General features: G+C 46.7%; 4 protein-coding genes across 11 annotated transcripts; 2 read left to right on the top strand and 2 right to left on the bottom strand.

Annotated features, from left to right (window-relative positions):
* The first annotated feature begins 26,572 nt into the window (after window positions 1–26,572).
* Window positions 26,573–28,524, top strand: LOC136470885 (RING-H2 finger protein ATL79-like). Its single transcript, XM_066468616.1, has one exon. The coding sequence runs from the start codon at window positions 26,724–26,726 to the stop codon at window positions 27,339–27,341; it is 618 nt and encodes a 205-aa protein (XP_066324713.1). The 5' UTR covers window positions 26,573–26,723; the 3' UTR covers window positions 27,342–28,524.
* A 3,670-nt stretch (window positions 28,525–32,194) lies between these two features.
* LOC136470884 (RING-H2 finger protein ATL79-like) lies at window positions 32,195–33,238 on the top strand. The gene has a single exon (XM_066468615.1). The coding sequence runs from the start codon at window positions 32,463–32,465 to the stop codon at window positions 33,048–33,050; it is 588 nt and encodes a 195-aa protein (XP_066324712.1). The 5' UTR covers window positions 32,195–32,462; the 3' UTR covers window positions 33,051–33,238.
* A 795-nt stretch (window positions 33,239–34,033) lies between these two features.
* Window positions 34,034–38,376, bottom strand: LOC136475512 (uncharacterized). 8 transcript variants are annotated; one of them, XM_066472991.1, is made up of 11 exons: window positions 38,246–38,376; window positions 37,456–37,631; window positions 37,074–37,355; window positions 36,827–36,937; window positions 36,601–36,691; window positions 36,361–36,471; window positions 36,161–36,238; window positions 35,786–35,872; window positions 35,513–35,563; window positions 35,202–35,417; window positions 34,039–35,078 (listed from the first exon to the last, which is right to left on the bottom strand). In XM_066472991.1, exons 2-11 carry the CDS (start codon window positions 37,566–37,568, stop codon window positions 34,935–34,937), a joined length of 1,284 nt encoding a protein of 427 aa, XP_066329088.1. In that variant the 5' UTR covers window positions 37,569–37,631; window positions 38,246–38,376; the 3' UTR covers window positions 34,039–34,934. The 8 variants fall into 8 exon arrangements, with proteins under 8 accessions (XP_066329091.1, XP_066329092.1, XP_066329088.1 ...); XM_066472992.1 differs by having other exon boundaries at window positions 37,456–37,605; window positions 38,217–38,329; XM_066472989.1 differs by having other exon boundaries at window positions 34,040–35,078; window positions 38,217–38,363.
* A 941-nt stretch (window positions 38,377–39,317) lies between these two features.
* Window positions 39,318–43,411, bottom strand: LOC136475511 (sucrose:sucrose 1-fructosyltransferase-like). Its single transcript, XM_066472987.1, has 3 exons — window positions 42,854–43,411; window positions 41,127–42,031; window positions 39,318–40,382 (listed from the first exon to the last, which is right to left on the bottom strand). Exons 1-3 carry the CDS (start codon window positions 43,314–43,316, stop codon window positions 39,690–39,692), a joined length of 2,061 nt encoding a protein of 686 aa, XP_066329084.1. The 5' UTR covers window positions 43,317–43,411; the 3' UTR covers window positions 39,318–39,689.
* Window positions 43,412–71,760: the final 28,349 nt, after the last annotated feature.

The raw sequence follows: 71,760 nt of genomic DNA, 5'->3' as shown, positions 1-71,760 counted from the left end.
AGAACTTGATAGGGTGTGTCAGGCATACATGTGCACACCCAATGTCCTTTACTAGATACATGGCTATGGTCTGTGTGCTTTGATCTTTACTCTGAATGTTGCTAGCCCTTGTTCTCCTCATCCAATCCCCTCCTGAAGCCTATTTAATCACTCTTTTTTTTGTCTGTGGTTCAGCCTAGGAAGGTCATTTGGATCAATGATAACCAGCACAGTTCCATATACATTAGGATGAGTAAATTGTGCAGCAAGAGAAGGGAGGACTTGGTCTCTATGATTTATTAATTCAGCCCATTTAGTTGTTTCCACTGCATATAGCGATGGCCAGCCATCCTTGTCAGTGTTTCCCTTGGACAACCATGGCAAGAACTCGGCAGCTACTACCTTGAGGGTACTGGCTCTATAATAATAATGATTGTTTTATTGCTAGCTTAACATACTTTTGGAGTGAATTTGGTAAACTAAGATTAAGAAAGCAAGTGTCCAGCATCTACAATTTTTTTGTCTAGCATACCTGGTTGAATGTGTGGATCCAATACTTGAACTTGCATATTTCTCATCAATCTGTAGGACAAGCATAACTGTTAGCTTTTGGTCAACTTGTGAACAAAAATTTTACTTTCAAGTGTCTTCATGAGTGTTGAAGGAGTTCATCAGAAGCAGCACCACATTGCTGCCATACTTCTTGTTGAGTAACTGTACGAGAAAAATGTTGCCACTAAAAGTCACCACAAAAGATAGAAACAAGATGGAGTGGTGAAGTTTGCAGGAATGCTGCATCAGTCATAATATTTTAACCAACCTCGATCTGGATAACAATGAGGTCGAGGAAAGTAAATCTGTTGCGTTTGCGTATTTTGATGACCGATCTACAAATAATGTTAGTTCTACTAGACAACATGTTGAGAGCTTTATGAAGTTTGAACATGATACTGATATTCAGATACGATTGGAAGTGAATGCTAGAGCTTAATTCAGTTATTGAAATCAAAACAAAAGCAAATTTGTTTCTATAGCATGTACTCCTGAAGTAACTAATCTGGACACGACTTATTTGGGACTGGTGCATCCCATGGTCGTCCCCAGGCCGCCACTGAGCTTGAGCACGACGAGCTTGTCAAGCAGCTTCTTGGTTGCTTAATGTCTGCATTTATTACTTCGACAAATCAGTCTAGGCATTCACATTCCCATGCATCAGATTCAGGAATATGCAGAAGAGCAGCAAGAATTCAGGCTTACTATACAGTGGGCACCTTCGGCCAGGACTTTCACTTCTAGGATGTCGTACAGCACCACCAACTCATTTGTGGGGAATTTGTGGGCGTGGGGATCTTGGCCCACTCGATGAGCTCCTCGTGGAGACGGCAGAGGACAGGGCGGACTCGGCCGCGATGGCGATGACCACAGGGATGGTGATGGCGGCGCGCGACGGTGGAGGTCAGCCGGTGCACGAGGGCGGTGGTGAGGAGGAGGTTGGCTGGCGAGAGCGGGCGCTAGGGAGAGACTGCAGGATTTGGAGCTGAGGAGAGAATTCTCCTTTCCTTTGCGCTGGAGCGAGGCGCAGGGGATCGTGGCCATCGTGCGCGGGTGCGGCGGTTCCGCGGACGTGCGGTAGAGGGCGCGGGGAGGGGCAATTAGCGCGGGGCGGGAGGTGATTAGCGGAGTTTAGCGCGGACAGGGGTCATTAGCGGGGCAAAAACGAGGACATTTGGGTCTTTTTAGTTGTAGAGATACATCGAATTCACAACAACTACCACGGGCCCTCCTCGAACCCGTGGTTAGGTGCCAAGAGGAGGTGAAGGCGAAGGTGGCAGCGGTGAAGGCGTCGTGGTGGTGAGGGCGTTGAAGAGGCGGCGACGAGAATGCGTGTTCTTCCTGCTCCACTCGTACTCGACGTCGGGACCAGCGTAGGGCCAAGCGTCGGTGGAGGCGAGGGGGTAGCGGCAGCCGACCAGGGTGGCGTGGGGGTAGCTTCCACTGGCTAGGGAGGCGCGGGGCAGCGACCGCCAGCGAGGGTGGCTCGGGGGCAGTAGCCACCAGCCAGGGGTGACGTGGGGGTAGCGGCCGCCGGCAAGGGCGACGTGGGCGCACTCCTCAATCTGATAAGACAAGAACTTGACAGTAGAGAGCAACAGTGAATCCAGCGTGAGGAGCACCTCAACAACATGATTTGGCTTCTCCTTGGATGAGATTAGTAGGCTATTTGAGAGGGGGCGCAGGCCCCCTAGCCCTCCTCTACCTCCGCCCATGCATGCACATTGTAGAAGATACACCTAATTCACATTTTGTTTTAGTTCCTCTTGTATATGTAGTTCATTTCAGTTGAGCTTAAAGAGCTCTTCAAAACAAACAGGAGGGGACGTATAGTTGAAGTTCGTGATCACTTGCTTCAAGGCGCTTGTTGTCGTGCCATCCACAGTTGTGATTTCCATTGTCCCAGCTATGCAACATCAAGATATTAATTGGAGAAAAATAGTTCTTGACCTCTTTAGAACATAGGAATTTCGCACCAATCACGTAGAAGTTTTATATGAATCAGTTTACATTTACAAAAAAATATAGAAAACAGAAGGGGAAAAAATCCACGCTTGGAGCCTTAGTTTGCCGTCATGGATGTATGTATACTGCAGCTAGATGAGCAGTAGCAGATGAACACGGCTAGTTTATGAAAATAGTTCAGTTTGCTACAAAAGAAATGTTCAGAACAAGCGACTTCCTCCGTCCCAAAGTAATTGCACATCTCGTTTCTCGATGAGTTAAACTTTGTTAAATTTAAAATATATAAAAGTAGTATCCAACAATTATATCTCTAAATAACTTTATTAAAAATATATTCCATGATCATTTCAATAATATTTGTTACACATCATAAATGTTAGTATTTTTTATATACTTTATTATCAAATTTAAAAATATTTGACTCCTCGAAAAATGCGACATGCATTTGTGTTAGTATTTATGTCTCTAAATAAATTTATTATAAAAATATATTCGGTAACTAATCTAATGATACTAATTTTGTATTATGAATGTTAATACTTTTTAATATAATTTTGATCAAAGTGCAAATTGTTTGACTTCTCGAAAAACATAAATTGCATTAGGCTAGTCTCAACAGGGGTTTCAACCGGGTTTCATTCTTGCGAAATAACCATTCTCGTCCCTAAACTATTGCCCGAGGCTTACTTTGGTATCTGAACTGTCAAAGCGTCCACTTTAGTCCTTAAACAATCAATTTGCAGGTCGTTCTCGTCCATCCCCATTTAATTACTCGCCACGTGTCCAGGAGTACATGCGAAATGTCATTGTTGTGCCTCGCTCCCTCCTGTTGGATATATTATGGGCTTGGCCCATATAATATTTAATAAATCAAATAAACTCTATGACCCGTAATAATACGCGGTGTATGGTTTAATACCGTACGAGATTTTGACTAGACGATGACTCGATTTATATGGTTGAATATTATTCACCTATATTGAGAAGCTGAGAAAAGGACATAGGTGTGCCATGCGCGCGCGCCATCGCCGTCGCCGCCGGCCAGGCCGTGATGGATAGAGCTCTTCCGTCTCCTTATCTCCTCCTAAGACTCATCGCTTCCCTGCTGTTTACACCAAAATTTGGACGGCCAGGAAATATCATTGGCAAGGAACGACACGAGGTGCATCACGTGCGTACCAGAAAGGAAAGCAAATATTCTTTAGTATATTTGGAGATGTATGACGTCTAGGAGCTTTTCATTGACCAAAAAATATTATATTTTAGAAAAGCATGATTTCCAAAGTCTCCTCACGTGAAGATAAGGAAGAAGCAAGAGAGGCTAGAAGAATTGGTAATTTTATTGCTAATGGAGTCTACGGAAGGAAGCCATACAGACGTCAACTATGAAGCGCATCAGCCATCGGCTCTTCTTCTTGTCTAGACGAACAAAAGACACATCGGTCAAGGAAGCTTTATTGGCGGATTCTACAAAAGGGAAAACCGGAGTCCTTGTATCTTAAAATTTTCTTTTCTTTTAGATTTATCTTGTTAGGCAAGTTTTGTACTAGATCACCACGTGATCAACTAGGATTGCCTCAGCCCCAGGATATAAATATAAACCCCAGATATTGTAATCAGGACATCCACACATTAATCAAAATCAATCTTTACTTTTTTGTCTTCACGCCAACCCTTAGGAGTAGGAGTAATGTAGCTTTTCGGTGAGTTCTTCAGCAAACAGAGCTGCATCGACTAATCGACCTCCGGCTCGCTTGTGAGTACCGTCACGACTTGTATTGTGCTTATAAAGTTGCATTAGTTGATTGATTTTTTATGAGCCATAATATAAGTTAGTTATTGATCTGTATCGTAGTTTGTAAGGTTGCATCAGCTGATTGATCTCTTACGAATCATAATATAGATCAAAGTTATCGATTTTATGTTAAATAACTTGTTTAAAATAATATCACCGGTTATCGAATCTGCTAATATTAGTAAGATTTTTCTTGCTGTTTTTGTTTAATTCACCAGCTATCGATCTTGTTATAATTAATATTTTATTAATTATAACAAATTATCTAATTGAGATAGAGATCGATCGGCATCATATCATCTTAATTAGTCGTTCTTTGATCTGGTCACGCTTTAAATCTTATAATTGATGACTTAATTCTGCTAGATCAGCTGTTTTATCTCTATTCCAATCAAACATATTATGCATCCAAAGATATGTTTTAATCTTGAATAAATTTATTAGTTAATGAGATCTAATCTAATGATACTATCATAGCTGCATCGACCCGGTCGAACCTCACTGGTAAGACTTTGGATTAGAGATTATCGATTAGTGGTTTTGTTTATGATCGAGATATGTACTATGTTTGTTTGCTATGCATGCATCGGCTATTTTAGTCGATTCGCCTGTGCTTTCACACATATAGCATGTTTTTCATGAACCTATCAATATATAGATGGTTTTATAGACTGTTTGGCTTTAGTTTATTATTATTATCATAACTGTATCGATCCGATCGAATTTCACTGTTGATGGTAACAGATTAGATTTAGAGTGTTTGTAGATTCATTTGTACTAGACAGTCGATTTGTTCGTATGTTATATCCTTTCTCGTTAAACTTATCGACTCAATGCTTTATACTAGTTATATCCATCTAGCTGATGATGTTTCTTTATATTACTTATATTTGGGTGTATTGTACTTGTTCTGTCTGGATTAATCAATCATAATAAAATTGCTATGACCCATGAGTATCGGTTATTTTGAATTCATACCATCATCATTGATATTAGCTGATAATCTTCAATTCAGCGATCCTTGCTTTTACTAATATGTTGGATATCGACTATTTAGTCGATAGCCCTATCGAATCGGCTATTTAGCCACATATTAGAATTGTCTGGTGCAACACCGACATGTTCCACCTTAAACTACTGATTATTCTCTTCTTGTCAATTGCATGTCAAATTGACTGGCACGCCTTTAGTCCCAAAACCAACTGTTCTCATGTTGAAGCCAAGCAAATCTCCGGTTCAGATCGTCCGACTTGCTGTGTGTTGGTTGCATCGCCACATTTTTATGACAACACCTGCCGTGAGCATATATTCCCAACTCCTCCGTCAGTCATCTAATTCTTTGCTTCCGAGACAACCACATCTTCAGCTGCTCTTTGGTTCTCCCCATCCTGGTTCCCTGTGCGCACAGGAACTGGGTGAGTAGAGACTCCGGAACGCCTGTCGTCTTTGAGTTCACCTGCTCGGGTGAAGGGCGGCAATCACGTTTTTGGGGAGTGTCATTGGTGGCATGACTACTCGCATCGACGTCTTCTTCTTCCTAGCATCGGCGCACATTTCTAGTGATCGGCGCTGCTTCCTTCCTGTACTACAATGAGCGGGGCGACTATACCGACATGCACTATGTCAACTAGCATATCCAGCTCTACCGCTGTGTATGTCTCTATTCTTCGTTATCTAGTAAGGTATTGTGTACATACCTTGCTGGTTAGTATCATATAAATGACGTTCATGCTTAGATCACACAAGCACATGTATGATGTCACCAACCTTTTGTTTATTATCTTTTTTGGATTAAATTGCTATTGAAAATGTCTAATTATCTAATAATCCAAAAACGTGATAGGCAATTTTTAGTAGTTGGCTTTGCGGGTATGCTGAAACCGAATGTGTTTGAGGACACTCACTATAAGAGGTGGCGGCAGAGGTGTATATTATGGTTGACTACTATGCACTGCTACTTTGTTGCTGAGCCTAGGACTATTGGGCCACATACTCCTAAGGAGGAGCGTGTGTTCCAACATGCTGACAATACGTTCAAGGTAGCAATTTTGAGCATGCTAGGAGACTCCATAGTAGATGCATATGTGCCACTACAGACTGGTAAGGCCATGTGGGAAGCACTTGAGGCCAAATATGGAGTGTCTGATGTTGGTTCTGAGTTGTATATCATGGAGCAGTTTTATGACTACCGGATGGTCGATGGCCGTTCTGTTGTGGAACAAGCTCATGAGGTACAAATACTGGCAAAAAACTCAAAATGTTTGGATGTGTGTTGCCCGACAAGTTTGTGGCAGGCTATATCATTGCTAAGCCGCCATAGGCTTGGACATATTTTGCTATCTCTCTGAAACATAAGAGATAAGAGTTTGGCATTATTGAGCTCATTGGCTCTTTGGATGTTGAAGAGAAGGCGAGAGCAATGAATGTCCATGGCAAGAAGGTCAAAGAGGGGAGTTCTAGTGCCCATGTGGTACAGAAGAATCATCCTAAGCCCCAAAAGAAGAAATTCCAGCAAGAACTCAAATAAAAGTCTACCACTCCTTTTAAGAAGAAGAAGAAGAACAAGGAAAAGGGAAATTGTTTCACTTGTGGCAATCCTGGGTACTATGCTAGAGAGTGCGAGGAGGCTAAGTGGAAGCCAAACAAGAAAACAGCAAACATAGTTGAGACTGATGCAGGAACAACGGGGTACAGTAATTTATTGCCTACTGTTCTTTTAGTTTGTCATTCACCTGATTGGTGGGTTGATATTGGTGCAAATATACATGTGTGTGCTGATGTTTCTTTGTTTTCTTCTTATCAGGTTAGGCAGACTTCCTCCTTGTTGATGGGGAATGGGGCGTGTGTGGCTGTACGTGGTGTTGGTACAGTCGATCTGAAGCTTACTTCGGGAAAGACCATGCAACTGAAGAACGTGCATCATATCCCCTCAATAAAGAAGAATTTGATTAGTGGTTCTTTGCTTTGTCATGATGGTTTTAAACTCGTATTCGAGTCTAATAAGTGCGTACTTTCTAAGTATAGTACTTTTGTTGGGAAAGGCTATGAGAGCGGAGGCTTGTTCCACTTGTCTTTGACAGATACTTGTTTTAATTCCGTGAACCATGTGAGCCACGATGATGAGACAAATATTTGGCATTCACGATTATGTCATATTAATTTCGGTTGCATGACTCGCTTAGCTGGTTTAAATTTAATTCCAAAATTTGATGTGGTCAAAGGTTCTAAGTGCCATGTATGTGTTAAATCAAAACAACCTCTCAAGCCTCACAAGGCAACTACGGCGAGGGATTTGGCACCATTAGAACTAATCCATTCTGACGTGTGTGAGATGAATGGAGAGTTGACCAAAGGTGGCAAGAGATATTTCATAACTTTCATAGATGATTGCACTCGATTTTGCTGTGTATTTATTAAAATCAAAAGATGAAGCATTACATTATTTTAAGATCTATAAAACTGAGGTAGAGAACCAACTTGAGAAGAAAATTAAACATTTGTGGTCTGATCGCGGGGGGAATATTTCTCAAACAAATTTTCTGAGTTTTGCACGGTGCATGGAATTATTCATGAGAGGACGCCACCATACTCACCATAGTCCAATGGGATTACAGAGAGAAAGAACCACACTCTAACTGAGTTGGTTAACACCATGTTAGAAACTACAGGACTATCTAAGGAATGGTGGAGTGAGGCTATATTGACAGCGTGTCATGTCCTAAATAGGGTGCCCATAAAGAACAAAGAAATTACATCATTCGAGGAATAGGAAAAGAAGAGATTAAATCTTTCTTACCTACGAACTTGGGGTTGTTTGGCAAAGGTGAATGTGCCAATAAACAAAAAGCAAAAGCTTAGACAAAAACTGTTGATTGTGTCTTTCTCGGTTATGCTATTCACAGCGTGGGTTATAGATTTTTAATAATAAACTCTAATGTTGCTGACATGGTTGTTGGTACAATTATGGAATATAGAGATGCGACATTTTTTGAGAATGAATTTCCCATGAAGAATACACCTAGTACTTCTAGTCATGAATCTATTTTTCTACCTGTGACACATGAACCAGTAATACACGCTGATGTTGAAACCCATAAAGAAATTCCTAAGGAGGATAATGATATAGTCACTCAAAAGAGTAAGAGACAGAGAGTTGTAAAATCCTTTGGTGAAGACTATATTATATACCTTGTGGATGACACTCACACAACCACAGCGGAGACATATGCATCTCTTGACGCTGACTTGTGGAAGGAAGTTGTTCAAAGTGAGATGGATTCTATTATGTATATGTAACCCCCTCAGGATTATACAGTGAATCACTTGCTAAAATATGTCATGAGCATCATACTTGAGTGATATTGCATGTGGTGTGATGAATAGGTAAAGTGTTATAACTTAAACGAGTCATAAAAACATAAAACAAAAAGTTAATTGATGATTTATAAAGTTAGCAAGTAGGGATGTTAACTAATTTTTATTAAACAAAAACGCTATAAAACATATATGTGACGCCTAAATAAAGTTTGAAGTACAAACTTTATAGATGACAATGCAACTTTGCCTTTCAAGAATATGGGTTGTTAATTAATACTTTTAGGAGCTTAGAATTTGAATTGGAAATTCAAGTCAGCCTTAGCTTTAAATTCTTCTAAGTCTAAAACTTGGTAGTGTCAACGTTACTTTAGCAATTTAATTCTAAAAATTGGATTAAACATTAGTATTATGTTTTTCCTTAGTGGTTTGCATCAAAGTGAGTACTTTTCAATGGTATAGGGGTTGGTTTAGTTGGTATGTGTTTTGATTATCAATTAATTGATACAAAAAGTTAGAAAATGATGTTTGGACAGCTAGTCTAGGGTCTTGGGTGCCGGTTGGCAGCACCAACTTGGCATGCCCATATTTTCTTCTCTAGTCTGCCTTGGTCTGAGTATTTTGCTCCATCTAGTAGCCTTAGGTACCATCTTCAGCTTGCCCGAGTTGGTTGGGTCATAACCGAGCTAGATGGGTCATGGTTGAAGCTTTAAAATTCATGCATGTCATAGTTTGAGCGGTCTAGAGCCGTGGGCGCGGTCACCACGTGGCCACCCCATGCCATGCACTTGGGGGCATCTCGCATGCCAAGCCATCACGTTGGGTCGGTCGAGCCGCCTTGGCTTGGCTGAGGCCAGTCATAGCGAGCCATTAACCCCATCCTATGCCCATTGCCCTACCTCACGTTGCTGCCCTTGATGCCGCCATGGCCACGCTGCTGCTGCCATCCATGTCGTGTCACAGCATAGCCGCTACCACTGTTGTCACATCACCGTGCTGCTGCTACTGCCCTCGCTGTCTTTGTGTCGTGACGCTGCCGCCCGTCGTGTCTCCGAGCATGTGGGCTTGTGGTTTTGGTAATTGAGTGACAACCTAGGTGGACTAATTGTGTTTATATGAGATACATAGGTGATTAGTCCATAGGTACATGTGTACGAGCAACATATGCTTTGAGGGTGATGTTTCTTCAATCTCCCCAACTACATCACACTGCTTCATGTCACAAGGTCACACTAAGGTATCTAATGCAAATGTGATTGATCATGATTCATATGAGAAGCTTCTAGATAGATATGGTTGCATGATCAAAGCTTTAGAAAAAGATATGGCTAAAACTGACAAATTGAAAATTGAAAACTCTTTTCTAAAAAACATATGTGAACAACAAAAGCATCTACTCTATGTTTCTACTTGTTCACATGAGGAGCTAAAATTAGTTCATGAGGAACTTAGTGTTACTCATGATAACTTGGTACAAGACCATGCTTTTCTCACTAAAGAACTTTCAAATGAAAAATCTAAAACTAGTGAGAGCTCATTACATGGGTAAATTGATCAATCACATATTGTTGCTAACCCTTGTGATGTAGACAAGAAGCATGTATACACCTCTTGTGATGATTTATTAGCTATGCCATGTTCTTCACATATAGATGCTTGTTCTACTTCTATGTCTTGTGAGACTAACCTTTTGAAGGAGAACAATAAGCTCAAAAATGAAGTGAAGAATTTGAGCAACAAGTTAGAAAGGTGCTACAACTCAAAAGTCACCTTTGAGCACATGTTGAAGACTCCAAGAAACTATGGTGACAAGTGTGGCCTTGGCTTCAAGAAGAAGATGACAAAGAGCAAAAGAAAGAGAGAGAGAAAGATGAAGAAGCTATAACAAAGAAAGCCCTCTCATACCATGTGCTACTAGTGTCATGAAGCGGGACATCTTGTAAATGGTTGCCCTAACATTGAGAAGCTCAAGAAGATAAAAGAAGAAGAGAGGCCCAAGCATGTGAAGTGCTTCAAGTGCCGCACTTGGGGTCATCTTATCTCCATGTGCCCAACCAAGCAATTGGTAAAGCAACAAGAAGAGCCTCAACCAAAGCCACAAGTTAAGCAAGAGAAGACACCCCAAGAGCAAGTCAAGATCTATCATGAAGATGGTGATGACTTGATGATGAAGAAGAAAAAAACAAGAAGGGTTGAAAAGGCAAGGCATCCAATGCAAACTCAAGATGCCGAGATGATGAGCAAGACACAAGATGAGAAGAAAGTCTATGCTCACATCAAGTGTTTTAAGTGTGGAAATATGAGACACTTTGCCTCTAAGTGTCCTAACAAGCTTGAGAAGAAGGCTCAAGCAATCCATGAGAGGCAAGGCAATGGGAAGCGCCACATGAGCAAGAAAGAGAAGGCTTAATCAAAGAGAAAGTGTTACTCATGCCGGGAAAGGGGACACATGGCACATTCATGTTTCCTAGGTAACACTCCTAAGCCTATTTCAATTGATGATGATTCTATACTTAGGAAGGATGATAATGGTACCTCTATAGTTGCTATTACAAAACATACCACTACTCATATTAAGGCTTTACCTAAGTATGTTGCTCCTAACTTGAGAGGACCTAAACTTGTTTGGGTATCATCAAAAAGTGGATGATTGTTTATAGGTACCATTGGCATTGGAGGCTTAGTTTAAATGGTATTCATCTTGTTGATTATGTAGTTGAGCCAAGTATTGATAAGTGATGATCATTATCCTAATGCCATGACAAATTAAGTGAAGTCCAAGTGCTATAAACAAACAAGTGCTATAATTCAAGTTGTTGGTGATTCATTGGATATATTTGATGGTTTGCAAATATTTGAGTTGAAGCTCACTAATTGGATGATCATGAGCTAACCAAGGTATATCTCTTATTGATCATTTCATTTGGGTGCATATGAGTTGATTGAATAGGATAAATATGCAATGTTGCTTGCTATAAGATGTTTGAATGGATAAATTGATTAGTAGTCAAGTTTGGATTGATTTGTGTTGGATAAATTTGTAAGATGACTTTTAGTGAGTGGTTGAATGAATTTATGTCTTGTGAAAGTATTCAAACAAGTTGGTTTTAAGTTTGATTCACATTTGATGAAGTATAGCTCAAGTGATTGAAATCTGTCCTATATTGAAAATCCGAGTGAGCTATGATCTTAGCCATATTTGAGTGATTAAAATTTATTGGATTAGCATAAAAATTTGTGTACATGCTCTAGACTTATGGTATAAGATGTTGTATAAATTTCATGAGAATTAGATAACAGATGCTTTGGTTTTGGAGTGGATCTTGTCAGCTTAGTGCAGCAGTTTTCAGCATGTAACAATGGTGGAAGAATTAAAATCTGGTAGCAATCTAAAAGTCCAATGAAGCTCAAATTTTTACAGCTGCTAGATAACTTAGTGAATCATATCTCCACCAAATTTCATGGTATTTGGATTTGCACTTTGGGAGATATATACTGCTCTTTGAAGAGTACAGAATCTACCAGAAAAGTGACAATTATTAAATTTATTTGAAGTCACTTTAATTGAAAGGTCCTCAAGTTGAAACATATTTATAAGTAATTGAGGCACCTAAGTTTGATTCTGAGATAATCTAGAAGTATAACAAGCTATGAGTACAAGGCCATTTGATTATGGAGTGTACTTGGCACATATTTGGTACTCAAATTGGAAGATCAAGATCAAACTCAAGATGAAGATGAAGTTTAAGTTCTAGTGACTATTGGAAATCATTTGGTAGAAAGAAAAGAACTTAAACAAGTAGAAAGAAAAAGGACTTAAAAAAGTAATCAAGGTTACTCATCAAATTAAGTTCATCACTTGGACCAATCAATCAAGTTATTTCAAGTGAGTGTCAAGAATGGTTCTTTGGAGAGAGTTCACTTCTCCCTAGTGCAGGGGCTTGCTGCCTATGTATAGATAAACCAAGTGTGGTGCTTGGATGGCTAACATGGAAGTGATGATCCAAGAAACATTTGAGATGCTTAGTTGAAGCAATCAAAAGGGTTTATCAAGAAAAACAAGCAACACCCAAAAGAGAGCTAGTCATGGCAATTCAAGTGGTATTCCAAATAGTTCTCATGCAAGCATTGATCAAAAGATGAAGCAAGCTAACCATAACAAGATAGTGCACTTGATCATATTAGTGGCTCTCAAATCATATGGGTGAAGTATGGATTTCATTATTCACGATTGGTCTTCACCAAGCTTATAATTGGACTTCACATTGCTATTAGAGTAATGAATTGGAATCTATGTGACTATCCTCTACTCTAACATAGCAAAGGTATCATTGTAATGTGCATGATCATTTTATCCCTTACTAGTATGCGATTAGTGCATATAGTACATGATTCATAGGAATATGCATAACAAATGAAATATTTAAATTCATAGCCTACCACCATTGCTTGAATGATTAATTGATCTAGTGGTTAGTATATGAATTTGTTTATGAGCTAGTGAACCCAAGTACTTGATTTAATTTGAATTGCCAACAAGTGACAAGTACAACCTCGATAAGATAACCTCCAAATGAGTGTGAAGAAGCTTAGAGAGGGTTCAAACCGGACTTGAAAGCTTAGGCAAATCAATTTAGTTCAAGTCAACCATAGAAGCTCATGATAGTGATAAGAGTACAAGCACAAGACAACAATACAAATGGATATCTAGTTTGTCTGTTTCAAGTGATATCTAGAGTTAAGTATTTCATCAAGAATTCACAAGTGATGTCTAGATCAACTCACAAGCGATATCCTATAAGTGGTACTCATGAAGATAGCAAATGTTCAAGAAATGGTCAAAATTGACAAATCCAACAAGTGGTTTCATGGTAGCAAATTTTTTCAAAGTGGTATCACATCTACACGTGGTATCAATCATGCAAGATGATGGTTTCATAAGTGATCCTCAACTTTAAATGATCATCAAATGAAGAATGCATCCCTCATCTACAAGAGCTCAAGTTTAGCAAATAGATGACCCATGCAATGACTTAGGGGGAGGTGTCCCACCGATTTGTATCAAGGTCAAAGATCCTATGTGTAGTATCTTAAGAGCTATACAAGTGATGTCATTCCAATATTTGGTAGTGTCCATCAAACATGAAAAGATTCAAGCCTCCACCATCTACCCCAATGCAAGTCTTTGCATCAATGAGAAGCACACCTTTTATAGAAATTAATGACAAAGGGGGAGAGATTGTACAAGATATAAAAGCTTTGGGAGAGATTGAGACAAAGTAGAGGTTGGACATGGACATGAACAAAGAGGGAGCAACATTGAAGAACATTGAAAAATGTAAGAGGATCAAAATTCTTGACAAGAGAAGCACACAAGTAGAGGGAGGAAGCTCATAAACTTTGATTGGTTGCATTTGATATGTGCATAGTCATGTGCTTGCTTGCATTGCATATTTTTTTTAAATTTGATATGCATGCTTGTGTGGTGTATACTAGTTGTAGAACTTGAATGATGATTTGATAACTAGCATGCATAGCATGGTAGCTAGACTTGTATTTTTACACGTGGTACTAGAACATTGCTTATAATGTTGATCTCATGGTGTTTCTAGTGTTTTTATTGTCTAGCTACTCATGGTGCTAAGGATGGTGTTAAAAGTACAACTCCGGTTGGTATCACACTTCAAAGGTTTATTCAATACACCTTAGCATCATTTAGTAGTAATTACTCTCCCACAATTCTAATCTATGTATATGTGCGAGCTTCAAACCAAACACTCTAACACATATATAGGGGGAGCTAATACTACCATTTCAGGTTTATGGTATTTGTCCAAAATCATTTACACATGGTAAAATTGCTTGGGCAAGCAACATGAATTCAAAAGAGCTTAATTTCCATATCTTTGTAGAGTTGTCATCAATTACCAAAAAAGGGGAGATTGAAAGGTCCATGTGTGGTTTTGCTAATTAAGTGACAATCTAGGTGGACTAATTATGTTTATGTGAGATACACAGGTGATTAGACCATAGGTACATGTGTGAGAGCAACATATACCATGAAGGTGGAAATAGCTTAGAGATGTTGTAAAGCTCACACATGTGATGATGAAGGAGCTCATTGCACATGAGACATGACAGGCTTTAGAGCGATGGACCGTGTGGCGGTGAAGCTTGAGCAAGACTTGGCGCCAATGGACAAAGACAATGGTGAAAGGCAAGTGAAGTCAAGATCGATGAACCAATATGATCACGTGATGATATGAAGTGGATCATATCATTGTTGATCGTGTTGGTGCATGTGTCGCATCGACATTGGAGGAGATGGAATGGAATGCGCAAGGTAAAGGTATAACTTAGGGTATTTCATTTCACTGGTCAAAGGTGTGTAGGGAAGTTGATGACTGGGTTTAGGATAGATGGCCGTACTATCAAGAGGGGCAAACTTGTTTGCATATTGGCCATCTAGTGCCACTCGAGTGATCTAACTTTGCATCGTCGCTAGGATCGAGTGGCTTGGCAAGTTGAGTGGCTAATCCTTTAGAAAATGTTTGTGAAAAGCTAACACACATACATATGGTGATGTACATTTGGTGGTGTTGGCACATTTGCAAAGGAGAAGAAGTTGGAGTTGATGAGGATCAACTCGGTGAAGAAACAGAGGCGAGAAGGTGACACTGTGAGTGACCGAACGCTGGCCTCGGCAGGACCGGCGCGCTCGGTCAGTGGCAGTAGAGAGCGCGTAGGCGTCGGTCTTTGACTAGACGATGGGTGAAGAGGTGACCTAATGTGCAGTGGCCACGTCCGGTCAGAGCTAACATATGCTAATGTGGTGAAGTGAGGAACAGCAGTGACACGTGGCAGGCCGTGAAGGATCAGACTCAGGTGATGCATCCGATCGTGACTGACCTGACGCGTCTGATCACAAAACGGAGGCTCAAGGAGCTCTCTGGAAACGACCAGACTCAGGCGGCGGCGTGTTCGGTCACATGTGAACGGACACATCCGGTCGTGTTTTGAAGGCTCTGGGAGCTCTTTGTTGTTGATCGGACGCTGAGGTGTGGTGAGTCCGGTCAAGCTAAGTAGCACGTACGATTGATGGATGAAGGTGCGCGTGCGAGATAGCCATTGGCGGCAACTGTTATTTCAAAAACCCATCCGCAGGGATCGGCACGTCCATTCAAGTGGACCTACATGTCCGGTCGATGCGCAGAAAGCCCAGTGAAGGGGTAATGGCTATTTTAGCCCGTGGGGTTATAAATAGAAGGGTGTCTCGGCCATGGCTGGGTAGGGAGCACCTTAGGGGACTTTGTGTCCATGCTTGAGAGTGCTTGAGAGCCATCTAACTCACTTGAGCTTGATAGTGTTTATCTGATCGAGTGAGTGAGCGATTCTAGTGTGATTGCCCCATGAGGTTGCATCAAGTGGCACTAGGTGGCTGTCTTGTAAGCCAGTGGTGCTTGTTACTCTTGGAGGTTGCCACCTCCTAGATGGCTTGGTGGTGGTCTCCGTCGACATCCGCAAGAAGCTTGTGCGGTGCTCTGGAGAAGAGCTTTGTGAGAGGCATTATGCTCGCCCCATGGGAGCCATAAAGAGCAACTCTTGTAGAGCGAGACGCAAAGGGCGATAAATGGTCTGGCTGGGTCAAGTGCTAGAGCTTGTGGTAAGCACTCCATATGGGAGAGTGTGACTTGTGGGTCACCACTAGCAAGAGGACCGGCGGCAACCTTGGAGCTTATCTCAACAGGGACGTAGTGTGTTGGCAAGCACGTGAACCTCAGGAGAAAAATCACCGTGTCAACATTGGTCTTCCCGTTGGTTTGCAATCCCCTTATACAAGCTTGTAATTACTTTCATATACATTGTGCTTGTGTAGTTGCTCTTGTAATTAGTTAGCTTGTATAGCTCATTAGTTACCTTCTTGCTTGTGTAGCATAGAAGTAGCTCCTTTACGTAGCTAATTTAGTTTGTGTAACCTTGTTAGTCACATTGCTTAGTTTGTGTAGCTAAGTATTTGTGCTCTCTAATTTGGAATTGGTTGCCTTATTATTGAGCATTGCTAGTGAGCTTAGGAGCTTTGTGCTTTTGCTTACTAGAATTGTGTAGGAGCTCCCCGATGTGCAAAATACTAGTGGCATAGGTTTGTGTGACCTTGCTCCTAGAATTAGATAGGTGAGCTCTAGCTAGCACAACACCTTTGTTGCCTAATTAGGATCTTTATAAGGTGCTTGTGTACTTCGATAGAGGGGTGTAGTCTTGGCTAGACCGATTATTTTAATTTCGCATTTGTTTTGGTTAGCCAGCGTGATTAAATTTAGAAAGGACGATTCTCCCCCCTCTAGTCCGCCATCTCGACCTTTCACCCCGCCAAGGCAAGGACGGACCAAGCTAGACCTACCTCTTCCTCGTCTTTGGCTTTTTCTTCCCTATCGCCATGGCCAACGAAGCCGCTTCCTTAAATTCGGCAGATATTGGTCACCTCATGTCGATTCACTGCCTCTCTAGCTCCGCTGTGAGTCGTCTAGCCGCCTAAACCTACCCTGCCTTGACTCACATCATGACGATCCAATTTTGGAGTTGCTCGCTGCCAGGCCTCTAAGGCCGCAACGACAAATACCGAGAGCATTCATCCACCCCAGAGCCTCTCACGTTCAACCAATCGCATCACAAGCTTTGCCTCCATCTCCACTTCACCCTACACATCACTACCTAACCTCTACTACCTTCATGCCATAGCTGACGTGGCCGTGCCATCACGGAGCACCGCCACACCCCTCTGGTCGCACGCGGCCAGCCTTCTCCGCCACCCCCTGGATCCAACGAACGCTACGGCCAAGTCCAGGGTAAGCTAAGGATGCTCTCACACTAGCTAGATGGCTGTGCGGTGGTCTAGGGTGGCTGAAATGGCCGCACCACTGTCATGAGTGACCGCTCGCCATGGCCATCGCTTTTGAGAGCCCTGCTGCTCCCGTACCCCCGCTTAGCATAGGCACTAGGGCCATAAATGGAGGTTGGCCCACTAGCTGGGCTGGTGAGAACCTTAGGTGGCCGACGTGGACAACCAGTGCCCGTGCCCGCCGTGCTGGCGAGCGCGGGGGCGCCAGGGACGTCCCCGATGCGAAGGTGAATTATTATAGGGTTATTAGTGCATGATTGCTGACTACGTGAATAGCGCGCATAGTGGCCGTGCGATTTCATTTAAGCGTAGGGACTTTTGTGCAAATGAGTCAGCGCGTGCGGCCTCCCCCGTGCATGGGCCGTGTCTCATTGGGCCGTGAAGCCGAATTTGTCTTTTGTTTTTCCTATGAAATTAGAAATAGTTGTATCATTTTATTTCTGGGCTGATCTTTGATAATTAATATCAATTCTTATAAGTTGAGAATTATTATGTGCTCACTGTAATTTTTATAGCCTTAGAATAGGTTGAGAAATATGGTAGCTAAGTACTCCTTGTTTTAGTATATATGAAATCGTAAACAAAGTAAGAAATGCATTTTTGTTGCTAAGATAATACTTGAATGTTTCATGCCTGTTTAATGGAAAAGATGGGTAGCTTAGCATCTTAGTCATTAGAGTTAGCTTAGCAGCTTAGTGAATATATAATTTAAGAGCTGCTGTTGCAAAAATGCTAAGTGTTATATCATCATTGCATGTATGTAGAGAACGCGTTGGTGGAGTTCGTGACCGCCGGAGAGTATGAATACGAGGAGGTGATTGAGGAGTATGAAGAGGAGGTCCTCATACAGGAGGAAGCCTCGGAGCCACCGACGACTGACATAGCTGACAATCCGCCTGCCCAAGGCAAGCCCTAGTGCATAACCCTTATTTTGAATAATCATTGGATATATATATATATATATATATATATATATATATATATATATATATATATATATATATATATATATATATATATATATATGTGTGTGTGTGTGTGTGTGTGTGTGTGTGTGTGTGTGATGTGCATTTACGTTACATGCTTATTGTTGAAACTACATGCATAGATATACCTACCTACGAGTCTTTCTAGCTTAGGTCGAGTAGCTGTTATGCTTAGGTTTTTCGATAGTGTGAGTAACATGTCGTTACTCACAGTAGGTGATTATTATTACTGCTCTCATAATAAAATTGTGAAAGAAAAATGGAGACCGGACAATGATATGGTACGGGTATTGGTGGGTGTGTCCCGCGGCAAATGGGGCATAGCTTGGTTACACTGTTTTTCCTATCCGTGTCAGTTAAGGACTGTCCATTGCTGTGGATGGTAGTCAGGTCACAGACTTATTATCCTGAGCACATACTTACTTATGGGAGCGAAAAGACTTGTAACTTTCTTGTCATGGGTTCCGGCTCTTTCCGGACCGACTGATTGGAGACGGTGATGGTGAAGGTCCAAGCACCGTACTGAGTCCGGGACTCGAGAGCGGGGGCTTGGAGTCTAAGTTTGGACGGGGACCTGGACCCCGAGACAAGAGAGTGGTAGGTTGGTCTTGCGTGTGCCTGCGTTCCGCGCCGCCTCCGACCCAAAATGGGTCATGTGTTTGTCTACTCTGTTGGAGCCTGTTTTTTACCGCTAAAATACCGTGTACGACGCATTTTAGGTATGGATCGCGTTATGTCTACGTTGTTGGAGACCGTCTAAGTACCCTTGAAATTTGGGGAGACGGCTCTGCGCATCCATGTGATGGAATTATGCATGGTATGGACGAGGCATTGCATGCAGCCCCATCTGCCATCATTCAAGCATACCCCTCATCATTTCGATAGCTCGCTAGCTGTGTGATCACCGGGCCCATGCATGCATGCAATTGGATTTTTCATACGTTGTCGTATATATTGTCTACACTATATACTGTGCCTACACTATATACTTCCCGTGCAAAACCAAAATCTCCACTCAAGGCTCACATCAACGGCGTGCAGCTGCCTCTCATGTCCTCATGGTCCGTCACACGTTGGCATCAGGACCGTACGACGATCTATACACGTCCTCTCTCTTGGTTTGTGTTTTTTTTAAAAAGCACTGCCTTCTTCCAAATTGTAAGACTTTTTTAGTTTCTTTAGACATATTGATTTTACTATATATCTAGACACAGTGGATATCCAAATGCGCAGCAAAAGTAATATATCTAGAAGAGTAAAAAACGTATTACATTTGAAACGGATGGAGATCAGGTAGCAATCTTGTTGCGAACAAGAGTGTCTAGCAACTATTTAAACTTGGATCTCGATTTTTTTGGCAGAGTGATGAACACAAGAAAAAATATAGATTGACGAAATGGGAGGTAGTTTGTATACCCAAAGACCAAGGAAGGTTGGGAGTCTTAAATTTAGATGTTCACAATAAGTGTCTCCTAAGCAAATGACTTTTTATACTAATTAATAGAGACGGGTCTGACAGCAATTACTTACCAATAAATATTTAAGGGACAAAACCTTAACACAGGTTCAATACATGCCAAGCGATTCTCAGTTTTGGGCTGGTCTCATGAAGGTCAAGGGGGAGTTCCTCTCGATGGGTAAGCTTGATTTAGGTGATGGGTCTCAAGTGCATTTTTGGGAGGATTCGTGGATAAGACCGCGCCCTCTAAAATTGCTCTTCCCTGCACTATACAACATTGTGAGAAGAAAAAATACGACTATAAGGGGTCTATTCGGCTGGACTTATTTTGGCTCCAGCTGATTTATATGACTGATTTATTATGAGAGAAAAACATTATTTTATGACTGGCTGATTCTAGCTGATAAGCTCAAGCGAACAGAGCCAAGGCCAGTGCTGGCTACGACTCCATTAAATATAGCTTTTAGGAGATCTCTGATGGGTGCGAATTTGCGAGCATGGCATGAAGTGGTGGCCATGGTTGTAGATGTACAACTAACAAACTAGAGAGATTGCTTTGTGTGGGGGCTACATCACAATGGGCTATACTCAGTCAACTCCATGTACATAACTTTGTTAGGAACACAAGCTATATCGTATAGTACTTTAATTTGGAAACTTAAACTACCTCTCAAAATCAAAGTTTTCATATGGTACTTGTACAAGGGAGTAATTTTAACAATAGATAATTTAGCGAGGCTAAAAGCATCTAGGCCCTTAGTTGGGTTCTGATGATTAATTACAACACGAGATTACTATGACTAACGTGTGTTTTGCAGAGGCAATTTGAATTAGGTCATGGTAATGGAAATTAATTGGGTAATCATGGTTGTCATGCCCCTGTCTATGAAAATCGTTTTGATTTTCAAAGGATGGACGACAAGGTTAAGGACGGACTAGTTTAGGACTTTATTTTTCCTTTGACCATACTATTAAGGAGGGTATGGACTAGTAGCTTGACCTAGATGAGTCTAATAGATTAGGTGTGGTGTATACTTGTCAAACTTAGCACTAGATAGCTTAGGAATAGCCCTAAGATCAATAGAAGTCAACTTCATTCACATAGGATTTTGAGATAGAAGTGAATGGAGGGTCATATGACTGATCGGACGCTGGTCTTGTTGTGACCGGACGTTGGAGGGTGAGTCCGGTCAGTTCATTTGATCAACTACAGTCATCTGATACTGACCAGACATTGAGTGGGTGCTGACCGAACGCTGGGTTGCCTGCGTCTGGTCCATTCCAGAGAGGTTCTAGAGAGGCTTTTCTTTGACCGGACGCGTTCGATGAGTGCTGACCGAATGCTGGGGTGCCTGCGTCCGGTCTACTCTAGAGAGGTTCTAGATAGGCTTTTTCTTGACTAGACGCGTTCGGTGGGTGCTGACCGGACGTTGGTCAGAGTCTGGTCAGAGCTTAACGGCTCTCTCAGACACAATGGCGGGTATAACTGACCGGAGTGTCCGATCACCCTGACCGGAGCGTTCGGTCAACCCGCAGAGTGCTGACTCAGTCTCCAAATGTTATGTTTTGAATGAGGGGGTATAAATACTTATTCCACTCATTCATGGGGGGTCTCTTACCCATTTGTTCAGCAGAGAAACACCTTTGGAGTGCAAGGGAGAGCAAGCCCCTGGTGGGGTGATTGAGATTTGTTAATCCAAGATTAAGGACCTCATTAGTGCATAGGGAGTAGCAAGTGTGCTTCCACTTTTCTCATTAGGCTTGTCTTGATCAAGTGAGAGTTTGTGCTTGTCACTCTTGGTGATCGCCATCACCTAGACGGCTCGATGGTGATTGGGAGCTTGGTAATCATCTGGCGAAGCTTGTGGATAACCCAAGTCATGTTGTGAGTGGTTGTGGGTGATTCACTGTGACGGAGTGTCAAAGAAACAGCCCATAGAGAGCACTTGGTCCTTGCGCAGATCAAGGGAGAGTTACAACTTTGCACGGGTGCTCCAATGAGGACTAGTGGGGAGTGACGACTCTCTGATACCTTAGAAAAACATTATCGTGTTTCTTTCTCTCTCTTTACTTTAAGCATTTATATTTGAGCAATTCATTTCATGTCTTTACATTCCTAGAATTACCATGTTAGAGTAGGATTGAAACCTCGGGTGAAAACTTTGGTATGAGAGAACAATAGAAACACATTCTAGACACAAGGGATGAAATGGGCTAAGTGTAGGGTTTAATTATTGCAAAAATTTAGAATTAGCCCAATTCACCTCCCCTCTTGAGCATCTTGATCCTTTTAGAGGCGATAGTGGCAAGGAGATAGGAGGTGTTGTTTCTGTACTTCAAATGAGTCTATACAACATTTACTCTTTGACTGTCTATCGGCATAAAAATATGTCAATACATAGTAAGCCGGAAGGATCTGCTTAATGGAGCAAGGCTAGAGATCCGCTTGGCTTCAATGCATGACCAGTCGACCCTGTAAATTTCCAAAGGCATGCCAGTCAATTTGATCTGCAATTGACAAGGAGAGAAAGTTTATCAGTAATTTAAGGTGGAACATGTCGGTTTGCCTAGACAGTTCTAAGTGTGCCGCTTCGAAAGCAGCCAAACGGGAAAATCGACTAAATAGCCAATATGAGAAGAAATCGACTATTAAGGACTGTAAAGCTCGCGGGTCGTGATTGATTTTATAGTAACGCGTCCAAATATAAGTAACATCATCAGCTAGATAGATATAACCGGTGTAAAGCATTAAGCCGATAAGTTTAACGAGAAAGGATATAACATGCGAACAAATCGACTGTCTAGTACAAATGAATTTATAAACGCTCTGAATCTAATATGTTACTATTAACAGTGAGGTTCGATCGAATCGATACAGCTATGATGATAACAACAAACTAAAGCCAAAGAATACATAAAACCATCTATACGTTGATAGGTTTCTGAAAGACATCCTACACGTGTGAAAGCACAGGCGAATCGGCTGAAATAGTCGATTCAGGTGGAAAAGAGATTACAACATGTGAGCAATCAACTATTTAACATGGATAGATCTATAAATTTACCAGACCTAACCTGTTATCCTTAACAGTGGGGTTCGACCGGATCGATGGCAGCCATGATAAAAACAAATTAAACCTTTAAAACAAACAGATCTATTCATATTTAACAGGATCATAAAAACATGTTGTAAGCGTTAAAGTACGAGCAATCGGCTATTTAGCCGATGCAGACATAGCAAATAGCCAGGGTCATGTCTGGTCAAAAGCAAATCTACCAGCCAGTATCCTCCGATCTAAAGTACTAATAATGGGGATCGACCGGATTGTTACATCCATAATAGCGAACTATAGACCAGATTCAACTAGCCAGTAAACCTTCTCAAGGTCAAACATGCCTTAACCGCGTACTATGCACGATCAAGATCGAAGTAGAATAGCTGATGAAACATAATCTGTCGTTTAAAGCAAAGACCGTCGTGGTGTAACAAAATAAACGATAGACTAAAAGGATGTGAGGCTGATCTAGATTAATCTCGATCGGGTAGGTTGATATTGCTAAAACTAATGACAATAAAAATATCAGCAAGATCGATAACTTAATGAATCTATCCGAAGGATGCCACCCTTAGATAGAGCCGATAACTTGATCTTAACCTAATTCGAGCAGTGGAGGTCGAACTTAACCGATGCAGCCGTACTTGAACTAGATAAGGATCGATAACTAGCTTATACTAGAGCTTGCAAGAGGTCGGTCGAACCGATGCAGCCTTACAAACAGAAGTATAAGCCATGATGGTACTTACAAACAAGCTAGAGGTCGACCAGACCGATGCAGCCCTGCTTGTTGATGAACTCGTCGAGATCTACACTACTCCTACTCCTAAGGGTTGGCGTAAATCCGAAAAAGTAATTGGTATTGATTGATTGGATGATTTTTTTATAATAGCCATGGTCCAATATTTATATCCAGAACCTAAGCATGAATCCTACTCAAGTACGGCTCATTACATCTTTTAGTATTAAGAGAAAACATTCCTAATTTAAGATAACTTAGACCCTAATCCTTTTCTTTTTTAGAGTCCGACATGTCTTTCCCGACGTTAATCGTAGCTCATTGACGTTATCTGCTGATGTCATCCAAAAAGAGCCGATCCCAGTGCCGCATCTGAATCAGCTGATATCGATCCTTATGCAATCGATTTCTTGATGACTCAATCTTAGAAGCTTCGAGTTCTGCGTTTTTCTTCCCAATTTTTGGTGTAAGCACTGTCATTATACTAAATTCATGTGGAGAATTGTTCAGGTTTCTTTTAATCTAATACCTCCAACTAGTGTACACAATTTATTTACAGGTTGGTTGGATGGGATAAATAGGAAACTGAAATCTCAAATTCTTGTGGGTGCAAGTGCTATATGTTGGGCGATTTGGTTAACTCGGAATGACATTGTGTTTGACAAGATCTTAGCACCATGTTATTCGCAGGTTATCTTTAGGGGGACTTACTGGGCCAGGTCCTGGTCCATACTACAGAAGGAGGAGGATCGCCATTCGAATAAGATGGGATGTAGATCTATTGAGACAATTGCGATGGAGGTGTTTGCTAGATATACGGCTGGTGATTCAGCAACAGACTTGCTTTTTAGTTGTGTGTGTGTGTGTGTTTTTTTAAAAATCTTGTGTTTTCGCTATGGCTCAACTTTATTTTTGAAATTCCCTGGACCGTTTTATTCTTGTATGTAATAAGAAATAGCTATATGCATGGATCGATACAGAAGTTAGGATATTAATATATTCTTTTTTTAAAAAAAAAAAGCAACTATTTAAACTTTTTTCAATATCGGTCTCGACACAACGTCACTTTCACTGTCCTGTAGCAAATTTTGCCTTCAATGTATAAACATTTTTTTTAATCTATCTATGGAACGACCGAGTGTTTTAAGGACGATCATCACTCGGGTTTTTTAACCCTTACACCTGAAATGGAGTCTTCCTCGACCCTGGTCATGACGCTCACCCCCGCCTACGATAGGGCTACCACCGTGACACCCCATCCTAAACTGAAAATAAAATAAAGGTACCTTGTAGTATGGTGTAGGCCATCGATGAGCGTGACGAGATAAGATCCTAAACTGTTGCAGTCATCTTTTCATGTCGGCCCCTCCCTACGAGACCCGATCCGATCCGCCCTTTAGTTTTGCTACTATATACAGATTCCTCAACATATTCGGCCTGTTCGCTTGTTGGTTTCAGCCAGCCCAAACCAACCAGCCAACAGTGTTTTCCTCTCACAAAAAACCAGCACCAGCCAGCCCAAACCAGCACCAGCCCCAACCAGCGAACAGGCCGATTATTATATAATAATTGAGTTGCGTTGGGCCATATATAAAATGCATCAATTTTGATACTTTCTTTTTGCAGGTAATCAGTTTTGATACTTGAGATCGAGGTGGTATATTGGTAATCACCGAAGGAGTTGAACGACAAAACTGATCAATTTGTGCGTGATGGATGCTAAAAAAACAAGTAGGTAGGCCTGTTTGAACAAAGAAATATAAAACAGAGAAATGAAAACAAATATTCAGAAGGAAGATAAAATGAATATTAAAAATCTATAGAGTTTCAAAACACAGAAATGGATACTTTGAGCCGTTTGGAATGGAGAGAAAACAGTACAAGAACATGAGCAAGCATATATATAGTAAAAGGGGGAGAGCAAAAATTCTTTCCCTGGATGTTTTATTTCCTATGTTTTGCACTTGTACGATTTTTTTCCTCTAGAAAGGAACTCAACATTCCAATCGTTCCAAACACTTTGAACTGATTTCTTTTTTTTTTGGAATTTATTCCTCCAAATTTTCTTTGAGAGTCCTTTGATCCAAATATATTAGCGGCACATGGTTTCTATTTGGAGTCTCCTAACAGATTAGTTTTATATATTGCATAGAGCTCCTTTTTTCAGAAATATCTCTGCTTTAGTTACATGTCAGCGTTTTAGTCTCTTTCTTTCCTTACATGAACGTGGATAAATATCTCTGATTAGTTTATCTCCTGAATTATTTTGCTTGTACGATTGATGGACTTTATTTGCTGCTAGAGTTAGCAACGAGAGACGTTCGGCTGTAATCAAGTCCGGATATCCAACATCCGGTATCTCGTATCTGTATCCAAATACTCAAATCGCATATCTATAATATCGATATCCAATCGTATCATATCCAACATAGCTGACGTTATCTGAGTCTAAACAGAAATACGAAAATAAATTTAATATAGTTGCTATCCATCCGTATGCGATCCTTTTGCATCCCTAAGCGCAGGGAGGAGTGTGAGAGGCTTGGATTTGCAGCTGGAGAAGGAACGGACAATCAGGGGAAAGCTGCAACAGCCCACATGTAAAAGGCTGCGTGCCACGTCACCCTCTCCTGCAGGCTGATGCAGCAGTCACCTGCCTGGTGGTGCCCTGGTCTGCTCCCTCGATCCGTTGGTGATGGACTAATGGTGTTGGTTTCACCTTCGCCTACCGTTTCAACAAAATAATACTATTTTTTCTCATAATAAATGAGCATGAACGGCCATTTTTTCGGCCAGCGAACAGAGCCAGGCCCTAGTACACCTCAGGCATACCATGGCTTGTTGCCTTGGCCCCTGGGAGATCCATCCTTAATCCATACATCCATTCATTCCTTCACAGCCTCGGGCCTCGGCCACTCAGTCAGTTCCACTCCCACAGTCTATCCGCGCTTGGTAGGCAATCAACCCTCAGCTAGCGACACCATGGCCATGGCGACGCAGGGGCTGGCTGACCAGGACCACGACCACCAGCTGTCGGAGCCCAGCACCAACAGCAGCACCAGCCACCACGGCGCGGCCGCCGCCAGCAGCATCGCCACCAACCGCTGGGGCCCCTACTCCGGCGCCGGCGACTTCGCAAGCAACATGGCCGTCATCCTGGCCGCACTGCTGGCCGCGCTCGCGCTCGGCCTCGCGCTCAACGCCGCCGTGCGCTACCTGCTCCGCCGCGCCCGCCGCCGCGGCGCCGGCTCTGGTGACCATCCGGGCAACAGCATCAGCAGCGGCAGCGGCGTGTCGGTGGAGGACCCGGAGAAGCCGCCCGTGGAGCTGGAGGCGGCCCCGCCCCCGCCACCTGCCCTGGTGTACTCCGCGGCGGGCACCAAGCTGGCGGGCACCGCGGCCGAGTGCGCCATCTGCCTCGCCGAGTTCGCAGACGGGGACGCCGTGCGCGTCATGCCGGCCTGCCGCCACGGATTCCACGCCCGATGCATCGAGCGCTGGCTCGCGGGGGGCCGCCGCTCCTCCTGCCCGACATGCCGCGCGCCGACCGCCGTTGTAGCCGCCGCGCAGCCTGCAGATGCGTCATCGTCGTCGTCCTGAATTACGCTTCCGGCTCGCCTTAATCTGTCGGCTGGCCAACAGTTTGGTTGGTGATTGGCAATGGTTTCCTTCTTCTTCGGATTTTGCTCTCTTTTTCGCATGTGTAAATATACATTTTAGTTTTGTCAGGAGGACAGGCCGTCCAGCTGCCAGTTAATTATTCTAAATAAGGGAAAATTGGTCTCATGGCACCTAAAGAACGTGAGATCCGAAAAATATCATCGAAAGTTTATCGCATCGTAAAATATGGTTAAAAATGAACATCCTTCCGTAATCTAGCACTATGGTACTTTCGTCGTTAACGTCGTTTGTTGGAGTCAGTCCGAGGCTCCAAGCTGCACTTCACCTCGCTCCCCGACGACGAGCAGTTCGTCTACCCCTCTGCCAACATGCCATCACAGCCGGGACTGACTTCCTATGCGGCCTCACGGCCCCGCTCGGCGGACACGCTGCCATGCGCTGGTGGTCTTTCTCCGAGGAGTTCGCCGCCAACTGCTCCCGCCCCGTCGGCCGCTGCCTCTACTGGCCCCTCGCCCCGCTCGCTCAACGCCGGCGGCTGCCACGTTTGCGGCCTCTCAGACGACCACGGCCCCACCTCAACGGCTCGACCTCCCAAAAGGCCTCGAGGCCCTCGACTTCTCCCGCATCGCACTGGGCCACGACTTCCTCTGCGGCATCAGCAAGCTCGGCAAGACCAGCATGAGCTGCTTCGGCGCCGTCGCTCGCGCCCACGGCCGCGGCCTTCAAGAACGTCGCCACCGGCCACCGCCACGCCTGCGCCGTTGACGCGGAGGGCGGCTTCGCCTTTTGGGGCGGCGGCGCCGTCCCCGAGGTACCGACGCACAAGCTGTCGGGCGACATGCTGACCATGGCGCTCGGCAACGACGCCACCTGCATCCTCTCGGGCAGCGGCCGGGTCGATCCAGTGCTGGACTGCTGGGGCGCCGGGTGCCGGACTAGTACAGGAACACGGATTTCCTGGCCATCGAGGCTGACGCGACGTGGTGTGCGGCATCCTCAAGAGCAACTACCCCGTCGCATGCTGCGGGAAGGGCGACCGCGCGCTTCGGCAGCCGGCAGCCTGGTCTACAATAGCACCATGCCCGGCGCCGGCGCACGCAAGAAGAGCTGCCAGTGCGACATCATCTCCGGCTCCGGGATCCGGCGCAATCTGCAGCACCGGCGGCAGCGAGGTGCTCGCCGTCTGCCAGGCCTGCGTGATGCCGCTGAACACTTCCAGGATCCTCATTGCCAACGGCAGGGCGAGTACGGACTAGCTGCCGCATGAAGCCACAGCCCGAGCAGCCCTTGTCACACCGTTCAGCAGCAGCAGGCCTATGGGCATGTTCTTGCTCTACCACTGCAGGCCTGCCCAGGTTGATCCAGTCTAGAGGTTGTTCTCCACGTCCTCCCATGGTTCCTGCTCATTCTTTAGTGAAACGAAGGCTCAGACGGTGTCAACAAACGACATTAACAGCAAAAGTAATAGAGTGCTAGATTGCGGAACAAATACTCACTTTTGATAGTATTTTACGGTGCGATAAACTTTTGATGGTATTTTTCTGATCTCGCGTTCTTTCGGTGCTACGAAACTAATTTTCCCTCTAAATAATTACTGTTGTTCAGTGTTACTATTGCCACGACATTTTGTGAAGCATGCATGGCAGGCCGATGTAATGTAACCGCTCTTGTAACCTCCTCGTCTATAAGCAGATAGAGTGACAACTGACGAGTCAAATCAGGTCAGGTAAGGTGTCCGTTTCAGCTGCTAGACTAGGGCCTTGTTTAGTTGACGAATTTTTTTAGAAAATAATACTATAATATTTTTGTTGTTATTTAACAATTAGTGTTCAATTATAGTCTAATTAGACTTAAAAGATTCGTCTCGTGAATTTCGTCTAAACTGTGTAATTAGTTTTATTTTTTATTTATATTTAATGCTTCATGCATACGTCTAAAGATTTGATGTGACGAAAAATTTTGAAAAATTTTATAAAATTTTGGTAACACCAGAAGAATCGATGCCGGAGTGGGTGCTGCGGCATGGCATGTGTATTGTGGCTGTGGCCGCACGCCAGCTTAGCTTGAGCAACTGTTCGGAACTTTGTGCCCGTGATCAGTCCACAGCGCTAAAGATTTCCTTGGTCTGCGTTTGGTTGGATAGAGCCGTAATGGATCACACCGTGAACCATACGGGCCCATGCAAATGCAATTTGGTTACCGCTGTCTCCACCGGGCTATCTGTTGCCGCGCACTCCCCGCGCATGCAAATATGCAATAAAAAGCCATCCAAATAAATTGCTCTTTCAGTCGTTGCATGCTAACAGATCACACCATCTCCTCATTACATCACGGTTGCCGTTCCCACCGCCGAACCAAACAGCACCCAGCAGCCAGGACCCCAATATTTTCTTTCTAAAAACAAGAAATTTTACAAATCCTAAAAAGGTATCGAAATGAATAAAGAATGCCATCTCCAAAAGTTTCTAATAATCCACTCCTAAAATAAAGAAGACAATTTTACATCAGGAATCCTATACTATTTCTAAATTATCCTAACCACTTTTATATATTCTCTCTCTCTTTACATTCGCATCAGGAACCATTTCCTATTCTTTATTCTTTCTATGCCCTTCTGCCTTTAGATTTGCCGACAAACACGCGCCGGAGAGAGAAGATACGCGCAACTTTACTTACGCGGAACATTGTGACTTTTTCTAAGTTCTAAAATATTAGGAGAATGGATTAGGGGTGGTTGGAGATGAGTTTTTTCTCATCTTACTAAAAAAAACCAAGTATTAGTAAGAGATTTAGGGAACTCTTGGAGATGCTCTTAATTAGTGTTGGTTCATGCAGCAACCATAACAGCCCCAGCGTTGCACAAGTAGCACAAATGATCAGCCGTATAATCAATCTCCGTAATTTTATTAAGAGTAGAACAATACAGGATCGTTGAGCTTAGGCCCTTCGGTTCTTACAGTTTTGTCACCAAAGCGAAAAATAAATAGTCACCCTCAAGCTCCACTCTGAGAAAACTTTTGACGAGCTAGAACGCCCTCTCACTCTTCAAATTTTAAGGGGAAAAAAAGGCTTTTCTTGAGAAACGGATAGGGTGGTGTAAAGGTTTGCTAAGTACAAGAATTTCTTATGTACGTGCTCTTTAATGGTACGGTGTGCGTGGTAAAAACTTCACATGTGTTATTTGGTTGGCTTCTACTGTACGACCGCCTCCAGTGTAGTTCAAACCTAACCTAGCTGATCAAGAAAAACATCGTCGACGAAGACAGACAGACATGCGTTGTATGCGGTGTGGTGATTCTGAAACCCACTTGTCCGCGCGCGACTGCCCCTTTGCGAAGGAGTTCTAGGGGCACTGCCGAAATACCAGATGCAGCAGCTCATCTCTGGGAGATCAGGTGGCCGACTCACGTTCCCCAACCTCTGTTCGATCTCCACCCTGATCCTCCGATCCTATGCTGCTGGCATCTTTGGAAACGCAAAAACGCCGTGGTGTTTAGGAAGGAACAACCAAGCTTGGCTCGCTTGATGATTGCGTGCAAGGAAGACTGAGAGCTCTGGCTTCGACTTCGACCGCTATAGCAAACGGTTGGAGCAATTTGTTTTCTATTCTATGTAGCAACCGCTCCCTCTCTAGCTTCATTGTTCCCGTTTCGCCAATGGCCTTGTACCAAACCTAACGGAGCACGCCTCCGACCATTTCTCAGCTTGCTCGACCCCCCCGATGTTTGAATAAAAAAAAAACTTCTATGAGGGGGTAATACAAGGATTCCAAATAAAATAAAGCTACAAGACCAAAAGAATGAGAAGTCCTAGCATTATCAATCTCAGAGCTCACAAGACCGCCTTGATCTCCAAATGCCTCCACAAGTTCTATAATCATGTCGACTTCCCTTGGGTTCACCTAGCTAACATGGAAATGCCTTTACAGAAAAGGGAACCCACCTCAAGGTATAACGTACACCATTTGGATCGTTTCTGTGGAGAGGCATAATCAAACTGATTGATTCTTTTAGAATGATAGCTTCCTGTGACCCTGGCCCAAGGTGAAACTGTTCTTTTCTAGGAAGACCTTTGGTGTGGCCGCATCCTTAAACAAGCTTACCCACAACTCTTCTTAATTTCCCCATGCATGAAGCCGCATTTCTCACTCGAAGATTTTCTAACAAGACCAGTCAGCGGAACTTTTGGATTCCTCTATCCACCTTAGCTTCCGAACTACTGTCAGAAGTACATGGACTCATTCAAAGAAAGCATCTGAAAAATGATCACGGAGAGTTAAGAGACACCTGAACTTATATTTGGGGGGATGAGGAGTTTAGCTTCAACAAAGTCTACCAACAATTTATTGGCACAACACCCAACTCTCCATTTTTCTCATGGATGTGGAAATATTGCGCAAGGGGAAAGCACAAGTTCTTCTTTTGGCTACCCCTTCATGACAGACCGGACACTAGGAATAATATGTTGAGAAGAAACTACATGATCATGCCAAGCTATGAGTGTGTTACGTGCAATAGCAGATAAGAGGATTCTTTACCTTTTCGTCGGCTGCATCCTTGCCACAACCCTACTAGTTTCATTCACATGCTAAGAGTTCCTTTGGAAGTTTTTTTTAGAGGAATTGCCATGATGTGGCATGCAGCTTGGTGCATGGTGTCTTCGTAACATCATCAACGACAATTAGGGATGCAAGCAGTTCTCAAATTTGTAAATAGAATCTTATTCTGTGGGTCACCCAAAAATAAAGTCTATCCGTAGGTTCACGGACCACATCCCTACGCTAGAAAGAAATCCTAGCTAGCTAGAATGGATAGATGTGCCGTGGGCGCTCCTAGTACTAGACCGGTGGTCATGCATGGTGGCCCCTCTTGCTCATGCATGCATGGGTCTCTTTCTTGTGCTGTACCACCTGTACGAATGGTGTATATGGATCATCTCTATCGATTCGCTTTGTTGGTTTGTTCACTACGTTCTCAGCATCACCGATCACCGGCTACTGCTGCTGGTATGGTGAGTCGCGAGTGAGGTAACTAGTCAAAAAGGAAGGAACAACCTCATCAACAGTCCAACACCAAGGTCAGTAGTAGCCTGCAGGTGGCCATGGCGATGGCGCCTCAGGGGCAGACCGAGCACGAGCACGACCACCGGTCGGAGCCCAACAGCAGCCACCCTGACCCCGGCGCGGCTGCCACGAGCAGCATCGCCACCAACCGGTGGGGGCCCTACTCCGGCGCCGGCGACTTCGCCAGCAACATGGCCGTCATCCTGGCCGCCCTGCTGACCGCGCTGGCGCTCGCCCTGGCGCTCAACGCCGCCGTGCGCTACCTCCTCGGTCGCAGCCGCCGAGCTCGCCGCGGTCGCGCCGGCTCCAGCTCCGGGCAGAGGGACAGCGGCGCCAGCATCTCCGACCCGGAGAAGCCGGCCGCGGAGGCGCCCCCGCCGCCACTGCCGCCTGCCCTGGTGTACTCCGCGGCGGAGTGCGCCATCTGCCTCGCCGAGTTCGCGGACGGGGACGCCGTGCGCGTCATGCCGGCCTGCCGCCACGGCTTCCACGCGCGCTGCATCGAGCGCTGGCTCGCGGGGGGCGGCCGGTCCTCCTGCCCGACCTGCCGCGCGCCGGCCGCTGTTGCCGCCGGATCACCTGCGGCGGTCGCGCAGCCTGAGGCCGCCGGGCCATCGTCGTCGTGAAAAGGCTCGCTCAATTTGGCCAGCAGCTAGCGGCGCTGTTGCTGTTCTTGGCAGCAGGTGTCGGTGCTTCTTTCTCTTTGCATCTGCAAATATTTTTTCAGCGGAGGAGATCTAGCAGAGGCAGTGTGATTAATAATGTGTTAATCAATCATCATATATATATATACGCTGTTAATTGTTTCTTCTGTGTTGCCATGCATTAGTCTCCTTGTTAGTTTCTCTTGCTGCTTGTTAGTGTTCTCCTTTGATCCTGGCCAGCTTGAAGTAGGTGTTGCAGACAAGTTCCTTCATTTTGGAAATGTCTATGTTGATCACAAGTTCACAACAAGCTAACTAAAGTTCATCAATTGAACCAAACCTTGATTGAGTATCTAGCTACTGCTAATATGATAGTATATTGCACACCTGAAACTAAATAATATATCTATATCTATACAACTAATACTCCCTCCGTTCCAAATTAAAAGCTATGTATCTCGACAAAACTTATATTTAGGTGTGTAGCAAAAGCTATAAATATAGAAAATCGAAACGCCTTATAATTTAGAACGGATGAAGTATTAAAGAGCGAAAATTTATCCTTCCATTCTTCACTCTCTCCCCTGATGGGTCTATCCTTCACTCCCCTAAGCATAAGAGTCATAGCAGTTTTTACTGAGAACTCATGATCCATGCTCATTGGAGTTAGCATAGTATGCATCTAGTTATGATAAGAGTTTGGTTCTAAAATGTATCAACTAAGATGAATGAAGCTGTGCATTCTGTTACGATCATGTCTGCTGCTATAAATTAAATAACTATAAGGACGAAACACTTTTTTAATATGATTTTGTTCCATTCCGAAAAGGTCATTTTCGTTTTCTAAACGAAGTTTCTCTAATTTTGTTCTTTTTTTTTGAAAAATATATTAACTTCTATAGTAACATTAAACAAATACATTATGTAGACATATTTCAATTGTTCCATCTCAAGATTATCAGCTAGAAAGCCTGAAATCGATGCAGTGGTCACGGTGTGGTCCCTGTACCGCCTGTACGGCATGGCGTGGATCGTCTCTATCCCTTCGATTTTGTTGGATTGCTTAATTACATTCTCAGCGTCATCACGGCCTGATGAGATTAGCTATATTATTGATTGAGAACAATCAATGATCGATACCGTCACTGTGGTAGTTCAGCTGCCGTCATCTTGATTCGTCTACGAAAAATGCGGACGGATTGAATGACAGACACGACTACACGAGTGCTTGCTTGAAATTTACCACGTCGTTTCAGATTCTAAGTTTGTTTTAGTCTGTACTATATCAAACTTGTTCAATTTAACTACACTTATAGAAAAATATATCAATATCCATAATGTTAAACAATTATATATGCTGTCGACATATATTACATGGTGCATCTCATGAACCTAATTTAATATTATATATGTTTATATAATTTTTCTATAAATTTGATCAAAACTAAAGAAACTTGACTTAGAACAAAACCAAAACAACTCAGCATTTTGAAACCGAGGAAATACTCGCTGTCCAAAATAACTGCAGTTCAAGAAAACACATGCAAGTATATAAATATAAAGTCTATTCTGAGTGAAACATGCAGATGACAATAACTATCAGCATTGTTGTTATTATATTATTATTGTCATCATCAGCTGCAGTACCACTCGATCGATCGGTGTCTGGTTGATTCAGTCAGGGTGCGGTGTGTGCGCGCTAGAACATATGCTGGATCCGATGGCCCAATCCATCCATGTCATTTTCGGTCCACCCTCCCCTCCGCCTGGTCCCTCAGGGCACGCGCAACGGAGGCATCCACCCGTGTTGATCATTGATTCATTGGCAACGCGAAGGCTCAAACTCAACATGAAAGACCATGTATATCACTTGGATTGATCAGCCAGGCCGAGCAAATTCATCCAAAACCTCTTCTCCGGCCTGCAGGCTCCTGCCAGCACGTCCTTCAGCTTCCCCATGGAAACGGAATGCAGCCTCTCTTCTAGCTTTCCTTTCACAGCTGGGACTTGCTGCATCCAACAAAACACGCAGCAACTTCCCTGTTAAAACTAAACCCCTGAGAGGGCAAGAATCTATGCTAGCAAATGCACGATACTAAGCAAGAAAGTTGGGTAAAACCAGCTGCTGATTGCCTTTGTTATCCACAGAATGTAGAGTGCTGAAAGCTCTGCTTGGACACGTGACTCCCCAAACTCATCCACAGGGTCATGCAGGCACTCTGACAGCAGTTGTATCTCCTGGATGACAAACATATCCATCTGGGATCTCGTTGAGGGCCAGTTTTCTTCAACAGTGAGCAAGTGCTGTATCCACCAGTGTGAAAGAAACCGACGATGGTTCCATAACGACTGCAGCAATACACCACCGCAGCTAGTATAAACAAACACACACTCGACCAACAAGAATCACAAGTGGGAGAACAACAGCAGGCTAATTTTCAAACCTCTCTCCCTTGGTAGCGTCTAATCAGCATCTCATCCCACCTAAGCTCCTCCTGTCAGGTCATATACAATCAACTTTGCAGCACCGAGATGGGTTGGTATCAATTAACCATTGCCTAAAGAAAAGCAATGTTGTAAAACACAATGATATGCACATGGATCCTTTGTTATCTGTTTTGTATCACATTCATAATGGAAAGAGAGGATATGATGCCTGAAGTGATTTCAAATAACTGTAGCGAAAAGTAACTAGCTTTTAAACGAATACACCATACCTTCCATAGCAGGCAAATTTCTGACTCCCAACTAAGGGAATCCTCTCCATTCCGGAGGCGGTTGTCTAGTAGTGCAAGCAGCAGGGACTGCAAGGATGCAACAAGGCAGGTAAGTACATGTGTGGTCAATCAGATTGGTTAGCAAACAGGATACATGTGCTATACTGTCTTTAGGAATTTCAACGAACCGAAGTCCAAAAATAACATGAAGTCTAAAGCAGGGTGTGAATTCAAAAGCTCTGCAAATTGGTTTGCAGACATATTGTGCAGCTCTTAAAAGATGCTACTGGTCAATATGAAAATTGTCAAGTAATAAATAATTCTTTGCTTCAAGTATTATACAGTACTAATTACAACCACAGGGAATCTACTAACTCTTCGATAGTGGAAGCAGCAGTTGTCAGCAACATGTAGCTCACTCCATCTTGTTGACTCCTTCAGTTCATCCAGCACCTTCAGAAAACAGAGTATTGGTAACTGACAAGCAGATATTCTGTAGCTAGGAAGTCCGGTTACAAGATTAAGAATCACAGAGAAAGAATTTTCAAAGAGTTCGAAGAATTGTTTATCCTCACTTGTTTCCTTGTCATGTAAGGAATAAGCCAACATCGATGCCTCCATGCGCGATAGTTCATTTTCGATTTCTGTAGAAGGCATAAAATTATCTTTGTGCGTACTATCTGTACCTGTACTTGTGTATAAGTTTAATTACCAGTTACATAGACAACATGGAACATTGTAACTTATAATATGGCGAGCTCAGTCAAATTGACACTGTTAGCGGCTTGAATAAGCAAGTATTCATGAGTTATAACCTCTGCTATCTCTTTGACCAGTATGGATTCATTCCCTATAAGCTCCAACATATCTTGATGTTGCTCAGCAACTTGTTTTATCACCCATCTCCTGTGGCAGACAGTTATTTTAAACTCTATGCAGTTTTGTTTTATTATATCAAAATCAGCTCCAAATACATAGGAATTGTCTGAAAGAAAGAGGTCAACAAGAAAGCTGGCTTCAGAAGTGCAAGATGGGGCGTACCTATGGCTCCATGTGCTCTCGTTCTTTGGAGAGTAGGAAAGGATCAAGGCACACAATTGCAGCTCATCCTTGAGCTTTGTGAAATCATACTCCGCTGATAGCACCATCTTCCTGCAGGACCACAAGAAAAGCATGTGGAATCCAATTTCCTTCCCTCCGGTGCATGGAGCTTGCAGTACTCAATTGAAGGAAAGGTGAGAAATGCAACCAAGCACACATTGAGTGACAGGCTGACAGCATTGCATACCTGGAGTTCCATGCGGTGAGTAGGTCAGGGCAAAGTATGAGTAGTGCCTTGGTGTGCCTCAAGAGATGAGTGGGCGATAGTGGGGCATCTCTTGCGTTGCAGTAGGCATCGCGGGCAGCATGGTAAAGCTTGGGGAGGATCTCAGCAGAGATGGCCAGCTTGTGGTCTCGGCACCAGAAGCATCTTGTGTGATGGAACTCTGGAGGTTGGGAGGCGGAGTCGCCATCTTGGGGGCAATCTAGTGAGTAAAATTGTGTCGGGTGCAAGAACCCCACCTCATTGCTGTGAATAGAATATATTTTTTATGGGAAGAAATTAACAAACTCTGGTTTGGGAACTTGAACTGGAATAAACAAATGGATGAGGAAAAAAAGAGGCATACATGAGGGGGTCATCATGGAGGATTTGCTCAAAGTGGTGGAGGAGATCTTCGGGGAGCTGTTCCTCTCCCCCTTGCTGTTGTTCCGCTGCTGATTCTTGCTGTTGTAATTTCATTGGTCTCTGATTTTCCTTGCGAATGCGCTCGCTCCACCTAACTTGCACACAGGAGAATCAAATCTACAGCGGCGAAGCCGGTGTATCAATACGAGTAGGAGCAACAATTATAGGTTAAAAAAAAACTAGGTTCCAAAGCTAAACCAATAGCGCCGGATCAAATACCTACAAAAACATGCGGTGCTTAATAGTTGTATAACAGACTAGATAAAACATGAAGCGACAAGCGACACAAAAGAACTTTGAGCCTACTGTGTTTGTATATCATTCATTCTCTGTGGATAATTATAGCCTTTTATTTGGTATGGACCCATGAAAATACAGAGTATGCTCTTTAGGCGGCAAGACATCCCAATTGTTTGAATCAATTTGGTCAATTGGTACGCTCCCAGCCAGTTCCTAGTCAGTATTGTTGCTCATTGTACAGGAGGTTGACCGGGTTGGAGTATTACATTACAGATATGGTAGTGTCTTGTTGTCCACTTCAATTTGTAATTAAATTGTAGTGCAACATGTGGCATAAATAATTGTAAATATAACTGAGGATTAGGATGATTAAGAGAAACCACAAGTATATTTCAACTGAAGTAGAGAAGCAATGGATGAGGAATTTCATTAGCTAGGGAAGGGGAGGCAAGCAACAGCAACCTGAAACCCGGCTCTCCTAGACTCCCTACCTCCTTGATGGCGACTTAGAGACTCGCCTCGGTTGTCGCCCGTCGTAAGCTCGCTAGCTAGGGTTTCGCCTTTGTGCGTTGGGACTGGGACTTGGGAGAAAGAACAGAGAAGGGGGCGAACCGAGCCGCGAGAGCACCCAGCGACAGAGACGACGTGGGTTGGGTTGGGTTGTCGCAGAGATGGGCCTGCGGGGGTTGAATTGTGACTTGGTGAAGCCCAAAGGCTGGACTTGCACACTTGCGGCCTGCTGGTGACACCAGCCCAATTGTACATGCGATTCACCCGCAACTACCTTCTAATGGAGTACATTATTACTCTCAGAGTACAGTTTCATCACTTTATCACTGAGCCACAGAGGGTGTCTCTGGCTGTATGCTATTCATTTTCTGCTAGTAATTTTATTTTGTTAATTTCTAGCTACTTATTATCCAAATCTGCGAAATTTTAGAACAGGGGGTACATGCCATAAACTGTGAAACCCATGTCATGCATGGTGGGAATTGGGATTCAGAGTTAAATAGGTGCAGGTTGGCTATGAAAACTCAAATGCATGAACCAAGTACTCTGAAGATTGAAAGATAATAGCAACTAAATTTAGAATTGCCTACAATGTCCATGACTGGAAATTTGGGAAATGGACCGTTGCTGAATGAGAATTCTAGTTTTTCTATAGGGAGATAGGAAGCTGAATGATGGATTGTGTGTAGTTTCGTGTTCACTGGCATGTGCACCTAGGTTGGATTGGGGTCCCTGAAGGGTTTTTTTTTTGTTTTGTTGAAAAAAAAAAAGAGGATGCAGTCTGCTAGGTGAGGACGGCATCAATCAAACAACTCTCAAGACAAGATGGAGCCAGCACAGAGCATCATGGCATGTTCAGGTCAGATCAGTATTTGTCACTAGTGCTGGATCAAACCAGCATATACATTGGATGCAGTCTTTGCAGAATCTCTCTGCATTACCTTCATTCATCATTCTCCAGTCTGAAACCATCATTCTCCACTCTCTGAAACAGCTGTCCATGAGCAGCAGAATGCATGTTACCATGTGTTGGTAATCTTGAGGCACTGGAAATTTGGAGCTAAAAACATTTATATTTATAACTCATTGGTGGTGGTACACCATCATACATGTACAACTACAGGCTACATTATTACATATGTAGCCTTGCCTTGCATCGACGTGGCGTCTTCCACTGGATACCTACTAGTACAACTGGAAGCTAGGCCTCGACGAGCGATAAATAGCCAGGAATAGTAGCAATCAGAAGAAAGAAGAAGAAGAAAAAAAAAGCAAAAAATATGGCAGGGAAATAACAAAATTTGAGAGGCAAGCAAGGAAAGAAGGGAATTGATAGGTACAAGAAGATGCTTTGCTATGTATGTGTTCAAAAAATTGGGTGCAGTGGTGGGTTGGATGGACGACGGATCATCAGCCGCGGCATCGTCAGATGTCCGTGACCATGTAGTCGTGGTTGTAGGATGAGTCCATCTCGTGGACGACGAGCTTCTTGGCCGTGACGCGCGCGGCGGTGGCATTGTTGAACAGAAACACGCCGGCGTTGGCGTAGATGGCCTCGGTGGGGTAGACGCGCGAGGTGGCGGTGGACCTTCCGCCCTGCGCGAAGCTCTCGACGATGGAGTGGTCGACGAGCACGCGGAGCGAGAGCGTGGTCTCGTCCTCCAGCACGGGGACGGCGCTGCCGACGACGCGCTTGACGATGTCGTTGGCGCTGGAGGAGCGGGACTCGTCCTGGCAGAAGTGCGTGGTGAGCGAGCCGTCCAGGCCCTTGGCCACGTAGAAGTAGACGGCCGTCTGCTCGTGGAGGTGCTTGTCGGCGAGGACGAGCAGGCCGAAGGGGCCCAGCGCGCCGCGCGCCGCGGCGCCACCGCTCGTGCTGCAGTTGTACCCCACGTCGGCCTCGTTCAGCGACATGACGGCGCGGCGGTCCAGCTCGAACTCCGCCTCGATGTCCAGCTGCGTGGCGCGCCGGAGGTTGAGTGGGAACGCGGAGCCGTAGTCGATGGTGATGCCGCTGAGGTCGGTGGAGTTGGTGCGCAGCGTCTCCACTTCCTCCACGGGCCACTGCAGCAGGTTGCTGCCCGTCTTGGTGTCCAGCAGCACCGTCCGGGGGATACCCTGCGCTCGTTCACATCAATCAACCAACAAGATTAGTATTACTACACACGTCGTATGTTGTTAAACAATTATTAATATCTAATCTACTGGTACTTGTTTGAGTTTGTATTATTGGTATTAATGAGACTCAACGTATAACTATACACTAGAATACAAATGCATGCATAATCAAGATTGCTAGATAGGTGTCCATGAGCTAGCTGGGTGTGGGGTATATCGTTCGTTCACCTATTGATTGGCAGCATTATGCTGCTGAATTATTCAATCCATAGCGATCTACAAGCAGACAAGGCCGCCCTTTTTCTTGTTTATAAAATAAAACAAGGCAGCTCTTTTTCCTGTATACAAAATATATTCAATGATCCCAGCCTAACATAACTAACTAGTTGGGTAATGCCAGTGCTGCAAGGCGACCACAGCACATGGTCGCACATGAATATCAACCACTAGTCTACTCCAATATAGCAGTACCAACAGCAACAGGTAGGTAGGTAGCCCACTGTCTCTAATGTTATTGTTTGAAGATGGACGCAAGAAACGGTTGGCCCAGCAAAGCATGGGCGGGAGATGCATGATGGTGACACGGTGTAACCCAAGAGACCACAAGATTTCCTATCTTCGAAATAATTTTGCATTCCTACGTGTCTCCTCTGTGGATCCCAGGCCAGGCCAAAAGTGCACAAGAAATGAATAGAAAAGAAGAAGAAGAAAGAAATACAGGAGAAAACGATGGCAAGGTGGTACCTGCAGCGACGCCCATCCCTTGGAGACGTCAGCGCGCTCCGAGTCGGTCTCGCCGACCCACCCCCAGAGCACGCGGCGGCGCTTGGCCGGGTCGTAGAACGTCTTGGACGCGTAGAACTTGCCCCAGTCGTAGCGGAGCCCGATGCCGACGTCCTTCTCGGCGTCGAGCGGCGTCCACGCGTTGGCGGCCGCGTCATACCTCCCGAGCGCGTAGTAGTCATGGCGGTCGTCGTCCATGCTCGCCTTCATGACGTGCACCACGTCCCCGACGATGGCGCCGTTCTTGCCGAAGGCGTCGGACATGTCGACGCCGTTCCCGGACGCCTTGCCTCGGGTGGCGACGGGGTAGAAGTCGATGCACTCCCACATGCCGGTGCCCGCGACGCGGTGGAGGCGGCCCGGGAGGAGTTCGAAGTGCACGAAGTCCTTGGTGCGGTACACCACGGCGACGCCGGCGTGGTCGCCCTCGGCGTCGTCCTTGGAGCCGATGACGATGCGCCAGGTGCCGTCCGACGGGTCGAACCACGCCGTGGTGGGGTCGCGGAAGTCCTTGGGCCCGATCCCCGGCGGCGGGTACAGCACCGGGTTGCCCTCGTACTTGATCCAGCTGGTGAGCAGCGGGTCGGCGTCGTCGGCGGGGACGGCCAGGCACTGCACCTGCACCGAGGCGTTGGTGGAGCCCGTGTAGAGCATGGCGAGGCGGCCGTCGGGGAGCGTGGTGGCCGACCCCGTCCACACGCCGTTGGTGTCGTACCACCGGTCGGGCACCATGGCTAGCGGGAGGTGCCGCCAGTGGATCAGGTCGCGGGAGACGGCGTGGCCCCACGCGATCTTGTTGCCCCAGATGGCGCCGTCTGGGTTGTACTGGTAGAACAGGTGGTACCAGCCCTTGTAGTACACCGGCCCTGCAAATGCCATCAGTTATCAGATCAGGTTAAGATAGCTTAACACGCATCGATCGGATCAGCCATACTTATTAGTCATGATACCGTGTTTTTCTCTCACAACAAAACAGCATCAGTCGGCTTATAAGCCACAGAAACGATCAAGCGAACGGGGTGAAAGCTGGATGATTAATAATCAATCAAACATACTAAAATAGTACACCGGCCCTGCGTAATTTCGGTTGCATGCCATCAGATCAGGTAAAATTCACAGCTGCATAATTAATCAAGCAAACATGAAAATCAATATATATGTATGTGTTCATAGATTTTTGATCGAATTTTACTATTCGAAGAATGAACATAGTTTTTACTCTATAATATAATATAATATAATGTTACGAAATGGGTGGCCCAAGCCCAACGACGACGACTTGGACCAGACAACACAGCAGCACACGTGGTGTGCGTGGTAGGCCCCCGCTAAGGGCCCACGCACGCACGAGAAGGGAAAAAGAAAAGCGCAATAAACAACGGTCGGTTTTGGTGGTTGCATTGCATGGAATCCCGGGTATCCAGAATTTGTATGTGGATGAGCAAAAAAAAAAAAAGGGAGTGCGTGCATGTGGGTCCTAGTGCCTCGTTGGATCAGCACGTGAAGGGAAATGAAGGACTGTTTTTGACTTGATTGAGTTCGATCGATGGAGTTTAAATCGATCTAATCTCACAAAATGTTCAGTTGGATGCAATGCAAATGCAGCGGTGATGATTTGTACTAATCTGCATGGATTTGAACAGAAATCAAAATGAATGAATAAATAATGCGGGCACACACACACGTACCATTGGGGTCGTTCATCCAGTTCTTCTGCGGCTGGAAGTGGAATCCCGTGCGCTGCCACTGCAGCATCGCATTGCTCCACGGGAACGCGTTCCCGCCGCCGTCAGCACGGAGCCTGCCGCCATCGTCGACGACGCCGCTCCACGCGCCGGACGTCTTCTCCGACACGCCGGCGTCGGGGCCCCTGCTGCTGCTGCGGCTCCTCGTCGACGAGGTCGTCGCTGGCATCCCGACGCTGACGCCGGCCGTCTCTCCCACCGCGGTCGTTGGGCGGGGGACGACGGCGACGCCGGCGAGCGCGGCCACGGCGAGGAGCAGCGAGGCGGAGAGGACGAGCGCCGCGGCGCAGAGGGGCCTACGCCTGCTCCTGCCGCCGCTGCCGGTGACCTCGGCGGACGCGGCGTCGGCGGCCGGCAGCGGCGTGTACGAGTAGGGGAGCGGCGCCATCGTGTCCCGGGTCTGCATTGCCGACGGAAGAGGATCGGAAGGAGGCCGCCGGCCGAGTTGTGCTACGGTTACGACGGCGGCGATGAGGGAGGGTGGGAGGGAGAGCAGGCATTGGGGACCTATCCTATTTATAGTTGGTTGGATCGGTGCCTCCGCTCTCCTCTCATGCCGCTCTCTCCTTCTTCCTCTCCTCACCTCTGATGGGTCGGATCGGTTCCGGGCCTGGTGATGTATTCGGCATCCGATCCGATCCACCTCCAGCTCTTTTTTTTAGCAAAGATCCACCACCTCCAGCTGTGATGCTGTCCAGCACATGCCACCGCCCCATTGGACTAATTATTTCTCCATCTGTCTGTCTCCTGGGGCCCGGTCCGTGTTATTCGATCCCATCACCCTTTCCATATGCATATACGAACCTGCTCGTACACGACAGTCGACAGCCACGCTAGTATATACGCGCTCATGTTCCCTAGTATTTGAAACGCGTGCGTACAAGAATACGCTAACATGCATGCATGTTCAATTGTGCTCCAGAACATTCGGATTCGTCGTTGTGAAAAATATGATTTGATATGATTAATATATCTTAGAAAAATCATATATTTTTTACAGAATTAAATGAAGATAATTTTTATATAAAAATTATAGATTTCGACGAGATCTACAAATTTCTAGTTTTGAGTTTTTTTCATTTAAAGTCGTTAATATACTAAAAAAATTAATGATATATTTAGACTTAAGGGTATTTTCGACTTTTCACACCTGCAGTTTGATGGCGTTAGAGTCCAAACTGACGGCAGTGCCATAGAGGGCAGTAAAAAGTCAGAGCAGTGACGCTGAAGACCACTGAACTTTTTTAGAGACACATAAAGTATTACGATTTTTTTTATGACGCACAAGGAATTCTCCCCTATTTTATTGCTCCAACCAAAGCCCAAAATTAATTAGAAGCCAGTAGATGGAGAGAGAAGCTAAGTCAAGCATTGCAGTGCAACAATGGGATGACCAGACGAGGGAGATGGATCGAGATACATCGTCATGCGGCCAAATGCATGCATGTGTTTGGAAGAAATTCATTTCGTCCTTGTTGCCGACTCAGCATGCATGGGGCCGGGGCAGCTACATCTACATCTACCTAGTAGGAGCCAGGAGGTACAATAATGCATAGAGGGACCGGCCGAAGTCCCTGCTCCTACGCTAGCAAGAGCCTGCCTAGATAGAGGGGAATTTTTTTTTTAATTTTAACCATTTTTTAATATAATTTTAAATCTAACCCTATCGTTTTTTTTAACTAACATTTTTTGCCGCGCCTATTACCCTGACGCGACCAAATGCCTGTGCCGCGTCATGCATAGTGGCGCGGCACAGGACTGACGTGGCGTGGGTCGGCCGGGGGGGCCGCTGACGTGGCAGGTCCTGTCGCGCCACCGACTATGGCACGGCAGTGCCACACCCTAATCTGTGACGCGGCAGGACCAGATATATACCGCGCGTGAGCCCGGCCGCTCGCACGCACGCCTGCCCTACCCGCCCGCCCGACGCCCGAACGCCGTCGCCGCCGCCAGCGCCCTACCTGCGGCCGCACGCTCCCGCGCTCGCCCATCCATGCCGCGCACGCGCCCGCATGGCCTCGCCTCGCCCCGTCCGCGCCCGCACGGCCTGGCCTTGGCCTCTCGCCCACGCCGCGCCCGGCCACTCCCGCCACGCAGCGCCCTAGCCGGCCGCGCCACAAACGCCGGCGCGTCAAGGCCGCCCGCTCCTAAGGTACCTCCCTCTCGATTTCATATTTTTATTATTATTATGTAGTATAGTTAGTATTTTTGTATCTACTATTAGTGTCTTTGACCAAATTTATATAATAGCATACTAATATTTATGATACATAATATGTACTATTACATTAAGCATGGAGTATACTTTCGTAATAAACTTATTAGGAGATAGAAATATTGATACCGTTTTTTAGTTTTGATCAAACTTAAACATATTTGACTACTCGAGAAACAAGATGTGTATTTATTTTGAGACGGAGAGATTACTTGTAATTTTAGAACCAAAGTTTTATATGGATTGATTATGTATTTATTATCTAGTATAGTTAGGATTTTGGGTTTAGAGATTTAGGCTAGTTAGGTTAGTGAATTTGTTTGTAAACTTACTAATATTAACTTGAATTTTGATAATTTGAATACTCTAGCGCTTTGTTTATCAATTTGTAACAGGATGGCCCCTCCCACGCAGCACCCGTTGTACCCTATTCTGAAGGTGGAGTACGACGACCAGCACCGAGCACACATCTTGAGTGACAACAACGCAGAGGTGTCCTTACCTCCTTTGAGGCCCCGCACTCACACCAGGGCGCATCAGTGGGACGAGCATTATACGCCATACATACGATGTGCCAGCTTCCTCGAGCTTGTCCGTGTTGTCAACCACGGTCTTTCGCCCCTTGATCCAGCACTACTTACTTTAGCTGTAGACAGGTGCGAGTGCATTCTTTGTACGTAAACTTTCTTGTAATAAATTGGAGGCAACTAACAGTCGTTCTATTCTTATAACAGGTGGAGGCCTGAGACCCACACGTTCCACCTACCTTGTGGCGAGATGACCTTGACGTTGCAGGACGTCAAGGCTATTTTAGGCCTTCGGTTGAGGGGACTTCCAGTGACAGGGATAGTTGACAACGATCACTGGAGGGAGCTGGTGGCTTAGTTTACTGGTTTTCTTCCACCGGACGACGATGCTTTCAAGAAAAATAAGTACGTAATTCAAGCCTATTTAATACTTGCATTGCTTTACAGCTGGCATCGGGTCTCATTTTCTTTGATCAATTATAGGAAAAGTTCCGGTGTTTTGTCGTCCTAGATCACAGAGCGCTATGAGTACTTGGACCCACAAGCTGAGAAGGCATAGATCGACAGGTTCGCTCGAGTGTGGCTCTAGCACTTTCTTGGTGCTTTCCTCTTTTCAGACGCCTCGGACAACACCATCAGCTGGATCTTCCTTGACATACTTCGCCAGCCGTGGGAGAACATAGCGGGGTATAGCTGGGGCAGCGCAGTCCTGGCATGGACGTATCGACAGCTATACGTTGCCTACCGTCACACCTCAGGACATACGAACCTTAGGGGTTGCTTCTACCTACTCCAGGTTTGGTGTTGGGAACGATTGCCCATTGGGAGGCCCCTTAATAATGGTTTACCAGTAAGTACTTCTGTTCATTATATTCTTCCAGACAGTTAGATATGATGAGATTATTTGTTGCTAATTCATTATCGTGTTCAATACAGCAATGAAACAGGCATGATACACTCCCTACAACTCTATATATCTGGACGGAAGCACAGTTAGTTAGAGGAAATGCGTGGCGCAAGTACAGGGAGTATACGAACAGTCTCGATGTCCTGACACAGCACCAGGTTACGCTCTCTATACTATCGTAGCAGTGTCTTTTTCGATGTACACTATATCACAACTTAACACAATTACGAAATTTCAGGTGTTTTGATGTCCTTGGGATTCTCTGGAGCTCCAGGACTATCTGAGTCCTGTCACTAGGGATGAGTCACACGAGTATCGCTACGATGTCCCTCTTATTTTCTTTCATGTGGTCGAGATTCACTTGTCCATCCAGGTCTGCAGACAATTTGGAAGAATGACAGGCTGCCCACCATCGCTTTACTCCACCAATCAAGTATTGCACGGATGCGTTATCGATTAATAACAATGCTACAATTCAGATGTGTGTTTGGTACAACTAATATCATTTTGTTGCAGGTTTGACCACAGGAAGAGGTACAAGACCAAGGATTAGCGCGTGACACATGACTCGTACATCCATTTGTGGCAGACTAGGGTACCACATGCGGTCCTTACAGGTCCTCCACACGACCAGCACACCTTCGATGAGTACCTGTGGTGGCTTCATAGGTCTACGAGGACACATATTAAGCCTCCGTATACTGACGTGGTGATTGACGAGGACTCAGAGGAAGATGTCATCGAAGATGTGTATGACGTTACCACTAGGGAGGACACATAGCTACAGATAGCCCCGCTTTAAAGATACATGGTAAGATACTTGAATGGTACAATTTGTTATCCTTTTGGTATTAAGTATGTGTACTAAAACTATCCAACCACATTTCTGTACCTAGGCAACACAATTGGCAAGGCTGTACAACGAAGTAGTGTTCTGGCTTCACGAGTTTAGAGGGCAGGGGCCAGGCGTTCTCGCGGCTTTTGTGGAGGTAAACATAAACTTATCTATTTCGAAAATATGTCTTTATTGTATATGCGTTTTGTAACAACCCAAAAATCCACACACCAAAAATCACAACTACAAAATTTTTGTCTTGCCCTATGTGATGTTGAGTGACACATGTAGAAGCTCAGCCCTAGTTTTGGATTGGATGTGACCCAACTAGGTTAAGATCATAAGCATAGTTTGGTTTTATGCCACATGTGTAATTAAATTCCTAAATAAATAAATCATGCATGCATTCTTAGACCCACATGTGATTTGGATTCTCTTGCCTTATGTGATGTTTAACTAACTTACTTAATATTTATGATAAACCCTAACCAAATTGGCAACAAATAAAAGAGAAAGGAAAGAAGAGGGGGCAGCAGCAGCCCAGGCCTGCTCGGCCTTGCGAACCAGCCTCACCTGCCCTTTCACGCATGTAGCCCACGAAGCCAGCCCAGCATCACCGCCCGCACGCGCACAGCCGCTGACAAGCCGAGCCTGCTCGTCAGCCATCACGCGCAGCATGCAGCCACATCGCGCCAAGTGCCTGATGACCCGACCCCGCTTGTCAGCACAGTAGCATCTTCTTCCTCTCGCCCATGCATTCTCCACCACGCGACCAGGAGCCGACCAGCGTGGTAGGCGTGGGCCCAGGGTCACGCAAATTGCATGACTTTGTTCCCCTTGCGCCGCGCCTACGCTACCGCACATGGGCCATCGGATGCGCTGCACGTATCACCACCGCCTGATCATCGTCCGCCATTGGAGCCCTTGGAGCTCGGCTATAAAAGCCAACATCCGTGAGCCCTAACCCTCAGCTCGTTCGCCGCCGTCGCTGGTGGCACAGCACCACACAGCGTCAAGCCGAGAGAGAGGGAGGAGGGAGAAGCAAGGAGGAGAAGGAAGCCGTGGCGGGGAGGACCTCGCCGGAGCCAGGAGCGTCGTCCCAATCAGCTACAACGACGTAGCTGCTCGGCATGGCACTGCATCGCCTCATCATGGCCTCGCCTTACCACCGCACCGTCATCCTACCGCCATGAACCCTATGGTGAGCCATCTTGCTGAGACCACCTCCCTAGCCAAATGGAACGTGCACCGCCATGATCGAAACCTTGCTGAAGCTTCGTGCTCTGGCCTATCCCAACTAGTTAGCTAGGGAGACCACCATGGCCATGCTTGCCGAGACCTAGGACGCGCCGTGCGCGCTACCATTAGCCAAAAGGAGGACCCCAGCCATAATGTTGTACATCAGAGCAGGAGCGCACATGTGGCAGAACCACCCGGAATAGCGTACTTACGGCGGTGCTCGTCTTCCACCAGACACTAAGCACCCCGAAAGCCGCTACCGCGAGCGGTATCCGTCGGACACACCCCGAGGGAGAGCCCGAAAGATCCACATTTTTCCCCAAGGATCCAATAATGAAAACGAGTTACAACACAAGTCCATCTCATACATTAGAGTTTCTGAAAAGTACATTATTACAATACCAAATACAAAGTTTGGAATAATAAACAGCGGAATATTAAAAAGGTAACATCTAGCGATAAGATAACGAGGATTCCGTCTGAGCCCACCAGATGGATCCTCCACACAAGGAACTCCTCAAGCGTCACCTGCAACAGGGGTAAATAAACCCTGAGTACACAATGTACTCGCAAGACTTATCCGATAGTGGGAATACTTTCCCGACTCCAAGGAATATGCTAGGCTTTATGGTTTGCTGGTTCTCTTTTAGCAAAAAGCAATACTAATAGTGAGTCCTTATTGATACATTATTATCATCAGCCGTATTAAGTTTTCATCTAGTCAATCTATATAAGCCTGTTCTACTTTCAAGCAAGAGTTGAGCAATCAGTTCCATTTCTTCTCCTTTCAACTTTCAGTTCTTACTACGGTGCTAAACCGCAGACAAGCCGTACCGGGTAACCCGGCGATTCGCGAATCAATGTGCCCAGCTGGGTGCCCCGAAGACACACGCCCCGCTTGTACCCAAGGCACAAACAGGACTAACCCACCACTCTCCTGTCCCGGGTGTCCAGGTCCCCGTCCAAACTTGGACTCCAAGCCCCCGCCTCTGAATCCCGGACTCAGTGCGGCGCAAGGACCTCCACCACCTCCTCTTCCCATCAGTCGGTCCGGAAAGAGCCAGATCCGCGACAAGAGAGCAGCAAGCCTTCCCTGCGCCCATACCCAAGTATGTGCTCGGGACAATAATCTGTGACTTGCCTAGAGTCATATGCAACGACCGGTCCTTAATCGACACAGACAGGGAAAAAGTGTAACCGGGCTATGCCCTGTTGGCCACAGGACACAACCCCTCACACCCACCAGTACCAAATCCACATCCCTGTCCGGTCACCATTTTTCCTTTCCATTATTTCATCGTGATATCATAGTTTAATCACCTATTTGCGAGTAACGACAGGTTACTCACGCTACCGTCATCCTGAGCAGAGCAGCTACTCGACCTGTACTAGTAGGACTCATGGTGGATATATTTATGCATGTAGCTTCCATACAATGCCTGTAACGTAAATGCATATCATATAAATATATTCAGTGATCATTTAAAAATAGGGGTTATGCACCGGGGCTTGCCTTGGGCAGGTGCCGAGTCAGCAAAGTCAGTACCAACAGGCTCCTGGTCTCCTTCCTGCGTGAAAAGCTCCTCCTCGTACTCCTCGATCACCTCGTCATACTTCGGATCACCGACGGGTACGAAGTCTACCTGTTCGTGATCTACATGAAATGACGATGCAGAGGTTACACCATGGCAACAGAAATTCTCCATGCAAAAGTACCTCTATTACATTACTAAGCGAGGTCTACCCACTAAAGTCTAAGTTACATACCAGTACTACTAACAAGTATGAACGTGTCCTACATTCTTACGATGACCACGGATATTCATATCCCTAATGCCAGTTTACGATAAAGCAAGGATACTAACTACGTCATTAAACGACTCGTTCGACGATTACCATTTTTACAGCAAGGATATAAATGCCTAAGGAACCTACGGTAACGATTTCAAAGCTAAAGCTATCGTCGGTTTACCACAACAAATCTTGCAATTAAAGATCGATATACCGCTAAGCCTTTTACATCAAGCTTATGAGCCTACCATCCTAACCACTAATGGGAAACCAACTGCACTACCAGGTAGGCGACATTTTTGCGAACCTAACAAACTTTGTTTCGCTATTTTTGGACAACCATGCAATTTACTACTAATTATTTAAGTTCAGCTCATAACCTAAATAGATAAACAATTTCTAATACCATGAAATAGAGAAACTGAAACTTCCTTGGCCGGCCCACGACGCGCGGCCCGGCCCAACTCGCCCACCCGCCCGCGCGCGACAGCCGCCAGGCGCGCGGCCCACGCGGAGGCGCGGCCCAGATGGCCAACGGCCCGCGAAGGGAAAAGCCTGCGCGCGCGGTAAAAATTGCACGAACACCCCCGACGAACTCAGCATTTACTACGAGCTCTACGGCACTGTTCCTCTACTCTACCGTTTTACACCAGCACCCTCCCACTTCCGCTTCTTCACCGTGAGGAGGTCCCTGGCCCCCCCAGGGCGCGCACCGTCGCGACGGCACGGCACCGGGCGACCACGCCGGCCTCACCTGAACCCCTACAGCCTACCTAAGGGGCCGATAGGTACCTGGACAGCACGTAGAAGCTACAGGAGGCGACACGACGAGCAGAGATGCAGGCACGACCTCCCTCCCCGGCGGCGGCTCCTGACCTGCAAGAGCGAGTGCGTTCCCGTGAGCAGCATCGAAGGCGAGGCCAGCGCACGAGCTAGCGAGCACCAGGGAGCACTCACCGACACCCTTGCGTTGACGGTTAGGTTGGAGGCAGTCTGAGCAAGGCTGGCCACGTGAGCTCGCGGCGGTGCGGTGATGACCGACGGGGGCGCTACCGTGGCGGTGGGGCTGGCCTGCTGCGACGCTAGGACTGAGGTGCGCGGGGTGCTCAGGAGGACATGGCGAGTCTGTGGGTGCACTGAATCGCCACGAGGTGTACTGCGGGGCTGGCTCGCCGCTGGAGGGCGTCGGCACGGCCTTATGGACCCGGTGGCGCGGGAGTCCAAAATTGAAACACAGTGAGTCGAGAATGGCAGCGTGGTGGGGTAGGCTAGACGACCGGCTGCTAACGGAGCTGCAAGCAAAGCCAATTGGAAAACGTTGCACCCACTACGACGAATTGGAAGAAAAGGTCACGACGGCAAGGGGGACAACGGAGGCAGAGGAGGTCCCGTCGCGGTAAGGCTCGCCTGCGACGTCAACGCTCGGCACTGCCTTGCCTGGCTATGGGGAACCCCAGGGCGTGCTCCCGACAGCCGTTCGCACGGCCGCAGCAGCAAACGACGAAACGCGGCATGGCTCGCCTGCGGCCGGCGCCAGGCAAGGACACGGCGGATGCGACGCCGAGGCGACAGCGCAGCGGTAGTTTTCTAAACGCGCAAACGGCCAAGGGTCAATTGAGCGGTGCCGAGCGTAGCCGCTAGCGACGCGGACGCGGGACCCCGCCCGACCACGACCACAGCGGGGGCAGGGCAAGGCAGGCAGAGCACGGCCGGCGGTCCGAGCGCGACGCGTCGGTTGGCAATGTGAGCAGCAGCGAGGCAGAGCGTGCAGGCGTCAGCAGCGAACAGGTGGTCCGGACGTGCGATACGTGCGCGTGGACGGCGTTGCGAGCGCAGCCGAGCGCGGCAGTGGCTCAGGCCTGCCCGGCACAGCGCGCTGGCAAGCCGACCGGGTGGTGACCGCGCCCAGCGCCCAACCCGGTGATGTGCACGACTTTTAAAGCAGCTAGAATTTGCGTACGCCATGTCCCAAACGCTAAACTAATTGCTCGATGCACAAGACGGTTCATCAAACTACCGATCGCAGTCATTACATCGCGCTACTTCTTAAGCCAATCGTGCCACAGAGTTTGCCAAACATGGCATCGTCGGCCGTTTCCGAAACATATGAAAACGACGTTGAAACAACCGATCCCGCGTTGGAATCCAAACCCAGCCTACTCGAGGTACTAGCCAGCTAACCTTGTCCGACCACCTAGTTTTATCGCCGTTAGCTACACGTTCTTTTAGCCCTTTTAGATCCCGGAACACTGCGATTACACAGTAATACATGAAACGTACCCACGGACTCATGTTTCGTACGAACGTTTCAAGTGCCGAACATCGAGTTACACCTCATGTCAAACACATATGCACAAAAATCCAGATGCTTACGAAACGTTTCAGCAAAACATTACAATGTAACACCAGGGTGTTACAAATCTACCCCCCTAAAACAAAATCTCGACCCGAGATTTCCTGTGCCTAGTGTGAGAAAGAGGTAGGGAGTACATTTGGCGCAAAACTAGCTATCTGACCCAGAGAGGAGATGGGGGTAATGCTTTGTTAAGTAGTTCTCTTGCTCCCAGGTGGCTTCGTCCTCTGAATGGTTTTGCCATTGTACCTTGTAAAACTTTATCACCCTGTTCCTGGTCACTCTCTCCTTCTCATCCAAGATTTTTATAGGATGTTCCACGTAAGACAGATCAGGTTGGAGCGGAAGTCCTTCTATTTCCACAGATTCTTTCGGGACTCGTAGGCATTTCTTCAGTTGTGAGACATGAAATACATTGTGAACTGCCGAGAGAACTTCAGGGAGTTGGAGACGATAAGCAACGGGACCACACTGCTGCAACACCTTGTATGGACCCACATACCGAGGGGCTAACTTACCATGGACACCAAACCGATGTACCCCTCTCATAGGAGATACCTTGAGATACACAAAATCTCCAGCTGCAAATCCCAAAGGTCTTCTTCGCTTGTCTGCGTAAGCCTTCTGTCGACTCTGAGCTGACTTCAAGTGTTCACGAATTATATTTACTTTCTCTCGAGCCTCCTTTATAAAATCAGGCCTAAAGTACCCACGGTCTCCTACTTCAACCCAATTTAGTGGGGTTCGACACTTCTGTCCATATAAAGCTTCAAAGGGTGCCATACGGATACTTTCCTGATAGCTGTTGTTATAAGAAAATTCGGCCAGCTTCAAACACTGATCCCACTTCTCAGGAAAAGAGATTGTACAAGCCCGCAGCATGTCCTCGAGCACCTGGTTCACCCTCTCCGTTTGGCCGTCTGTCTGTGGGTGGTATGCCGAGCTCCTGAGAAGGCGAGTTCCCAAACACTCCTGGAGTTTCTCCCAGAAACGAGAGACGAAAACTGACCCTCTATCAGAAATGATGGTGAGAGGAACTCCATGTAGGGTCACAATCCGATCAAAGTATAACTCCGCATACTTCTTTGCATTGTATCTAGTGTCCACCGGAAGGAAGTGGGCAGACTTGGTGAGACGGTCCACGATGACCCAAATAGAATCAAAACCAGAGGAGGTGCGGGGTAAACCCACAATGAAATCTAGGGAAATATCCTCCCATTTCCAGATAGGAATGGGCAAGGGTTGTAGATATCCAGGAGTACGCATATGATCTTCCTTGACTCTGCCACAAGTGTCACATTCCGCAACGAACTGGGTGATATCTTGCTTCATGTATGACCACCAGTACAGCCTGCGCAGATCATGATACATCTTGTTGCTACCAGGGTGGATAGACAGCTTGGAATGATGGGCTTCTTGCAAAACCTTTCTTTTCAGCTCTTCATTGGATGGGACTACCAGTCTATCCTTGTATCTTACGACTCCTTGCTTATCAATGCTAAAATGAGGTCCACGCCCTTCTGCTAGCAACTTCTTGATGTGAGGAATCTCTTCGTGATCTCCCTTCTGTTCCTGAATAATTTGCTCCAGCAATTCTGATGTTAATGCAATCTGAGCTAGCACCTCGGTGTGGTGGAGTGACAAGGGTATTTCCTCAACCTGATGCGACTTACGACTCAAAGCATCAGCCACCACATTGGCTTTTCCTGTATGATAGTGGACTTCCAAATCATAATCCTTAATCAACTCTAACCATCTCCTTTGTCTCATGTTCAACTCAGACTGAGTGAAAATATACTTAAGGCTCTTGTGGTCCGTGAAGATATGCACTTTGTTACCCAACAAATAATGCCTCCAAATCTTCAGAGAGTGAACTACAGCAGCTAGCTCTAAATCATGGGTAGGGTAGTTCACCTCGTGCTTCTTCAGTTGGCGAGAAGCATAAGCTATCACACGCCCTTCTTGCATAAGTACACACCCCAATCCCGTCTTCGAGGCATCACAGTAAACATCAAAGGGCCTCTCGATATCAGGTTGAGCCAACACAGGAGCAGTGGTCAGAAAAGTCTTCAGGGACTGAAAAGCTTCTTCATAAGCTGGACTCCAAACAAACTTAGCTTCTTTCTGGAGCAGCTTAGTCATGGGCTGGGCTATCTTGGAGAAATCAGGGATGAAACGTCGATAGTATCCAGCTAGCCCAAGGAACTGACGGATCTGGTGCACAGACCTAGGAGACTTCCAATCTAACACATCTTGCACCTTGCTGGGATCTACAGAAACGCCCTCAGGTGTCAACACATGTCCCAAAAACTGCACTCGATCTAGCCAAAACTCGCACTTGCTGAATTTAGCATACAGCTGGTGCTCTCTGAGTCGAGTCAGGACTATCCGGAGGTGACAGGTATGCTCTTCCTCATTCTTGGAGTAGATCAAAATGTCATCAATGAACACTACCACAAACTTATCCAACTCCGGCATGAAGACTGAGTTCATTAGGTACATGAAGAAAGCCGGGGCATTGGTGAGGCCGAAAGACATCACTAGGTACTCATACAACCCATACCTAGTAGAGAAAGCTGTCCTTGGTATATCCTGTGGCCTGATCTTGATCTGATGGTAGCCTGATCGGAGATCTATCTTTGAGAACACCTTGGCACCAGCTAACTGATCAAACAAAGTATCTATGCGGGGCAAGGGATACTTGTTCTTAACTGTTACCGCATTGAGGGGGCGGTAATCCACACACATCCGTAGTGTACCATCCTTCTTCTTCACGAAAATCGCTGGGCAACCCCATGGTGAAGAACTTGGGTGGATGAAACCCTTGTCCATCAACTCCTCCAGTTGCTTCTTCATTTCTGCTAGTTCTCTTGGGGCCATGCGGTACGGACGTCTGGAGATAGGAGCAGTACCTGGCTCAAGCTCAATGGAGAATTCTACCTCGCGGTCCGGTGGCAAACCAGGAAGATCTTTAGGGAAAACATCAGGGAACTCACATACTACTGGGATGGAGGTAAGATCAGGAACGGCTTCAGCATGGGCAGCAACAGGTAAGACCGGTTCTGAGGGTATGATGAGAGTCATCCTATCCTCAGAAGACGGAAGCCGTAACTCTACACTTCTTCTTTTCATATCCAATACTACCCCATACACCCGCAACCAGTTCATCCCAAGAATAACATCAATGCCTTGCCTAGGCATTATCATGAACTGTAGACGGTAAGTGTGGGTGGGTAATACCAAACTTACTGTTTCCGTACGGGTGTTGATGAACATCTGAGAACCCGCAGTACGGATCTTATAGGCATACGGTATAGCCACAAGTGATAAATTGTGCCGCTCTACAAACCCCATGCTCATAAAGGAATGCGATGCACCAGAATCAAACAACACCAAAGCTGGATGGGATTCGATGGTAAACATACCAGCCATAACTGTCTCCTAATGCACAACCTGCTGAGCATCCGTGAAGTGCACCTGACCGGACCTGCTGGGCACCTTCCTCTTGATGAAAGTCCTCTTAACCAGCCTGGAATTTGCAGACGGCTGAGCTGTCTGCTGCTGAGGACACTCCCTGGCATAGTGGCCCTCCTTGCCACACTTGAAACAAGCACCAGGCTTGTTCCCGAATCCCTGACGAGGTGGGACCTGCTGTCCCTGAGTCTGCTGGGGCTGCACCTACTGCTGAGGTGCCTTGTACTGAGTAGCAGAAGTCTGTGAGGTCTGCTGGGGTGACCGGAACGGAGGCCCGCCGGATGGTTGATAGGACCCCCGCCTCACAATTTGCACCTTCTGAGTATAAGGGTGGCTGGAGGATCCAGCTGCCACCCTCCTCCGCTTCCAATCCGCCTGAGACGCCCACTGAAAACCCTCAAGAGCAATGGCGGCGTTCATCAGAGCCCCAAAGGTCTGATAGTTTCCCAGGTACAGTTTCTCCTGAAGAACGGGAGTGAGACCACGAAAGAAGCGATCCTTCTTCTTGTCATCCGTGTCCACCTGACTACCAGCATACTGAGCCAAGTGGTTGAACTGATTCACATACTCCATTACCGTCCTGCTCCCCTGACGCAACTCCATGAACTCGGTCACCTTCTGGTGGATAACGCCAGCAGGTATGAAGAACTCGCGGAAGGCGGTGGAGAACTCCTGCCACGTTGCCGGATGACCCGGCAGCTCCGCGGCCAGGAAAGTCTCCCACCAGGCACCTGCGGACCCCAAAAGCTGCTGGGACGCAAAGTGCACCTTCAGCTTGTTGGCCACTCCGAGCAGCCGAAACTTCTGCTCCAGCGTGCGAAGCCAGTGCTCCGCCTCCAACGGATCGTCCGATGGCGTGAACGTGGGCGGGTGGGTCTTGAGAAAGTCCTGGTAAGAGGACTGCCCCTCAGGACGACGAACACCACCCCCATTTCCACCGTTGCCTCCGGGGCCTCCACGGGCGAGGCCCGCGACGGCCTGTGCCATAATCTCCAAGGCACGAGCGGTCTCCTGACGAGCAGCGGCTGACTCCTGACGAGCAGCCAACAACTCCACCATAACCTCCGCGGCGGACAGCGGCGGAGGCGGTGGTGGCGGTGGGAAGGGAGGAGGAACCAAAGGTGGAACCTCCCGAGCTCCCTCGTCGTCACGCTCAACGGCCCGAGCACTGTCACCATGGCCCTCGTTGGCCGCTCCCGAACTGGTGCTCCCACGTCCGGACCTCAGATTCATCTGTAAGAGAGACGAACCATCCATTAGGATACCCTTCCGATTAGAATCTAGGGATTAGAGAGATGGCAGCACATTTTAAAGTATTCATTAAGTTAGTCCTACCCATTTACTACTTCCATTATACGTGAAGGGGAATTCCTAGTGCAAGTAAGATGCTATTATATGATGCATGCTTCGACCTATATGTTCACTCAAGCCGGAATATAGCGGCGTTCGTAACATGTTCGGCACATCGCACACTCACTTTCCGTCTACTAAGCGATTTCTTACGCAACGTAAGTCAGTGTACCTGCAGAAAACTGATTAGGTAAAACCAGTGCCGCTATCCTAGGTACACCATATAGCTAGGGCTTATACTTATATAACTTAACTTAATCGCATCCTACTTTTCGCAAAACTTTTGTTGGTCAAACTTTTAGTTTGTAAAAGAGTGAGGAACTCGTGACCATTATTGGCTCTGGTACCAACTGTGGCAGAACCACCCGGAATAGCGTACTTACGGCGGCTATAAAAGCCAACATCCGTGAGCCCTAACCCTCAGCTCGTTCGCCGCCGTCGCTGGTGGCACAGCACCACACAGCGTCAAGCCGAGAGAGAGGGAGGAGGGAGAAGCAAGGAGGAGAAGGAAGCCGTGGCGGGGAGGACCTCGCCGGAGCCAGGAGCGTCGTCCCAATCAGCTACAACGACGTAGCTGCTCGGCATGGCACTGCATCGCCTCATCATGGCCTCGCCTTACCACCGCACCGTCATCCTACCGCCATGAACCCTGTGGTGAGCCATCTTGCTGAGACCACCTCCCTAGCCAAATGGAACGTGCACCGCCATGATCGAAACCTTGCTGAAGCTTCGTGCTCTGGCCTATCCCAACTAGTTAGCTAGGGAGACCACCATGGCCATGCTTGCCGAGACCTAGGACGCGCCGTGCGCGCTACCATTAGCCAAAAGGAGGACCCCAGCCATAATGTTGTACATCAGAGCAGGAGCGCACATGTGGCAGAACCACCCGGAATAGCGTACTTACGGCGGTGCTCGTCTTCCACCAGACACTAAGCACCCCGAAAGCCGCTACCGCGAGCGGTATCCGTCGGACACACCCCGAGGGAGAGCCCGAAAGATCCACATTTTTCCCCAAGGATCCAATAATGAAAACGAGTTACAACACAAGTCCATCTCATACATTAGAGTTTCTGAAAAGTACATTATTACAATACCAAATACAGAGTTCGGAATAATAAACAGCGGAATATTAAAAAGGTAACATCTAGCGATAAGATAACGAGGATTCCGTCTGAGCCCACCAGATGGATCCTCCACACAAGGAACTCCTCAAGCGTCACCTGCAACAGGGGTAAATAAACCCTGAGTACACAATGTACTCGCAAGACTTATCCGATAGTGGGAATACTTTCCCGACTCCAAGGAATATGCTAGGCTTTATGGTTTGCTGGTTCTCTTTTAGCAAAAAGCAATACTAATAGTGAGTCCTTATTGATACATTATTATCATCAGCCGTATTAAGTTTTCATCTAGTCAATCTATATAAGCCTGTTCTACTTTCAAGCAAGAGTTGAGCAATCAGTTCCATTTCTTCTCCTTTCAACTTTCAGTTCTTACTACGGTGCTAAACCGCAGACAAGCCGTACCGGGTAACCCGGCGATTCGCGAATCAATGTGCCCAGCTGGGTGCCCCGAAGACACACGCCCCGCTTGTACCCAAGGCACAAACAGGACTAACCCACCACTCTCCTGTCCCGGGTGTCCAGGTCCCCGTCCAAACTTGGACTCCAAGCCCCCGCCTCTGAATCCCGGACTCAGTGCGGCGCAAGGACCTCCACCACCTCCTCTTCCCATCAGTCGGTCCAGAAAGAGCCGGATCCGCGACAAGAGAGCAGCAAGCCTTCCCTGCGCCCATACCCAAGTATGTGCTCGGGACAATAATCTGTGACTTGCCTAGAGTCATATGCAACGACCGGTCCTTAATCGACATAGACAGGGAAAAAGTGTAACCGGGCTATGCCCTGTTGGCCGCAGGACACAACCCCTCACACCCACCAGTACCAAATCCACATCCCTGTCCGGTCACCATTTTTCCTTTCCATTATTTCATCGTGATATCATAGTTTAATCACCTATTTGCGAGTAACGACAGGTTACTCACGCTACCGTCATCCTGAGCAGAGCAGCTACTCGACCTGTACTAGTAGGACTCATGGTGGATATATTTATGCATGTAGCTTCCATACAATGCCTGTAACGTAAATGCATATCATATAAATATATTCAGTGATCATTTAAAAATAGGGGTTATGCACCGGGGCTTGCCTTGGGCAGGTGCCGAGTCAGCAAAGTCAGTACCAACAGGCTCCTGGTCTCCTTCCTGCGTGAAAAGCTCCTCCTCGTACTCCTCGATCACCTCGTCATACTCCGGATCACCGACGGGTACGAAGTCTACCTGTTCGTGATCTACATGAAATGACGATGCAGAGGTTACACCATGGCAACAGAAATTCTCCATGCAAAAGTACCTCTATTACATTACTAAGCGAGGTCTACCCACTAAAGTCTAAGTTACATACCAGTACTACTAACAAGTATGAACGTGTCCTACATTCTTACGATGACCACGGATATTCATATCCCTAATGCCAGTTTACGATAAAGCAAGGATACTAACTACGTCATTAAACGACTCGTTCGACGATTACCATTTTTACAGCAAGGATATAAATGCCTAAGGAACCTACGGTAACGATTTCAAAGCTAAAGCTATCGTCGGTTTACCACAACAAATCTTGCAATTAAAGATCGATATACCGCTAAGCCTTTTACATCAAGCTTATGAGCCTACCATCCTAACCACTAATGGGAAACCAACTGCACTACCAGGTAGGCGACATTTTTGCGAACCTAACAAACTTTGTTTCGCTATTTTTGGACAACCATGCAATTTACTACTAATTATTTAAGTTCAGCTCATAACCTAAATAGATAAACAATTTCTAATACCATGAAATAGAGAAACTGAAACTTCCTTGGCCGGCCCACGATGCGCGGCCCGGCCCAACTCACCCACCCGCCCGCGCGCGACAGCCGCCAGGCGCGCGGCCCACGCGGAGGCGCGGCCCAGATGGCCAACGGCCCGCGAAGGGAAAAGCCTACGCGCGCGGTAAAAATTGCACGAACACCCCCGACGAACTCAGCATTTACTACGAGCTCTACGGCACTGTTCCTCTACTCTACCATTTTACACCAGCACCCTCCCACTTCCGCTTCTTCACAGTGAGGAGGTCCCTGGCCCCCCCAGGGCACGCACCGTCGCGACGGCACGGCACCGGGCGACCACGCCGGCCTCACCTGAACCCCTACAGCCTACCTAAGGGGCTGATAGGTACCTGGACAGCACGTAGAAGCTACAGGAGGCGACACGACGAGCAGAGATGCAGGCACGACCTCCCTCCCCGGCGGCGGCTCCTGACCTGCAAGAGCGAGTGCGTTCCCGTGAGCAGCATCGAAGGCGAGGCCAGCGCACGAGCTAGCGAGCACCAGGGAGCACTCACCGACACCCTTGCGTTGACGGTTAGGTTGGAGGCAGTCTGAGCAAGGCTGGCCACGTGAGCTCGCGGCGGTGCGGTGATGACCGACGGGGGCGCTACCGTGGCGGTGGGGCTGGCCTGCTGCGACGCTAGGACTGTGGTGCGCGGGGTGCTCGGGAGGACATGGCGAGTCTGTGGGTGCACTGAATCGCCACGAGGTGTACTGCGGGGCTGGCTCGCCGCTGGAGGGCGTCGGCACGGCCTTATGGACCCGGTGGCGCGGGAGTCCAAAATTGAAACACAGTGAGTCGAGAATGGCAGCGCGGTGGGGTAGGCTAGACGACCGGCTGCTAACGGAGCTGCAAGCAAAGCCAATTGGAAAACGTTGCACCCACTACGACGAATTGGAAGAAAAGGTCACGACGGCAAGGGGGACAACGGAGGCAGAGGAGGTCCCGTCGCGGTAAGGCTCGCCTGCGACGTCAACGCTCGGCACTGCCTTGCCTGGCTATGGGGAACCCCAGGGCGTGCTCCCGACAGCCATTCGCACGGCCGCAGCAGCAAACGACGAAACGCGGCATGGCTCGCCTGCAGCCGGCGCCAGGCAAGGACACGACGGACGCGACGCCGAGGCGACAGCGCAGCGGCAGTTTTCTAAACGCGCAAACGGCCAAGGGTCAACTGAGCGGTGCCGAGCGCAGCCGCTAGCGACGCGGACGCGGGACCCCGCCCGACCACGGCCACAGCGGGGGCAGGGCAAGGCAGGCAGAGCACGGCCGGCGGTCCGAGCGCGACGCGTCGGTTGGCAATGCGAGCAGCAGCGAGGCAGAGCGTGCAGGCGTCAGCAGCGAACAGGTGGTCCGGACGCGCGATACGTGCGCGTGGACGGCGTCGCGAGCGCAGCCGAGCGCGGCAGTGGCTCAGGCCCGCCCGGCACAGCGCGCTGGCAAGCCGACCGGGTGGTGACCGCGCCCAGCGCCCAACCCGGTGATGTGCACGACTTTTAAAGCAGCTAGAATTTGCGTACGCCATGTCCCAAACGCTAAACTAATTGCTCGATGCACAAGACGGTTCATCAAACTACCGATCGCAGTCATTACATCGCGCTACTTCTTAAGCCAATCGTGCCACAGAGTTTGCCAAACATGGCATCGTCGGCCGTTTCCGAAACATATGAAAACGACGTTGAAACAACCGATCCCGCGTCGGAATCCAAACCCAGCCTACTCGAGGTACTAGCCAGCTAACCTTGTCCGACCACCTAGTTTTATCGCCGTTAGCTACACGTTCTTTTAGCCCTTTTAGATCCCGGAACACTGCGATTACACAGTAATACATGAAACGTACCCACGGACTCATGTTTCGTACGAACGTTTCAAGTGCCGAACATCGAGTTACACCTCATGTCAAACACATATGCACAAAAATCCAGATGCTTATGAAACGTTTCAGCAAAACATTACAATGTAACACCAGGGTGTTACAGCACATGCACGGACACGCTCACCATGGCTGAGAGCACAACCATGGCGAAACCACCACATCTTCTATGTCACGATAAAGGCGATGTTGACACCTGACAGGTTCCGCCATGACGAGAGTCACACCGCACTCACCTTAGCTGAAGAAGAAGCCCACCGGAGCCCTACGTTGCCGCACCACACCTCATCGGAGTGCCACCGCCTCTGTTTTGCCCCCACCACCGTGGCTAGAGCCACTGGGAGCACCAGGAGCTCCGTCAACACGCCCACCATGTCCGTAGAAGCACCATGGAGCTCACACGCTCTTCCAACTGGGCTCTCGCTACCACTGCAGCCCTGTCCATGCACGCTGACGAACCCACGCCACCGTTCACCATGGCCAGAGCCCTAGGAAGCCCTAGCCATCGCCCTGACCCCACCGTCGCAATTGCCGAGGCTTGGGGAAAGCTATTGCCTACCCTAATCGGATGCTAGCACCGCCGTAGGAGCTCGTTGGTGACCTCACCGTCGGTGGGAGCCCCATCGGGGAAGAGAAGGGGATTTTCCCATCACCGAGCTCTGACCACGACCACGTCTCGAGCAGCTCCGCCAAGCAGCTCTGACCACGACCTCACCGACCATGACCACGTCGACCACATCCCGAGCAGCTCCACCGAGCAGCTTTGACCATGACCATGTCGTGCACATGAACCAAACCCTAGGAAGGAGCAAGTGGACCTAGTCCTTCATAGACCGGCTCTACGGTCTATGGACCAACGCAGGCGAGTTCACCATGAACCACGCCTCACCTGTGCCCATGGACCATGGCCCGTTAGTGGCCTAGTATGACGACATGGCCGTACCAGCACGCGCCACGTGGTAGGCCAAAGCCCAGCCCGTATCCAGGCCCAACCGGCCCAGTTTGGACCCGGCCTGTATTGACCATTGACCGGTCAACGTTGACCATTGACCGGGGCCACATGTCAGTGACACCGCCATGCAGACCCCACATGTCAGTAGCTGATGATGTACATAACGTCACGCTGATGTCAGCATGCCACGTGGACCAACAGGAACGTGACACGTGTCAGCACGATATTAATTCAGCCTTTTCCATTTTTACAAATGATTAAGACTTCGGAAATTCATAACTAATTCATACGACCTCAGAAAAATATGAAACCAAGACCAAAATTCTTCTAAAATCGAGCCTTACACAATGAACCCATGTTTGAGTGCATTTGACTCTTTTAAATTTTCATAGCTTCTTGTGCTATTCTATAGACGTCGCTAAAGCGACTATAATGCGATCGTTTGTAGACTCAGAGGAGAACCAGACGGACGAGGACCGAGAGTATCGTGAGGAGTACAGAAATGACTACACGGAAGGTGCCACATCCCACCCAATCTCGTAGCACCTATTACGCATGGCTAATATAGAACTGTTATTGCTTTACTTTACTGTTATAATCATACCATGATAGGACTTGCATGGTAGTATGCTTACTTGATGGCCTTTACCTTGACGCAACCTTACCCCTGCATACCCTGCTATTAGGCTAGACACACGCTTACTGCTATATTTCATTTGCTTACACTTCTACTACGCTTATACTACATTAATGCATGGTGGAAACTGGTGTTAACTGGACTATGGGGAGAGTGCTGCGTGTGTGGCTTGGGTGTGTGGAGGGTGAGGGTTGTGTCGACCAAGTTGGAGTATACGACGAGCCTGGGGCAAGTCTTGCCATGGGGTGCTACCTGGGCACCCTTGGAATGGATACCTGTGGTGGGTAAAATGGTATATGAGGTGGCCCTAGGTGTGAACCTGTGATGGGAGGAGCCCGGGGTGGAGGTGCTGTGGTGGCACGGTAAATGGAAACCCTGATGAAGACATTCTGGCTTGGTCATCCCTAAGGACTTACTAGTACTCAGATTCACCAGGAAGCCTTATGTACCACTCGTCCTACATGGTGCGGGACGGCCGGACTACTTGGTAGAATATTACCACTACTGCTAGGTTGATAGCGGATAGTGTAAGTAGGTACGGGGCGTGGAGGATTCCCCCACACCCTTCCGAGACTTCATGGAGACCTTATGGACCCGGCTCATGACTCACAGTTTGAGTCGCCCCAGACTAGACTTGGGGTGTACCAGGACTGAATGGTAGAGTGCCATTATCCTAGGCTAGCAAGCGGCCGGAATCAGCCCAGTTGACGACGGTCAGCGAAGAAGACAGATCTTGTGGTTATGTAAAACCTCTGCAAAGTGTATGGTTTATCGATCGATACATGAGCCGACTTGTCAGTTATGGACCTTTTCTGGGTTTCGCTTAAACTAGATAGTGAGATGAGTCCTTCTCTTCTTCCCCCGTGAGAGAGTGTCGGTCGTAGCCAGGGGCTATGGGCCTTGAGACAGTGCCGAGAGGGAGTTGGCCAATCGACTGAGCGATGGTATGGTGATAGTGTGGAGATGGTGGTATATCGATCCTAGGATCGAAACCTGGCTTCAGACGGGAATGGGGTGGAATGGGTGTGGGAATGGTGTTAAAACTTGACCAACTATTATTATATACTTGATATGCTAAAACATCGGAAACCCCGGCCTTACAGGTTCCTTTTTAATATATCCAACTTGCATCCAATTTCCACAAAGCAATGCTCATAGGGTGGGAGTGGCCAGTACAAATTGTATTGATAAATTTTGGCACACAGGTTCTGCTGAGGAGTATAGCTCTGAGGAGTTTGATGGTTGAGGGGTTTGTTCCTACGCTCGAGTTTAGCGATCTTATTTTCAAACTGTTATGAATGAATGCTACTTTTGATTTCGCCAATGCGGTGATGTAATAAATTATGTAATTTCGCACTATTTGTACTCTGATATTATCATTGTATGGATGTGGTATTCGACTGGAAATTTGGGTAATATGATCTACAACGGTCTTATTACACTTCGACTCTGTGGATTTCCCTTCATAGAAATCAGGTCGCTTCAGTTGGTATTAGAGCCATACTTGACCATAGGACGAAACCTTTAGAAATGGACGATAGAATAGGACATGAACAACCCTTCTTTCGGTTATATACCGACCCTGCATTTACTTTTATGCAAGGCTTATCTATTATTGACCTGCTAACACCTGTTCCTTAAAACATACAGATGGCAACGAATGTCGACTGGCCACCTCTAGGACCGCTACCTCTGGACCACGCCAGGCTTACCTTAGACCTAGGTGAGCTCAGGGGTTTTGCACAAACCCTCTACCGAGTTCTCGTCACGTTAGGAGTCCCCAATGAGCTTGTCAAGGTCACCTACACTAGGAAGGCAGCTCAGGAAGGAGGAATCGAAGGACCAATTGTCACCTCAATCGAGTTCCCAACTAGCACTACCTTACCTTCTGTCCCAGCTTTGACCAAGTTGACTATAGAGGACACAGTCGAGGAGGGACTGCAAGCTATCTCACACAAGGCACTTCGTAGAGTGATGAGGGACCACTACGAGCACCTAAAGACGATAGAGTTCCATCTACTTCCCTAGGCCCTCAACCTCAGCCTTACCCCGAGTGAGCAGAGTTTCACAGCCGGCAGAGTTATCTTTACCGAGGAGGACAGATGCCTTCGCGTCTCGGCTGTCCACCTACTGGAGCAGGATAGATACGTGACCTAGCTTGAGCAAAGGAGACGTCAAGACCAGGCCCTTCTATGGGAGTACCAGGAGCGAGCTAGTCTACTTGAGACAGTTGCCAAGATACAGGACGAGCTCAACCGTCATGAAGAAGTCCACAGAACCGAGGTCGCAGACTTATAGGACAAAGCCACTGACCTAGGCAACAGGAACTGCTACCTCAACAGTAAGGTCTTGGAGTTGCAGAGAGAGTTGGATGACAAGAAGGCCGAGTTCAACCATAGAAGAGACAGAGAAAGGTCCAAGGGGATTGATATGCTAAAAATCTAATTTCGGAACAAGACCATGACCCAGGATCTAAAGGAGTTCAGGAAGAAGGCCGTTCGCAACTAGGGTCACCTGATCTAGGCACTCAGGCAGAACGAGTACCTATAGGACAAGTGTGAGAGGACATGGCAGGCTTGGCAGAAGTCTGACAAGAAGCGCTTCAGGGAGATGAAAGGTATGTGAGATCAGCTACCCAAGGAGATTCGCAGCAAGACGAAGCCTAGGATAGAGGAGTTTGAGTTAGCCCCGACTCGCCATAACCTATATGCCTACCCTACCCTACCTGGAGCCAAGCCTACTGAGGAGCTTGCTGAGGCCTTGAAGTATGTGTCCCGACTTCACAAGTCTGACGAGGAGATCGAGATCGAGAACTATCGTATCCTAGCTACGGTGTACGGGTTAGAGTAGATGACCCTATGTGGTCATGAGTCATGTCAGTGGCTTCCATAAGTTATACCCCATGATGTACCCCTTATGAGATGTAATATGAGACACTATGCGTAGAACGATTCTCGCGAGTCTCCAAGTGTAGCTACTAGAGATGATGCTATGTAATAAAACCCATGTAATGAGTGTTTTGGATCTTATTACATCTTATGGATCTTATTGCTTCTTTGTAATGAGTGTAGGATAGTATAAATGTTTTTCTTTAAATTATCAAAATCATGTAATCATACTGAATTATAAGCACTTAGGTCACAAACACTAAAATTCCCATTATCCGTGTTGCAGATGTTGAACTGCCGATCTGCTCGCCTAATCAACCAAGGGTGTGCGCCCACCCCCGAACCCATCGAGCCAAACGGGGGGCATGGTGGCAAAAACCGTGGCCGTGGTCATGGACGTGGAGGGATACCCTTCAACCTAGAGAATACCCTACCGCTTGATGAGGAGAACATTCCACCACCACCAGGTGATGGCGCAAAAGACCCAGCTTCTTGCAGCTCTTGTAGACAGAGCAAACCATCGCCAGGGAGGCCAACAGAATGACTTCCAAAGGAAGCTAGATGGATTTCTAAAGCTGAGGCCACCTACCTATGATGGCACCAACCCTAACCCGCTTGTAGCCGATGACTGGCTCAAGGAGGTGGAAAAGAAGCTCGACCTCACCACCTTCACCGACGATGAGTGTGTTGGAGCTGCCACACACCAGCTCATAGTTGCAGCACACGCCTGGTGGGACAGTTTTAGTGATTCCCATGAGGACCCTGCCAACATCTCGTGGGAAGAGTTCGCTGAAGCATTCACTGAGTATCACATTCCCAAGGGTATCATGGAGGCCAAAGCTGAGGAGTTCCACAACATCAAGATGGGAAAGGACAGGGTGACTGAGTACACTACTCATTTCACCAACCTTCTATGCTATGCACCTTCCTATGTTATGAACTCTGAGAAGGAGAAGTTGTACTATTACCACAAGGGACTTAACCCGCACATCAAGCTGAAGTTTGGTGGTATTGAGAGTAACACGTTGCGTGCTCTGGTGGATCGCTACATCTAGATTGAGAAGGACCGTGCTAAAGCTGGAGAGGAGTACAGGGAGAGGAAGTGTAAGCCCGAGGAGTCCTTTCGTGGCTGTGATCGCAAGAGGTTCCGCATAGATGCACCACCTAGAGAACGCTCTCGCCACAACAGGGATGACAACTCTAGATCGAGTAGGGATAGTGGAGGCTACACCGCCAAATACTCCCACCCTGCTCAGGATCGTTACACCCAGGACCGTTATGCTCAGGACCACAACACTCAGGACCGTTTCAACCGTTCCCGCTCTGTGAATGAATGCCCAGCATAGAACCGCTCTGCACCAAGCACTAGAAACTAGAAGGCACCAGCACCAACTCCTACAGGCGGTACGCCTTTCACCTGCTTCGCTTGTGGCCAACCAAGTCACAAAGCCACTGAGTGCCCACAGAACTCAGCCACTCAGAAGTCTCAGTTCAAGGGATCTATTACCCGTGGTCATCTCAACCATCTAGACACCAAGGAAGCACAGGCTGCCCCTAACGTTGTGTATGGTATGTTTTTAGTTAATGATAATACTGCATCAGTTCTATTTGACTCTGGAGCAACTTGTTCTTACATATCATCCAAGTTTGCACGAGAGCATGACCTATCTGTAACCCCACGTGGAAAGCCTATTATCACCAGTTCACCTTTAGGAGACCTAAAATGCACCCACATCTATAAGGGAGTGAGTCTTACCATTAAGGGTCTTATCTTTAAAGCCGACCTAACCCTATTACCTTCTACAAACCTAGATGTCATCTTAGGTATGGATTGGCTGACCATTCACCGAGGTATCATACCATGTTCACCTAGATACATCCAAGTGACCCACCTATCAGGCCAAGTTATTAGGTGTGAATCTCAGTCTGGAAAGTCCACCTCTATCCTATGTGCCCTTAAAGTGAGTTCAGAATCATAGAAAGAGGAGAAGACAGTTTATGATGTGCCTGTGGTCAGAGACTATCCCGATGTATTCCCTAAAGAATTATTAGGTATGCCATCAGACCGTGATGTAGAGTTCATAATTGATCTTTTGCCGGGAACAGGACCCATTGCCAAGAGACCCTATCGCATGTCAGTTGACAAACTGGCCGAGCTCAAGAAATAGCTTGATGAGCTCATCTCGAAGGGATATATCAGACCTAGTGCTTCACCTTGGGGATCCCCTGTTCTGTTTGTTAAGAAGAAGGATGGCTCAATGAGAATGTGCATTGATTACCGGAACTTGAACGCAGTCACCATCAAGAACAAGTACCCACTACCAAGAATCGATGATCTGCTTGATTAGCTTCGAGGTGCCAAGTATTTCTCCAAGATTGATCTCAGATTTGGCTATCATCAGATGAAGATTCGAGAGAGTGACATCCCAAAGACAGCTTTCGTGACTAGGTATGGGCAGTTTGAGTTCACCATGGTGTCCTTTGGACTCACGAATGCTCCCGCATACTTCATGAACATGATGAATAAGGTTTTCATGGATGATCTGGATAAGTTCATGGTAGTATTCATTAATGACATTCTTGTTTATTCACCCACCGCCGAAGAACATGAACATCATCTAAGAATGGTACTTGAGAAATTAGCACAACATCAGCTCTATGCAAAGTTCAGCAAATGCGAATTCTGGCTACAGAAAGTTGCCTTCCTAGGACATGTACTATCGGCCAAAGGTGTTGCAGTTGACCCAGCCAAGATTGAAGCTGTGAAAGAGTGGGATCAACCTCGTAACGTGACCGAAGTCAGAAGTTTCTTGGGATTGGCTGGATATTATCGCCGATTCATTGAGAACTTCTCCAAGATAGCCTGTTCAATGACCAACCTTCTGAAGAAGACTAAGGAGTTTGAATGGATGCCCGAGCGTGAACAAAGCTTCTAGGAATTGAAACAGAAGCTTACCACAACTCCTATGCTAGCATTACCTGATATCAGCAAAGATTTCGTGGTCTATTGTGATGCATCCCATCAAGGACTTGGTTGTGTACTGATGCAAGATGGAAGAGTGATAGCATATGCGTCTTGACAGTTGAAAGAACATAAGAACCGTTACCCAACTCATGATCTTGAGTTAGTAGCAGTTGTGCATGCTTTGAAGATCTGGAGACACTACTTGATAGGCAACAAATGTGATATCTATACGGATCACAAGAGCTTGAAGTACTTTTTCACTTAGGAAGATCTAAATGTGAGGCAACGCCGATGGCTAGAATTGATCAAGGACTATGATCTAGAAATTCACTATCATCCGGGAAAAGCTAATGTAGTCGCAGACGCTCTCAGTCGCAAGAGTTACTATCACACTTTGATCACTGAATCCGTACCACCTGAGCTCAAGGAAGAGATTGAAGATTTCCAACTTGAGATACTACCGCATGACTTGTTGAATGAGCTCCGCATACAGTATGATCTCACAGATCGCATCCGTCAAGCTCAGAAAAGTTATGAAGAGATCGAATATCTTCGTGGTCTGGTGAAACTAGGCTACAAGACCAATCACTAGGAAGATGAACAAGGAACCATCTGGTTCAAGAACAGAATCTATGTTCTATCTGACCCAGTACTACGAGAGGAAATTCTATCAGAAGCTCACAATTCCAAGTACTGTATTCACCCCAGAGGTTCAAAGATGTATCAAGACTTGAAGAAACACTTTTGGTGGAAAGGCATGAAGACAGACATTGCAGGACATGTGGCACGATATGACACCTATAATAGAGTCAAGGCTGAACATCAAAGGCCTACAGGATTGTTAAAGCCTCTTGACATTCCCAAGTGGAAATGGGAGAGCATATCCATGGATTCCATAGTTGGATTGCCCCGTTTATAGAAAGACAATGATTCCATCTGGGTGATTATTGATCGTTTGACCAAGATTGCTCACTTTGTACCAGTTAAGACCAAGACCGATGCTGAAAAATTAGTAGATCTATATGTTGAGCATATTCTCAGACTGCATGGAGCTCCCTCTAGTATTGTATCTGATCGTGGTCCTTAGTTTATGTCCCGATTCTGGGAAGCCCTGCACAAGTTCATTGGAACCAAACTTGATTTCAGTACCGCTTACCACCCACAGACCGATGGATAGATAGAACGAGTAAATCAAATCTTAGAAGACATGCTTCACGCTAGTGTACTGAATTATGGCTCTGATTGGGAGAAATGCCTACCCTATGCAGAGTTCTCTTACAACAACAGCTACCAAGCCAGCATCAAGGTGTCGCCATTTGAAGCTTTGTATGGCAGACCTTGTAAGACACCTTTGATGTGGTCTCAATAGGGAGAAAGATCGTTCTTTGACTCCGCTAAGATTCAAGAGGCCGAAGAAGGAGTTGCTCAAGTGAAGGAGAATTTGAGAATTGCCCAAAGTCGATACAAGAGCTATGCTGACAAAAGAAGAAGAGAACTTGAGTTTAATGTGTGAGACTTCATCTATCTCAAGGTATCCCCGCTACGTGGAACTGTTAGATTCCATGTGAAAGGAAAGCTAGCCCCTAGATTTGTTGGGCCATACAAGATCCGCAAAAGGATTGGAAAGCTCACTTATAAACTTGAGCTACCTAAGGAATTGGTGGGTGTACATCCCGTATTCCATGTCTCACAGCTACGCAAGTGTTTGAGAGTGCCCAATGAAGTAGTTCCAACTGATACACTTGACATTCAAGACACTCTCGAGTATAAAGAACATCATATCAGACTTCTGGGTAGAGATACCAAGGAGACCCAAAGCAAAACTATTCCTATGTGTAAGATCTAAAGGAGCAATCACACTGAGAGAGAAGCAACATGGGAGAAAGAGTCTGACCTCCGACTACGATACCCTTACCTCTTC

The sequence above is a fragment of the Miscanthus floridulus genome, chromosome 8, assembly GCF_019320115.1.
Source record: "Miscanthus floridulus cultivar M001 chromosome 8, ASM1932011v1, whole genome shotgun sequence".
Lineage (NCBI taxonomy): Eukaryota > Viridiplantae > Streptophyta > Magnoliopsida > Poales > Poaceae > Miscanthus > Miscanthus floridulus.
The sequence above is the reverse complement of the archived record's forward strand: the minus strand, read 5'-3'. Positions and strand labels throughout refer to the sequence as shown.

Excerpts from the sequence above, each read along its gene's own strand:
- LOC136470885 (XM_066468616.1), top strand. The coding sequence starts at position 26,724 with ATGGCCATGGCGACGCAGGGGCTGGCTGACCAGGACCACGACCACCAG.
- LOC136470884 (XM_066468615.1), top strand. The coding sequence starts at position 32,463 with ATGGCGATGGCGCCTCAGGGGCAGACCGAGCACGAGCACGACCACCGG.
- LOC136475512 (XM_066472991.1), bottom strand. The coding sequence starts at position 37,568 with ATGAAATTACAACAGCAAGAATCAGCAGCGGAACAACAGCAAGGGGGA. Across the intron at positions 36,239-36,360 it reads CTTACATGACAAGGAAACAA|GTGCTGGATGAACTGAAGGA; the intron begins GTGAGGATAAAC and ends TGTTTTCTGAAG. Across the intron at positions 35,079-35,201 it reads ACATTCTGTGGATAACAAAG|CAAGTCCCAGCTGTGAAAGG; the intron begins GCAATCAGCAGC and ends TGTTGGATGCAG.
- LOC136475511 (XM_066472987.1), bottom strand. The coding sequence starts at position 43,316 with ATGCAGACCCGGGACACGATGGCGCCGCTCCCCTACTCGTACACGCCG. Across the intron at positions 42,032-42,853 it reads CTGGATGAACGACCCCAATG|GGCCGGTGTACTACAAGGGC; the intron begins GTACGTGTGTGT and ends TGGCATTTGCAG. Across the intron at positions 40,383-41,126 it reads AGGGATGGGCGTCGCTGCAG|GGTATCCCCCGGACGGTGCT; the intron begins GTACCACCTTGC and ends GAACGAGCGCAG.